At 33.0% G+C, this 72,089-nt stretch overlaps 2 protein-coding genes, 1 long non-coding RNA gene and 5 other non-coding genes across 8 annotated transcripts; 2 read left to right on the forward strand and 6 right to left on the reverse strand.

Annotated features, from left to right (window-relative positions):
• Window positions 1–11,967: 11,967 nt before the first annotated feature.
• Window positions 11,968–13,649, forward strand: LOC113740289 (thioredoxin-like 1-2, chloroplastic). Its single transcript, XM_027267859.2, has 4 exons — window positions 11,968–12,447; window positions 12,571–12,753; window positions 12,914–13,078; window positions 13,164–13,649. The coding sequence occupies exons 1-4, from the start codon at window positions 12,232–12,234 to the stop codon at window positions 13,425–13,427; spliced, it is 828 nt and encodes a 275-aa protein (XP_027123660.2). The 5' UTR covers window positions 11,968–12,231; the 3' UTR covers window positions 13,428–13,649.
• An 18,842-nt stretch (window positions 13,650–32,491) lies between these two features.
• LOC140005374 (uncharacterized) lies at window positions 32,492–39,047 on the reverse strand. Its single transcript, XR_011813216.1, has 2 exons — window positions 38,816–39,047; window positions 32,492–38,393 (listed from the first exon to the last, which is right to left on the reverse strand). It is a non-coding gene; the product is annotated as an uncharacterized lncRNA (long non-coding RNA).
• LOC113740469 (small nucleolar RNA snoR122) lies at window positions 37,318–37,394 on the reverse strand. The gene has a single exon (XR_003460469.1). It is a non-coding gene; the product is annotated as a small nucleolar RNA snoR122 (small nucleolar RNA).
• On the reverse strand, window positions 37,772–37,856 carry LOC113740523 (small nucleolar RNA R44/J54/Z268 family). The gene has a single exon (XR_003460517.1). It is a non-coding gene; the product is annotated as a small nucleolar RNA R44/J54/Z268 family (small nucleolar RNA).
• LOC113740518 (small nucleolar RNA Z267) lies at window positions 37,990–38,062 on the reverse strand. The gene has a single exon (XR_003460513.1). It is a non-coding gene; the product is annotated as a small nucleolar RNA Z267 (small nucleolar RNA).
• On the reverse strand, window positions 38,309–38,401 carry LOC113740522 (small nucleolar RNA R44/J54/Z268 family). The gene has a single exon (XR_003460516.1). It is a non-coding gene; the product is annotated as a small nucleolar RNA R44/J54/Z268 family (small nucleolar RNA).
• LOC113740520 (small nucleolar RNA Z267) lies at window positions 38,522–38,603 on the reverse strand. The gene has a single exon (XR_003460515.1). It is a non-coding gene; the product is annotated as a small nucleolar RNA Z267 (small nucleolar RNA).
• A 14,723-nt stretch (window positions 39,048–53,770) lies between the features above and the next one.
• On the forward strand, window positions 53,771–55,121 carry LOC113738363 (expansin-A10). Its single transcript, XM_027265536.2, has 4 exons — window positions 53,771–53,908; window positions 54,032–54,162; window positions 54,257–54,569; window positions 54,711–55,121. The coding sequence occupies exons 2-4, from the start codon at window positions 54,036–54,038 to the stop codon at window positions 55,015–55,017; spliced, it is 747 nt and encodes a 248-aa protein (XP_027121337.1). The 5' UTR covers window positions 53,771–53,908; window positions 54,032–54,035; the 3' UTR covers window positions 55,018–55,121.
• The last annotated feature ends 16,968 nt before the right edge of the window (window positions 55,122–72,089 follow it).

Raw genomic sequence — 72,089 nt, forward strand, 5'->3', positions numbered from 1 at the left:
AACTTCCCTTGAGATTTCTGTTAATTTCACTCGGCTCCCCTCAGATTTAAGTAATTACACTTACCTCCCTTGGCATGGTAAAATGCTTATAATGCCATCCACTTGGTACACAATTCATAATTTAAGGCAATAAATTTACAAAAATTAAAAAATTCCTATTTCTCTATCTCATATCTATTTCCACTCCTTTTTCTCCTAGATATTATGCTACTATGTCCTTTGTTTATTATCTTCAATTTTATATATACTAGCACATTGAAGTTGTCAAATCAACAGAGGGAGTATATTAACTATCAAACTAGAAGAAAATGTAGAGACTCATGATGGTAGAGAAATAAATAATGAAATTGATGATTGAAATAAGAAGAAGGACCGTAGATTATCATTTATCAAGATAAGTCTGTGTTTTGTGAAAATGAGTAAAGATAAAGCTATAAAATATTTTATACTTGCTGAGTGAGCAAGTTAATTTTAAGTATTTATCACCCACTACTAACTTCTCCCCCTAGAATTACATTATCACCTTTTGTGTTTTCTTACCGAATTTTTTTTTATTAAAAAGTCTTTTTTGGCATTTTTAATAAAATGTTTGGTTTGGGTGGGTTGAGCTTTTATCACCATTCACCACCTCGGATTAGAGCATGTCCCAACAATATATCGTGATTGCTTTATCGCCTATCATATCTAGGTTGACAATGGATCGGATTTTACCCAAATCCAACTCAAATCCAATGTACTTGGGTAGGGTTTGAATTTGAGAACCAAACCCTGTAAAAGAGTTATGAGTCTAAGTTTTGGTTTTCTATAATTCATATCAAAATCTAAACCCATACCAGACCCATGTATATATAATTAAATTATATATATACACACACATATGCACACACACACACACACATATATATATATATATTGGTAAATTTATAAAATATCCTAATATTCTACGGTTATTGGACCGAATACAGTAAAACTTCATGATGTTTTCTTTTTTCAACCTAATTCTAGTTGTCATTGTAATTAATACAAACATTTTTAGAAAAGGGAGAAAAAGTAAAGGCAAATAAATGAAAGATTTGATGTAAATATAGTTGAAATTTTAAAAATAAATAGAAGCAGTCAATAGTAGTTATTTTTTTGAGTTCATAATATTGCATTCAACTTCTTGAATATTAATTTTATTATTTAAAAATCAAAATTGGATGGTGTTTATATGTTTTTTGAAATCTATATATTTTTATTTTAGTGCATTTACAAAAATACAATGGATATCCATTAAATACTCAGATCCAAGAAGGTCTAACTAAATTTAGTTAGATCCAGATCCTTATAGGTCCTCAAATTAAAGTTTGCAACTCAAATTTAATGAGTCTGGATTTGAATCAAAGGGATTTAATCCAAACTCTACCCATTGCATGCCTAGTTATATCTTTTATTTTTTTTTGTTTATATTTCCTTAAGTTGCCTTCTAAACTTATATATTCATGCCTACTAGTGTAAAATGATAATAAAATATGAATTTTTCTAACGTGTGCTTAATGGTCACTCGTTAACACACCTAAATTTCTCAAATTTACACTCCTCAAATGGGTAGAGTTTGCACCACATCACACTCCTCAAATTAAAGTTTGCAGCTCAGGGCTTAGGGTTTAGTTACTTTTTTATAGGGGGAAAAACTTAATAATTTAATAATCTGCAAACGTACGTTTTAAAGATTCCATTGCATTGGTTTTATCAAACAAAAGATTTGTCAAGTTTCAAAACAATACTATGGGAAAAAATGCTTCAAAACCATTGGCAACGCCTCTGAAAACCTTATCCTCAATCAATCCAAAATCCAATATATTCTATCCAAACCTTAATGAACAAGTTGGAGGTTTAATGGGCATGTGCATAATAACAAAATCTTACCAAGATAATCATCTCTCTCTTTTTTGGGAAATTTTAGAGGTCAAAGATCTAATATTACTAAGTGCACCCAACTAAGAAGTAATTAATCTTTTCCAACTAAGTTTAATAATGATCTAATATTTCTGTCTTAAGGTGGTAAGCTTAATTTTTACTATACAACACAATTATCTCTGTAAATCTCAACATTTAGTTTTTCCCTTTTTTTGGCATTAAATTGCTTTTTTGATTAGCTATTTCAAGTTGATTTCATGGTATTGCACCGTAATGGATTAGTTGTGTAATTTCTAATACCCTGATTTCTATTGTAGTTATCATGCAAGTAATTACTCATTCATTTTGCGTTTGCCAAAACGAACTACCTATATGTGCTTTTGGTGTATGTATTTTTACATCTCCGTTAGGTCAGGACCCTCGAATTCAAATACCAAGTCATAGACTCATTGGCTTTATGTAATTTAAAATTTTCAATTTTCTTAGGTAAAGTTTACGCAAATCAAAGGGTGGATGATAATATTTAAAATTTATAGTAAACTAGGCCCTTATCTTTTATGTGCCAATCTTATATCTTAAGGTACAGAATAGAAAAAACTACATATAAAAACTCACGAACAAGTCCCCATATACCTTGTAAAGTACACTAGTTTGTGAACTTCTATAATTTCATATAGAAAACTACAAATGTCCATTTAATGTGATCCTGGCTAAGATGTAGTCAGCTGTGAATTTTTAATTAGAAGTGAAGCTACTAATAGAAGCTTGTTCTTTGTTGCTCACCACCAAGGCTTGGGAGTGGGAGACACAAGGGTTTATACTTGCCACTTAATTATAGCTGTCGTTCTCAAATGACTTTCTTCGACGGAATTTTCTGTCGATTTGGCTCCCCTTTTCTCTTAACTAAAATAAAGTAGATTATACAAATATTATCATTGCGACAAAAAAAAAAAAAAAAAACCATTGAATCAGATTCTTCTTGGATTAGATTCTATTCATCATCATCAAAGTGTTGCTCACTTATAGCCGTTGCTTTGGCTCCACCCTTTTTCTTTTTGGATGCAGGTGCCAATAGTCTTTGCCCTTTGAAAATAGTGCCTCCACTTTGTCATCTACTGCTAGCTTGCAAATTACTAATCCGAGCAACTAACTCTTTCTCAGGACCACAACACAAGTTTGGAATATCTCTTCTTCATCATCTTTGCTAAAATCTTAGTCACTGTCATGGAAGCTATCACCTTCAGATGAATCTGAATGTACAGCTTCATCATCAACTTCATTAATTATGGTCATTTTTCTTCATGTAATTCCGCCTCTGATTTTCCCTTCTTCTTCTTCACATGTTCTATGATTTTCTCCACTTGAACAGGGATTTCTTCAAGGTCAGCTAGTTCAACATATTCAAAGGTTATGCTGACAAATGATACGACATATGATTAAACAGACAAATTAAAATTAAGATTAGAAAAGAAACAAATTTCACCATCTCCAGGTCTGTTCATGCCCTACGAGATATTAATATTTACATAAAAATCAGTCGACCCACCAAATCCTTCCATTATTTAACCATTCAACACACTTATTAATACCATCATCAAATAGCTAAAAGATAACACAAAGCGGGTCTCAACGAAGCAAGCTTGACATTTGGGATGAGTCCACCTGATCATTGCCATTCTTGTCCTCGTCAACAGCGATTCCAATCTATCCATCAGATTAGTATGAATTTTGACCACCATTAAAATGTTCTACAAAACCCTACAGATGCTAAGACCATTTCCTCAAAATGTTTTAAGTTTAATTGTGTGTTGTGTTAGTTCCAATCTATTAATTGAAAGATTGTGCGGGGGGGGGGGGGGGGGGATGGGCTCCATCCCACATCGAAAGATTGTGGGGTAGTTACTCTGGGTTTAAGGTCCTCAGCCGCACCTCCTGTCACCAATTGGCTGGATGGTGTTGGTTTGTGAGTCCCCCTTAGGTTGGGTTTTGGCCCCAATTTGGTGATGAACTCTTGAGTGTTTCTAACCTAATTGTGTGTGTGTATTTCTTTCTGTCGATAGAAAAAAAATCTATTAACTGAAAAATATGACCCAACAAGACAAAACTACCCCTGATTGGGGGCGCAAGAGATGTAAAATTTGGTGGCGTGGCCGCAGAAGTCCTACACTGAAAAATAAAAAATAGTTCAAGGACAAAATTGATTGATTTAAAAAATTCATAAAGGACTAAATTGATTTTAGTGTCAATGTTCAGGGACCAATTTGGTGAATTTTTCTTAAATTTTTAATGGCTATTTCCCTGTAGCTAAAGAAAATGCATGCTAAAAAAGTATAAAAACCCGTGATGAGTATTAAATTTTTCTTACTTTATTTGTTTTTCTGTTTTTCTCATGACAACTTTATAGTATATCTTTTGATGGAAATATGATGAGCAACAGAGTTTTAGAAGCACCAAAAATAATAATAATCTGTTTGAATTACATTTTTCATCAAAAAATTTAATCAAAAAATTTAACTTTTTTCGTAAATAAATTTTTTAATTATCTTTTGGACTTCTAAAGAGGAAGCATGAATGAACTCAAGTTTTTCTACAATTCTTGACATTTTTTTTTGTACTTTTATATAAATGCATATCAATATTTTATCATCCCAATGAAAATTATGTTCTTTATGCACCAATTATTTCATTCCAAATATATAATGTAGTAATTATTTCTTTCCAGAATATGCATGATAGAGTTTTGATGTGAACCTTGTCCATATCTATGTAATTCCAACACAAAACACAGTCAGCTACGCGTTGAAACAACACAGGCAAACTGCCATTTGTCCAATGTTCCAATAAAGAACATAATAATCACGTCTAAATTATGGAATCTCAGACACTAAAAGTTTTGCAAGAAACGTAATTGTACAATAAGGTTGTTTAATGTCTCTGCCGACAAAGTAAGCCTAACTCGACCGTCCACCACCACCACCTCTTAATACCAAACAATATGTATTTTTCTCGTTTTTCATCTATCCCCTCTATATGTATTTTTGTTGTAGCAATTGGCAAACAGACAAAACCAACTGATATAAAAGACAAAGTGTAGAACCTAAAAAAGTCCACAAATCTACAGGAAATAAATTTTATAGAAATCATGTATACGAAGAGGCAATTTACACACGTACGAATATATGTGTAAGAGAAGAGGTATAATATCGGTAATGATATATTAATCACACACCATAATAATACGGTTATCAAATTCACTATTCTTAACTAATCACCAATAAGACTCCTTATTTATAAACTAGATGACTGAGTAAACAAGTCTGATGATTATAAGAAATTCTCAATAGAATACTAATCCTTAAATAATAAAATTACCATAACTTGATTTCAATAGAATTATTAAAACCTTAATTTGACTAAAACATTGGTAAATAGTAATATGAAAATTTCTATTTTTGATCTTTGATTTAATATAACAACACAAACCAACACTATATTTGGGACTTTTCTTTTTGACAATTTTGCATCTCATGGAACCTAACACCTTACTTTTTAGCACTTTATTTTTATTTTTCCTCCTCAAAGTTTAAAACCACACCTTGCTTGGTCCCCTAGTATTCTTCTTCAAGAGAAATTGAACATCACCAGTCACCAATATTCATTGCCAAAAAATAAATAAATAAAAAAGATGCAGGTCTAACAAGATAATGCCTGTAAATAGTTGTTTCCTTTACCTGTGTGGTACCCATTTACAAATTTAGGTTTTAAAGGGAAAAAAAAAATTGTGGGACTGATCGGTTCAACCTGTCTGAGACAGTTACATAGCTTAAAGATTAAGTTAATAAATTAGTTAATGTGGATAAATTCGAAAGGGTACATCAAGTAATTTCTTTGTATTCAATAATTATAATAGACTTAAAAATTTGAAAGAGCAAAAGGGGAGGATAATCGTTTAGAACACAAGTGACAGAGTCAGTTGTCGATAAAGATTCATATGCACCTCCCACAGTAATTATAATTAAGATCCCATGTTGTCTACGTATTTGGTCCTTTTTATGGAAATTGGGAAAGATGGTGAGTTCAGATAGCAAATTCCAAAATCAAGAATAGTTTATATATGAAGAAAATAATTTTTTGCCTTTTATTAAACCTGAATTCACATGAAAATTTCATGAAAGGGTGTAAATCTATATACCACAATGCAACTTCTTGTATCCAAAAAAGAAAATTGCAACATGATGAATGTACAAGCATCACTTTAGATTCCTCAAATTAAAGTTTTCATCTATCTCCCTTTTATTTTATTTTATTTTATTTTATTGATTATTATAATCTGCAAACGTACGTTTTAAAGATTCCATTGCATTGGTTTTATCAAATAAAAGTTCTGTCAAAAAAAATTTTTTTTGAAGGAAAATTCTCTCAAGTTTCAAAACAAAACTATGGGACAAAAGTGCTTCAAAACCATTGGCAACGTCTCTGAAAACCTTATCCTCAATCAATGCAGAATCCAATATATTCACTCCAAACCTTAGTAAACAAGTTGATGTGGGATAGTTGGTGACTGCATGGACTGACTTCTGAACAGAGGAATGAGGAAGTCTGATTCATTAAAACCTAATGTTGCTTCATTGCTTACGTGCTCTTAGCTGTCCAGATAATGGCTTCCATCACCATATATAATGTCTCTTACTCTCTTACCTCAAATAGTCCCAATCAAAGCTCTTAAAAAAGAAGGGACAAAATATTAAGGCCTCCAATTGGGAGGTTTAATGGGCATGTGCATAATAACCAAAAAAAAAAAAAAAAGAAGATAATTATCTTTTTTTTTTTGAGAAATTTAAGCGGTCAAATAAAAGATAATATCACTAAGTGCACCCATAAAATTTTAAATATCTTGTAGGAAAATAGAAATAAGTCAAAATAAAGTTTTGGGGATACTTTTGCCTAGCCAAGTTTTTCCCCTTTTTGATTCTCTAGAAATAATTAATTTTTCCCAACTAAGTTTAGTATTGATTCTGTTATAAGGTGGCCAGCTTAATTTTGACCATACAATCTCAACTTTTAATTTTTCTCTTTTCGGCATTAAATTGCTTTTCGTGAATATCTATTTCAAGTTGTTTTCATGGTATTGTGCCTTAATGGATTGGTTGTGTAATTTCTAATATCCTGATTTCTATTGTAGTTATCAATCAAGTAATTGCTCAATCATTTCTTGTTTGCCAAAACGAAATATCTATATGTGCTTTTCGTGTATGTATTTTTAACATTTCCTCTAGGTCAAGACCCTTGAATTCACAATATCAAGTCACAGACTCATTGGTCTTATGTTATTATATTAGACTGATTCCCTGCCTTTAAATTGTTTTGATGAAATCTGCAATATATAAAGAATTTTTCTATTGTGTGGCTAAGAAGTGTGTTAGGAACTTAATTATCTGCATACCTCCCCTGAGTTTTTGACGATTATAAGAGCTCCCCTTAAGTTTTAAAAATTGCACCTACCTCCCCATTTTCATTATATAAGTAACATTCTAGACCCAAAAGGCTAGACTTTTTCTCAAAAATCTTTTAATACCCTTGGGTTATAGTTTACAACTAAAATAAAAAAGGAAAAAAATCATTCACTGTCTGTATTTCATTCATCTTACGCGTTATCGTTACAGTCTACCTATTAACATCCAAATTACTACTAAGTAGACACTCACTTTTGTTCTAAAGTTTCTCTTTTATCTAAAGATTTCTAGTGCAGATCATTGAATCAATTAAAAATGCCGCATTAGATACTCAAAACCTTACTTACAATCTTATATCAACTTCAAAATTTGCTTAATATACAGCAATATTCATCAACATTCCTAAATTTGAATTCTATGGCTACCGCTTTTCTAATATAAAACGGTCTAAATTATCACTACTAATACCGACATCTAATATACTCTATCAACACAGAGTTTAAAATCAATTAAATTCTCCCTATAGGAATAACATCACTAATAGCTGAAAATCAAAAATAGAAACACGATGTCGTTATAAGTATATCAAGAACATTTTTTCATAACAACCATAATAGTACGATTTTTATTTAGTCCATCTTCCACTTCCTTTCTTAATTTTTTATTTTTTATCACGATCACTATCTTTATTTCCATCTAGTTTGATAATGAAATCATCACTTAACTTGTCGTTTAACAATTTCAATTTGCAAATAACTATCAAACATTGAAAATAAAAATGGTGAACAAAGAAGCTGTTTCATAGTAATGAAAAATGGGGAACAAATACGCTATTTTAATAGTAATGAAAAAGATATAATTGGAAATAGATACCAAGATAGGTAAGTACTAGTGATTGGTGTGGATGGTAGTTTTGTTGGTGATGACATTACACATTTAGTCGATAGGAATAAATAAATGAGTTTAGAAGGAAAGAAATTGTAGGAGGAAGAAAATAGAGAGTTAATGGGCGAAAACTCTAGTTTAAGTTATTGGTTGATAACAGACGAAATAGTTTTACTTTTTTATAGAATTTTTCAATGAGTTTGACAATTAGTGAAGGGTAATTTTGTCTTTTTATCATGCCAACAATATCGGTCATAATTATATAAACCTCAGTGGAGCCAAGTGAAATTATCAAAAAAACTAAGGGAGAGGTTTTTAATATTATCCCTTTTTCATTAGAAGTGACAGCTACTAAGAGAAGCTTGTCCTTTGTGTTCATTAATTCGTTTTTGGCCGCATGAATCACGGGATACTGCAATTTTTGTCTGCATTTTAAATTTTTAATGGTCATTTCCGTGGAACTGAAGTAAATGTATGCTAGAAAGTATGAAAGCCCGTGATGAGTATTAAATCTTTCTCACTTTATTTGTTTTCGTGTTTTTCTCATGACAACACGTTTATAGTATATCTTTGGATGGAAATATGATGAGCAAAATTTTAGAAGCACCAAAAAAAAAAGAAAATAATCTTTTGAATTATATTTTTTCACTAAAAAAATTTTTTAATCACATTTTTGTCTCATATATTTTAAATCATTATAATATACTTTTCTATAAAAATAACAATCTAAACGGATTCTAAAATTTAAAGAACTAAAGGATTTGTTTGGATAAGGTATTATTTGAAATATTATTTGGAATAATTACTGTAGCACTTTTTGTGATGTGATGTATGTGAGATAAAAAAGTGATTGGGAATATAAAAAGATGGATTGAAAAATGTGTTTACGATGCAAGCGAAATATTATTTGGGATAAGTTTTGTATCCAGAAACTCCAACTTTTGTCATTCTCATGATTCTTCCAACCAATTGGACACCATGGTTGGATATTGCCTCGATCTTCGTAGCTGGCCTAGACCAGAGTATTTTCTATGCTTATCTTTCTTTTCCCATAATTTATTATGTGGGAGTTGTAAGGATTGGCCGGTTTTAATACAATCAAAATCGGACCAACAGCCAGACCAGTTCATGTGGATGACAAAAACAACAATAAATTTGGGATCTTTTGTTGTGGACAAATTTTGGCCACTCAAGCAACCAAAAACCTGTTTAAAAAATGTACTCATTCAAAGGAAAGTTCAACACCACTCATGATCTAATTGTTAGAATTCAATTTCAATTTTTTTTTGTTTTTTTTTTTGTTTTTTGGACTTCTAAAGTAGATGCTAGAAGAAACTCTGTTTTTATCTACAATTCTTGACATTTTTTTTTTGTACTTTTATATAAATGCAGATAAATGTTTTATCATCCCAATGAAAATTATGTTCTTTATGCTGTAATTATTTCATTCCAAATATATAATTTCTTTCCAAAATATGTAGATAAGAACCTTATCCATATCTATAATTCCGACAAAGAACACAGTCAGCTACGCGGTGAAACAACGCTGGCTAACTACCAAACTGACACACGGATAATACAGAGATAATCATGTGACGGCCCCCAAATCTAAAATACCTAATGTCCGAAGGAATTGTGTTCGATGGTAAATTCGAGAGATGATTTTAAGTAAAAACTCTCGAATTCAAAATTTTTTTTTCTATTTATAAGGGAAAAAAAAGTCAATACCAAACATACTGTTCAAAGTTCCCACCACAAATCCTGTAAAAGATCCTTAATCCACTCCGTGTCCATTAAACAATGGGAGTGTTTGGATACCTCAATTATTTCAAATAATATTTTGCTTGCATCACAAATATATTTCTCAACCTATCTTTTTATATTTCCAACCGCTTTTTTATCTCATATACATCACATCACAAAAAGTGCTACAGTAATTATTCCAAATAATACCCTATTGAAGATTAGATTTTTTTTTTTTTTTACAAGTTGATAATATCACTTTCTTATTTGTTAAGGGGACTTTCTTTATACAAAAAAATCTCTATTATTCATTGGAATTATAAGCATCCCTTTTATGAAATTGTAATTTAAATGAAAATAACGGTATTTTTACGTTTCACATCGGTGTAAAAGTGAAAAGGAGTGAGTGACATTCACATTAGTAATTCCATTCAATGAATTATCATTTTTTTTTCCAAGAAAAAAATTTTTTGGTAAGAAAAAATCCAAAAAAATTTGGACAGGTTCGACTTCAATCACCATTCAATGAATTATCTTTCAATTCATCTTGAAATAGCTAATCACTATTTAGTTTTCAATTTATGCAAAATTGTATATTTTTAATAAAACAAAAGAAAAGCATTCAGTTTCTGTTTATTGTTGAGGATATTAAAGGTCGCAAATTGTGATACCACATAATAATATGTTTTCAATAAGACAAAACTACATGGAATATGAAAATTGCGGATATCTAAAGCATTCGTTAAGAAGAGTTTGAGGTGTTAGTACTTTTTTTTCAGAAAAGTGTCATTAATTTTAAATTATGTCCAATACAAAAGTAGTACGATAATTATGAAAGTGTGTATTCACATAATAAATCATATATAATTCAAGGTGTATTAACAAATATCCATCGGACACTAAAAAAAAATCCAACAATAAAAGCAAAGGGTAAACCAATTTCATTGAACCTTCCGTAGTTGTTATTCAACTACGGAAGCATGAAAATTTTGGGAAGGAATACAAACCATGTCTTGAATTCAAGCTACCGAACAAGTAAAGTTCAATTAAGTGGGCTCTGATTTCAAAGCAATATGTGAAGACTCGTAAAATTTCTTTGGGATTTTCTGAGGTAGATCCAAGAAGAAGGAACTCAAGTTTATCTAGAATTTTTTTTTGGCATTTTCGTACTAGCTTTTAAAAATGCATATCGGCCTGATGAATCTAAATGTTCTTGATGCACTTGTCATCTTCTTTTCCAAATACATACATTCAGATTTGAATCTTATCGAAAGCTCCAAAGAACACAGTCAGATGTGAGTCATATGGTCTATTGGCCGACTTTCATTTATCCAAACTGCCAAGAAAGAACACAACCACCGTATTAGCTGACCGATAATATAGGTAGCCATGCACATAGTATTCAAAAGTTCCGAAAAATCCTATCCAAACAAAAAAATTTTTAGGAAAATTTTAATAGCCCTTATCTATTTGTTAATGGTTCTCTCTTTAACTTTTGACCATACTACTAAACATATCCCTATTTTGAATTGAATTTACAAAAACCCCTTTTTTTTATGATGTTTTAATAAAAATAAAGAGAGAGATATTTTTGTCCTTTCACATGAATAAAAAAAAAGACAGGAATTTTTTGGATAGGTTTTTTTTTTTTTTTGCTCGTATCATGAATTTATTTTTAACTATGGTTTTATTATAGAACTCGCTCGTTATAGTATTATTTAAAAATATTTTTTAAATAAATTTTTTAATCTAAACACAATTAACATTTTCCTAGATTTAACGAGATTCATAAATGTGCTTTCAAAATTTTCTAAATAACATTATCCAAACCAAACATAATTAATTTTTTTTGGATAAAGTTAAAATGGTAGACTCGTTAATTCCTATCCGTATCAATGACCCCACAATCCCTCCACTTTTCCCCTTTCTATTATTTTAGTAGTTTCTTACCCCCCTTCGGCATTTGTTGCTTGTCCCATCTTCCTCCATTAAGCCTCGTCGTATCTCTTTATAGTCTCAACCATCAAAAATAAATAAATTGTCGAGCAGAGAATTTTTTTTTCCGTTGTGTTTCTTTCTGGGTATAAAGCTGCAAGTTTTGGATTGAGCAATAGAGAAGGTGTCTTTCTTGGATTTTCGCTTCCATTTGATAGAAATTTTGGTTTTTGATCCAAAAAGAGAAGTGGGTTTTTCTGGGTTTTCAATCTTTTGAGGTTATAAGCTTGGAAATTTTGGTTTGGAGGCATCAGAAATGGCTTGTTGTTTGAAGACTGGTTTCTATGTTTCTGGTTCAAGTGATACCTTTCTTGGCTGTAGAGCCAAAGGGTCTTTAGGGGTTTCTCCGTCTGTTGGGGCTCTCCAATTATCAAATTCAAGATCAAAGGATTTCATGGGGAAACAATTGGATTATTCAGTCCAAAATTCAACCTATTGGGATGTCAAAGCTCCAACTACTTTTTCTGTTAAGGTATGAATGATGTTCCTGGCCCTTTTTGTTTTTTGTTTTTTTTTTTTTTTTTACCTTGAATATTTATTTATGTGTGGCTTCAAAGTTGCAAACTTTACTCAAGTTTTTGATGAATATTTTTAGGCACGAGCATCAATTTCTGTTAGCAGAGCTTTGAGATGGTGGGAGAAGACTCTTAAGCCGAACATGATTGAGATCCATTCTGCACAAGAACTTGTGGATTCATTGTTAAATGCTGGAGATAGATTGGTTATAGTTGACTTTTATTCCCCTGGTTGTGGAGGTTGCAAGGCTTTGCATCCCAAGGTATTATTGCAAAATGTGTTCTCTATATATATTGGTGGATTATTATGAAGATTGATTCTCTATTTTGGATGGTTTTATTACCAATTGTGGATTTAATTGGCAACTACTTTTTTTGGTTTGGTGCTTTTAGTTACCCCTTTTTTATTTTCTCTGTTGTTAGATCTGTCAACTGGCTGAATCAAACCCCAGTGCAATTTTTCTCAAAGTCAATTATGAAGAACTCAAGCCCATGTGCTATAGCTTGCATATTCATGTCCTACCATTCTTCAGATTCTATAGAGGTGCAGAGGGCAGGCTATGCAGCTTCAGTTGTACTAATGCAACGGTAAGGAAATCAATCCATTAATGCTTCATTGGTCTAAGAATTGTAGTTTTTGCTTCTGAGGCTTATTTATTCTTCTGTTATGCAGATCAAGAAATTTAAGGACGCTTTAGCAAAATATGGGACTGAAGGTTGTAGTCTTGGTCCAGCAAGAGGGCTAGAAGAATCGGAGCTATTGGCTTTAGCCTCAAGTGGACAAATATCAAGAAATGTGCCACTAGGATATGCAACTGAGAAGAAGGATAAGCAAGTGCAGGATGTGGTGTTGAATGGTTTTGATCTGTCCAGTTCTGTGGTTAAAGATGAAAATAAGAGGGGAGTCAATGGAGGCTCTGCTGTTGTGATGGCCTAATCTAGAGATTAGTTAGTAGTCCTAGTTAGGAGAATTCTTATGGGAGTAAAAATATAGCTCCCTCCTTTAAGAAATTCTTCTTCTGAAGAATGTGCATAATTATTGAGAGTTATCCAGAAGCAGGGCTCTTGGTTTTTTGGATAAGCCCTGCATATTTGGTTAATCTGTTGTCAGATGGAAAAAATTTGTGTTATAAAGACAGCTATATCTTTCAAGGATTTATCCTTATCTTGTGTGATGTGGAATCTGCTGTAATGACAGTACTTTTTGAGTACATGACTTATCTTTCTCATAAATGATGAATAATTTTGCCTTAGATGTCCTGTATAATGACATGCCACCAAAGCAGGCATGACCCTTGGAGAAAAGAAATAGAATTTAACCCCCTTTTGGACCAACGACTCCCTGATAAAATCTTATCCTCTGTGAGATTCTCCAGATTTTGAATGTACTTGATGAACAACACAAATAATTACTTATGTTGCCAACCGGCCTTCCACAAACTTTTGACATCCAACTATTTGCATGGTTTTATTTTATTTTTTTTCAGTAACGATAACAGTTATATAATTTATTCTATTTTAATTTATAGGAAAGGGGAGTTTAAAGAGGCTTGTGTATTAGAAACTAGTATGTACGTTGATCTGACTAGACCAAGAGGTGCTATGGCACCTCTTTGGATTTTTGTTCCTGCAAACCTAAGTTATAAGTCTTCAAAATCTAGTGGCACATTCCCTTGTATTTTGCAACAATTTCGTTCCAACTTTCAAGACATGTCTATCTTTTGTTTTTAAAGTTTGTCCTCCTTTCTCAATGCTACATGCAATAGACAACCTTAGCAGCAATCAAACATGCTTGAAAATTTCAATTCAAAATTTGATTTCTCGTTTGCACTTTAGGCTAGCCGGCAACCTTTTTGATTTTTTCGGGCGAAGACCAATTCCTTGTACGTCCCAATCCCAAACCAACAAATGTTGCTGATGTTTATTGAACTTTTCTCGTGGAAGAGGGAAGGAAGGTTGAGTTTCTATGTGTTTATGCCAACTTTATTCAACTTGTCTATCAATCTGCCTGCAGTTGAGAAACCTTAATGCGCGTGGAGCCATAGCTTCAAAATCAAAGGACACGTACACGCATTTAAGTGTCATTTTAATGTATTTATGCCCTCTTTATTGTTATCAAATTAATTGTAATTGTGGTTTTCCTAAAACAGGACAATAAATGTCGGTGTGGAATTAACAACCGACAGACTCGCAGTCCGGGGTTCTAATTAAGGGAAATGCCTTGCTTGACGGCTCAGCAATTGAAGATGCTTTTTAGATTTGGGCAAATGACACGTTTGATCCTTCACCTTCTATAAATTTTTTTTAACAAATTCGTCCCTGATATTTAAAAATTGAAGTTATTACATCTCTGAACCCAACTTTCAATCTTAATCAAACCATCCAGTAACTTAGTAATAAATTTCGGAGATAGAATTGATAGATCATTTGGTCAACTCCATTACATTCATATGACATTTATTGAACCAAAAAAGGAAAAAAAAAATTAGAAAATTATAACATAAAAAGTCAGTTCTTTGTCTTGGAATAGTAGAATTTCTTTTTTTGGGTTAATCTTTTCATGCATTGTTAGCGTGTACATTTGTGAGTTTAGATGTATACCATACATACAAAATTTGGTTTTAAATTTAAATTGAAATGATGTTGCAGGTCAGTGTATACAATGACAATGTAGGAAAGATTGATCATTCTTTGTTATGTTATAATTTTTTATTTTTCCTTTTGGGTTCATTAAATTTTACGTGAATATTAAGTTGAATTAACCAAATGATCTACCACTTATATTCCTGAAATTTGTAATCGAATTGTTGGGTGGCTGGATTCAAATTAAAAGTTGACTTTAGAGATGTAATAGGTTCAGTTTTTAAATGTCAAGAACAAGTTTGCTTCATTTTAAAAATGACGCTGTAATAGACGAAAAGAATATTTTTATGAAACGTGAAGGATGAATCATGTCATTTTCACTTTTGAGATATCAATGTCATTTAGGGTTTTTCTAATGGATGTCCTATGGGCACTCATTAACACACCTATATTCCACTCAACCTACCATGTATATACACTCTAACAATTATTACTTTCTCATACATTTATACACTTTTCTAATTAATTTCCTTATATTCATATATTTTTCTTAATTAATCTTATATTTTTTAAAATCTAACACCTGAAATATTTTTTTAATGAGTGCTTTTAGAGCACCCTTTAGACAGACCATTATTGCATATAAATTTCAAAGGGTTAAAAATAGAAAATCCACACGAACTATTGTGTCAATTGCAGTTTACCCCGTAAAGTATTTTAAGAGATACTTTACACCCTTGATAAAAAAAAAATGATGAAAAAAATTAATTCCATCAAAGTAATTGACTAAGTGATTGATTTATCCTCTATTAAAGTTCAAGTGGCAAAAATACCCTTTTGATGAGAAAAATCTTTCATGTTAAATAAACTAATTATTCTCGCTTTATAATAAAACTTTAAGTGAAAACACATATCTGGGACAAAAAATAACTGAAGGATTAATGTTACAATTCTAAGATCTCATTATTTTGTTTAGAGTATCATAATGCCATATCTTCACATCATAGCAAAAATTATTTATAATCTCACAAGAATTTAAATGAAGTAGTACCTAAAAATTTTTACATGAATTTAGCACAATAATTGTAGGAAAGATCCACTACTATACGTAAAACTAGCATTAGCATATTAGGAATCAAAATATTGGACTTAAAATTTTCAAAAAAAATCCCAAATTATTCAATAATTTGTATGCATATAAAAAGAAATTGAAAGTATAGTTCCAAATTAGAGGAATAATTGTTATTCAAAGTGACATCATATATTACTTTTTATATGTTTTCAATTTTTTGTTATGATGTGAAAATTAGTTTGTTGACAGTGGAAGTTTTTTTCCCACCGAAGGTTATTCTTGCCACTTAAACTTTTTAATGGACGACAAGTTAGTCATTTCGCTAATTAAATAAATAAAGTTAATTTTCTGTCATTTTCTAGTTAACTAAGGGTGTAAAGTGGCGATTAGAATAATCTATGCTGCAAAGTGTTTTTTAACGCAAATTCAAACTTAGCCATTCTTTACTTTATTTTTCACATGGGCATTGAAATTCCAGATCAAAGACATAGAAGCGCAACTCCACATTTCAATTGACAAACATTTTCTTGTCAGTCAATACTTCCAACCTTAGACATAACCGACTTCTCAACCTGCCAAAAATTTTCACCAATAACATAGAAGCAGATGTGATTTGCATTAGCTTCTTGTTTTGAATGTGATTTGCAAACTTTTTATCAAGTTTGACTAGAGACAGAACCCAGTGCTAGCATTTTTTGTGTGAATGATTTCTATTTATATGCATGTGGGAAAAAAAAATAGTCACATAAACATTAATTAAGTCGAATTGCAAATATATCCATGCTGAAATTAGTTACCATTATAAGTCAATTTCTTCTAGGTAACAGATCTTGAGTATTGATTGGATTGATCAAATAATGCTCCTTCTTGTCTCTTTCTACCACCTCACATCTCTTAACTTTATTAGCATTTATCTTTTTTGTTGAAAAATTGCTTCAAATTGAAAATGAAATATTACTCTAAGGGTTTTTCTATGGGATGCTTATTGGGTACTCGTTAACGTACCTAAATCCCATCACATCCAACTTACCGTGTATATGTACAGATTGATAATTAATATCTTTTCTTATATTTATATACTTTTCCTAATCAACTTTATTTTTTTTTAAAAAAATTTACACTTAGAAACATGTTTCAACTAATTATCCAACAGATACCCGTACATCATGTCCTTTCTCTAGAGTGCTAGTTGAGGTTGGAATTCGCAATGCAAAAGAAATTCAGCTGGAAGTAATTGAACAAAATGGACCATGATATTAAGGGTGCGTTTGATAAAATTGAGTTCTGAAGTTTGAAATCTAAAATCTGAATCCATTAAGTTATTGAATTGTTGAATATTAAATCTAATACATTTGAGTGCATATTATATTCAATGATAAGTGAATAGCTTATTACTTAATTTTGGGAGCAAGTTTTGCCTAAAAAATTAAGTGTCACTTAATTAATTTAAATGTTCAATTTTTTGTTATCAAACTGTCTAAATATGTTAAAATCTGAATATATTAAATTTAAGTATTAAACTGGATTATCACACGGGACCTAAACATCAAAGCATTTTCAGTTGTCATCCCAAAGAGTGGCTGGCATTAAATGAAATTGATATCTAAAAAGCATTTTTTTTTTTTTTTGGCCAAGAAAAGCATTTTCAGTTGCCGAGCCGTTTCCCTAATTAAAAAGCCAATAGTTGACTGGGCAGTAATGTCCAGTCCCTAAATTATATACTAATTGTGCACTGATCTTATCATAACAGCGTGGTCCGACTTTAATTTAGGAACCTTGGGATCACACCAGATGGCAATTGCTATCTATTCTGTCATACAATTCAAATCACAGAAAGGCCCACAAAAAGGATTAAGCATCCACTCATCTTGTAACATCATAATTAATACTTTTTTTTTTTTTTTTTTTTTGCATTTTTCGATTCAAGTGAAACTCTAAGCAAGAAAAATTAATTATCAAAACGGCCCTAAATGTTTGGAACCTACGTCATTCTCTGTTTATTTTTTTATTTCACATGCATTATATTTCGACGAAAAAATATTACAGTATTACTCGGCTATAAATATTCCCAAAAACTTTTGAAAGATGCAATCCAAATAAGAACCAATTATAGATTTCATGATTATCTGATCAATGCCATGCCATTTGTTTACAAATGCCCCCAAAAAACTTTTTAAAAAAATGCAAGCCAAACATCATTGTTAATGTTTGCATTTTTTATGAGGTGGATCACTACTGTCTCTCTAGTTTTCTACCATATTAGTTGGAGTTGTACAAGTCCTGAAGTCCACATAGCACTCTATTATGACTAACCTCAGGATGAATAAAAGACGTCAATCCTCCAGTTTGGATGGAAGGAAATGGAGAGAAACAAAGGGAAAGAATGGCAAATGGTTTATTTTTCCTTTGTTTGGCAGTTCTAAGTGGAAGGAAAGGAATGGATCCGTTGCTTAGTTAAGAAAACTTACTCTCCAAATATATATATATATATATATATATATATATATATATATATATTTGGAGAGAAAGCAAGAAGGAAAAAAAGAGAAAAAGGGAAACAAGAATTTTAGGTGGCAATTTTGGGTTATCCAGAAGAATGTGCAGAATTATTGAGGGTTATCCAGAATGAGGGCACTTGGTTTTTTGGATAAGCCCTACTTATCTGGCTAATCTGTCATCCGATGAAAAAATTTGTGTTATAAACAAGGGAATCATTCAAGGATTTATCCTTATCTTGTCTGATGCGTCATGTGCCGTAAAGACATTACTTTGAGTACATGACCATCTTTCTCATAAATGATGATTATATTATCTTTTCCCTTAGATTTCGCGTAGAAAGATGCCACCACCAAAGTATGCATGGCCCTGGTACTTCATATTGGTGACCAAAATTCTCCAGATTTTGAATGTCCTAGATGAATAACACAGATAATTACTTATGTTGCAGACCGGCCTTCCACAAATTTTTGTTAATAGATTAGGAATTCATTCTTTGCAACTATATCCTCAGTTCAGTTCTAGTTGAGCATCCCCTTATATTTTGCAATAATCTCGTTCCAAGACATTGTTGGTGTGATTGATACACACATGTACACAAAAGTGCAGAAATTTGTATTATACAAATCTCACTTAGAAGGTGGGATTAAAGATGTTGGTTGATCTTGAGGGCGTGTTTGACACTGTTTTTAAAGTGTTATTTGCCCTACTACACATAGTATCTGTTATAGGATTATGGTAAATTACCTCTAAAATATAACAAGATTTTGGAGAAACTTGATAGCAAATGTCAAGATTTCTCTTACAAAGAAGAATCAAAGTTCTAGTTAGTTTATGCGTTAGAGGCTTGTCAGTTTTGTGGTGAAGAGATAACCCACGGGTCACAAGGTATTCGGCCACTATTTTACATGTTTATGGACATTGATAGGCAATATTAATCCCCTTCAATGGATAGAAAATGCCAAAAACATTTCAGAAACCTTTGGCTTCCAATAGATCCTTAAGTTCCTAGATTCTTTGTTCTAACAAACCTCATTTCTATTTCATTCACAAGCCATATAGTGCAGTGATCCATCCAACTGTATCTTTTGTTTATAATATTTGGCTTAGTTTCTCATTGCTATGGACAATGGACAACCATGGTAGTAAATTTTTCGTATACACTGCTACAATAAAATATTTCAAAAACACCCCGAAAAAGAGCTAATACAAACGGAACCCTTGCTTTTTGAGCCCAATAGATATCCAAGTATTTTCCAAAATTTCTCATCAATTAATGGGTACAATTGGGATTTGTCCCATTTTAAATCCAATATCAAATTTCAGTACCCATCCCGCCCAAAGTCCCTATAGGCATGGGTAACCCATTGGAACTTGGGACAAATTGCCACCTCTAGCAGTAATCAAACATGCTTGAAAATTTCAATTCATAATTTGATTTCTTGTTTGCACTTGGGCTAGCCGGCAACCTTTGATTTTCTTTGGCGAAGACCAGTTCCTTGTATGTGCCAATTCCAAGCCAACAAATGTTTCTGATGTTTGTTGGACTTTTCTCGTGGAAGAGGGAAGGAAGGTTGAGTTTCTATGTGTTTATGCCACTTCATTCAACTTATCCATCAACCTGTCTGCTGTCTAGAAACCTTAATGCGCGTGGAGCCTTTAGCCATGGCTTCAAAATCAAAAGACACTTGCACGCATGTAAGTGTCATTTTCAGCTCTTCTTGTTGTTTTCAAATTTATTGTGATTGTTTTCCTGAAACAATACAACCGGTCTTAGACTCTCCAAATTTGAAATTGAAGGTATGAAATTCAATAATGTCGCTGTGGAATTAACATCTGACCGACTCGCAATTCAAAGTTGAAAAGCCATGTTATTGAAGGTAAATTTCAAAGGGTAAAATGCAGAAAGCCCTCACAGAATTATTGTATCAATTGCATTTTATACCCTAAAGTATTTTAATAGACGCTTTATGCCCTTGGTTGATTGAAAAATGATAAAAAAAAAAAATTAACTCTATCCAAGTAATTGATTAAGTGACCGAGTTAACCTGTATTAAAAATTTCAAGTGGCAAAAATAGCCTTTTAGTAAGAAAAAATTTTCACATCAAATAGACTAATTATTCTCACTTTATAATAAAATTTAAGTGAAAACATATATGTCTGACAAAATTAAAAAAAAATGAAGGATTGATGTTACGATTTCTAAAGTCTCATAATTTTGTTTCAATGCAAAAATTTGCCATGTCTTCATGTAATAGCAAAAATCATTTATAATCCCACAAGAATTTAAATTAAGTAGTACCCCAAAATGTTTACGTGAATTTGGCTCAATAATAGCAGCAAAGGTTCACTACTATATTGAAATTAGAATTAACATATTGGTAAACAAATTATTGGGATTAAAAGTTCAAAAAATAGAAACCAAAAATTTTCAATTAGTTGTATACACATAAAAAGAAATCAAAAGTATAGTTTCAAATTAAAGGAATAATTGTTATTCAAAATGACCCCATATATATTTTTACAGAGATAATATCAGGAACCTCCCCTAAAATTTTCTCTTAATAACACTTGATACCCCTAAGATTTTAAAAATATCACTTACCTTCATTACTTTTGTTATTTACGTAACAAAATTTTTTTTAAATCCTAAACTGCCATTGTTGCTCATTTTACTGAATAAAAACACTCCTAACCACTTTGTTTATTCCAAGAAAAACTAGCACCTAAAAAATAATCTCGTGTTGGCCATAAAATTATATATTTGGAAAACAAAAAAAGATATTTGTAAAGAAATACACTAGCATTAATTTCGAGTCTATATGCTCAAAACCAATTTCTTATTAATCTTATTTTTGCCCTAGCCTCTTCTCAACCCTTGGCTCAATCCTTTAAGTTGAAGTAAATCATTATAACAATTAACTCAAAATAAACAAAGAAATCATACCCCACTTTATCACAATCATAAAATGAAAAGATAAAAAAATTTAATTTACTATAATTTGCAAAAAAAATTGCATAATCATCCAAAAAAATAAGTAAAAGAGAATATTAGAGAAAGGGAAAAGAGAAGAAAGTGATCTTCATTCCTTTTTCTTTAATTTTTTGAGTTTTATTTATTTGATATGTAAATTATGTATCAAGTCAGGGTTAACATAATCATTTTGTAATTATTAGGGAAAGTAATTTTTAGAACTTTAGAGTGCTAAGTGATACTAGGAGAAATCTCAAAGAAGGTTTCTGATGTTATCCCCTTTTTTATACGTTTTTAATTAGAATTTTGTTATGATGTAAAAGTTAGTTTGTTGATAGTGAGTTTTTTGCCAACCGAAGGATATTCTTGCCACTTAAACTTTCAATAGATGGTAAGTTTGTCATTTTATTAAGAGTCTTTCTAATGGGTACCCAATAGACACTCATTAAGATATATTTCAGGTGTTATATTTTTAAAAATGTAAAATTAATTAGGAATGGTATATAAATATAACAAAGAGTAGATAAGATTAAATAGAAAAAGTATATAAATATAAGGGATGGTAATAATTATTAGTATGTATATATACATGGCAAATTAGGTGAATTTTAGGAAAACCCTTTCACAAATTAAGTAAATGAAGTTAATTTTTCTATCATTTTTAGTTAACTTAGGATGCAAAGTGCCTATTAAAATAGTTAACTCCTATAATAATTCGTGGGAGGTTTCTACATTTTACCCAGTTTCAAAACACAATCATATATTATTATTATTATTATTATTTTGGTAGGTATGCCCAAAGCTCTACTTGGCATTCTTTTCTTTATTTTTCACAGGGACATTGGACCTCCAGATGAAAGACATGGGAGCACAATTTTAAATTTCAACTGACAAATCATTTTCTTGTCAGTCAAATTTCCACGCTTAGACATAATCGATTTCTCAACCTGCCAAAAACTTTTGACCAAGAACATAGAAGCATGCTTCTTGTTTTGAGTGTGATTTGCAAACCTATATCAAGTTTGACTAGTAACAGAATTCAATGCTAGCAATTGTTTTCTCTTTTTTTGTTTGAATAATTTCAATTTACAGGCATGTAGGGAAAAAAAAGTAGCCACATAAACATTAATTAAGTTGAACTGCACATATATCCATGCTGAACTTAGTTGCCATGATTGCCAATTCTTTTTAGAGTTAAATATCTTCATCAGTATTGATTTTATTGATTAAATAATGCTCCTTCTATTTCTTAAGTTTGAATTCTACTCTCTCAACTACCACCTCGAATTCCTCACATTTCTTTACTTTATCAGCATTATCTTTTGTTGAAAATACTGCTTCAAATTGAAAGTTAGATTATTCTCGAAAGTACCAGTTGGGATGGGAATTCGAATGCAAAGAAATTTGCCTTGAAATAATTATTTTTGAAAGAAAAACTTAAATATTATTAGATAGAAGAGGGTTACATATTACAGTAGCCTAGCTTCCTTATCTTATGTACCGTAGTGATTTGATATATATAAGTTAAAAAGATGATTAAAAAATATAATTTTTTTTAAAGAAAAAATGACAATTCAAACAAGGCAGTTTCACATGATTCCTATTAACCTTTTAAAAACTAACCTGTCTAAAGATCGAAATTGATTTATAGATATCATCAATCTAGAATAGACCCGGAAGTAGGCATGGCCATGGTTCCATTTGGAACCGAGAACCGGATCGGAATCGGATCATTTGGAATCGGACCAGAACCGGAACCAAAACCATGGAACCAGAACCGTGGTAGAACCTTGAATAAAGGTTCCGGTTCTAGTTCTCTAAAAAATAGAACCAAAACCAGAACCGCCGGTTCCAGAATTGTTAAAAATAATTAATATAAGTAGTGAGATAATTCAAAAAAATTAGTTGTGTTTAATAGAATTTAAGAAAGTTTAAATTTTATGGACTTTCTATATATTTTATTAATTATTTAATTCTTTCTATTCATCTAATATCTATCATTCTAATTTGTAAGTATTAAATTATTACTTACAATTTTTTTTTTGCTTATTTTCTATCAAATGACAAGTTTTGATGGTGTAGCTCATCTTCAAATCAAGCAAGCAAAACAATATTTTTTGCAATATTTCTTCAAATGGAATCTTCAACATTGATGATTGTCCAACTCAAGAAACTCAACATATGACAACCATTTGATAGTGAAATGTATTTTTTAATTTGACAATGTAATGTACTTTTCATAAAATTTATATTATCTATTTATTACTTCTAACTTTGTAGAATAATAATAAAATTAAAATATGATATTTATTTTGTATTTATTTTTTTTACATTTTATTTGAAATTTTAAATATATTGTTATATTCGTATTAAAATTGGTAAGGATAAGGAATTAAATAAAATTGTATACAATTATACGGAACCAGAAACCAGAACCATAAGGAACCAAAATCAGAACTATGCGGTTCTGGTTCTACCTCTTTGAAGAACCAGAACCGGCAGTTCTGGAATCAGAACCGAAACTATCTTATATGGTGCGATTCTGGTTCTACCTCTTTGAAGAACCAGAACCGGCGGTTCTGGAACCAAAACCGCTGGTTCTGAAACCAAAACCGCTGGTTCTGGAACCGTGGCCATGCCTACCCGAAAGTAATTGAAAAAAAGTAAGTTTCGCTTGGATTAGCTGTTTTTTAGGGTATTTTTAAAATATATTTATTGTACTAGTGTATATGAAAATTTTTCTTATTGTGGATGTTTTTCATGATGTTTTTGAAAATGTTTTTGGAATATATTTTGAGATATTTTTAAAGTTTGAAAATTTTTGTGATATTTTCTTTAAAAATTACCATCACTACCACCATCCCTTCCCTTCTCTTCCCTCTCTTTCTATCTCATCCTCCCTCCTTCCTCTCTTTTTTCCTTCTCCTTCCCTCCCCCATCTCTTTTCTCCTCCCTTTTTTCATCCCCTCCTCCTTTCCCCACCATGCCCTACCCCTCATCTTCCTCCCTTTTCCCGGAGGGATCTGGCCAAGGTCACGTCGTGGCCTTTGGTCATGACATCGTGACCAGATTGCAGTCCTTTTAATCACGATCTGGCTGCAACCAGATCATAGCCTCTACTTGAGACCAAATTTAGGAGGGAAGAGGAGCGGTGGGGTGTGGGGGAAAAGAGGAGGGAAAACGGAAAGGAGGAAGGGATGAGGAAGCGAGAAGGAGAGGAAAGAGGAGAATGAAGGGATGATAGCGGGTAGTGGGTAGGGATGATACTGATAAATGGAAGAAAAAAACGGTGTAATTTTTTTTATTTTTATATATATTATATAGATGTGGTATTTTTGGAGTTTTTTTTGTTTACATATTACGTAACATTGTATATGAAAAACTTATTTTTCAAAAAATGAGAAATCCAAACGGAGCCAGGAGTGTGACATTAAATATCAAAGAATCTTTAGTTGCTGATCCATTAAGCAAGACATTTCCCTAAATAAAAGCCAATGGGTGACTGGGCATTAATACCCAACCTCTATATTAGGTGCTTAAAATCGTTTCTCCTAAATTTTGTCTTTGTCCCATCTACTCCGCCCTATTTAACTCTCATGTGTATTGATTAATGATTGTTATGGACAAGTCCTGCAATCAATAACTCTTAAAATTTTATTAGGAGATAAGTTAGCAGCACAATAAAAGCAGCAGTTAAACAAAAATGGAAGAAATTATTTGAAGTGACCAGACTAACAATTAGATACTAACAATTGTGTACTGCTATTCTCTCTACAATGAGAGCTTCTCTCTCTAGCTTTTAGAGTTTCCCTCCTCTCGGTAGGAGCCTTATGCTTTTCAAGATCCAAATTTCAAAACCCAAATTTTAAAATCCAACACATTTCAAAAATCCTAGATCCAACATCAGATCACACTCAAACAGATCTCAAAACTCAAGATCCCAAATTCTACGAGAGTTCCCACACCCAGCTCTACCCATCTCATACAAACACCCACATTTAAGCCCCCTTTTCACTCAATTTTTAACAAGACCAGAAAACCAAAAATTGCTTTCTAGAACCATTTAATTCTCGACTATCCTCGCACCAAATGAGGAAATCAGACCAAGATCTTATTCACAATATAAGTGGCAGCAAACTCATGGAGCATTAATTATTCCCAATCTTGACCCATTAGACAAACATCTCACTATTTTCTACTCTTGTTAGGTCCTAAGCATCTTTAACACACTGAGATTTTTTTTTTTTGCAGGTTTAATTGAATCTGGCATTCGAATCCAAGTAATAGTAAGAGGCATGCTTCTGTCTACGAAAATGGAAGATCCTTTGGCAAATGCTTTCCAGAAATTCGACTTGTCAACAACAGAATTAGGAGGGATAGATCTAAGCAACGAAGATGTGGAACAAAGTGTAGAAAGCTACAAATGAAGCTTGGTGGAGAAGCTGATAGGGCACAAAGATAGGGCAATCAAGGGAAGGAAGTCATTCAGGAGAACACAAAGGATGACCAAATCCCCACTAAAAGATGTCTCGAACAAGATGATGGATGGGCAGTTGGGAGGAAAGAGGACGAATATATTAGAATTGCAGGAAGTAGATGCAATGGAAGAGGATGAGTTTGAAGCATCACGAAGGAAGAACATCAAGATGTAAGTGAATATACCAATAACTCAAGGGGAATTGGAGGCTAGCCCCAGAATGCCTCCATTGTGTAAATGAAGATAGTGGTGTGGAACTGTCGAGGTGTGGGTGGCCCCTTGGCAGTTCCCCAACTGAAAAAGGTTCTGCTCCTGCACTCTCCAAGCATGGTGTTTTTGTGCAAGACCAAAAATCAGGAAAAGTATATGAAGGAAATCCAGAGAAAGATCAAGTGTGATAAGAGCTACATAGTCAATCCTAAAGGTAAAGCAGGTGGTTTAGCTCTTTTTTGAAAAGTTGAGCTGAATATTGTGGACATCAATGTCACCAACTTTTGTATAGAAGCGTGTATAGAGGATCAGGAACTCAAATGCCAATGGTGGCTAATAAGGATATATGCCAGCACGGAAGACCAAACAAGAAGAGAACAATGGAAGTACATTGAACAGAGGAAGAGAATATGGGGAGATAGGTGGATAGTTACTAGGGATTTCAATGACATAAGGTCCAATGAAGAAAAATGAGGGGTATGGGAGTTTTAAAGATTTCAACAACTTCATAAAGGAAAATGTGTTAGTGGATATCGGGTATGAAGGAGTTTCATGGAATTAGAGCAACTTGTGGGAAGGGGATGGAGAGGTCAAACAAAGGTTAGATAGGTGTTTGGGAAGTGTAGGCTGGGTGCAACTGTTTGACATATCAACATGCACTCATATTGAGAAAGAAGCCTCAGACCATTGCATTCTTGTGTTAGATACTTACCCAACCAACAGAAAATACAATAGAAGATTCTTTTTTTATCAGAGATGGACTAGGAATCCAAAGTCAAAAGAAGTGATCCAAATGGCATGGGATAAAGAACAAAGAGGGTCAAGGATGTTCAAAGTGGCAAGAAAAATCAAAGAATGCATATTTGGTCTATTGGAGCGGAACAAAAAGATCAGAGGCAATTCGCGAGTAAGAATAAATGAAATCAAGAATCAGCTGGAAAATGCAAAAGCTAGAAAGGATCCAAACAAGAAAAGCCTGATGACCAATTTGAAAATGCAGTTGAGCAAGGCATACAAAGAGGAAGAGTTATATTGGAGCCAAAAATCAAGAAACAGATGGCTAAAAGAAGGAGATAAAAACACAGCTTTCTTCCACCTTAGTGTGATGGCAAAGAGAAAAAGGAACAGGATCAGCTTACTCCAGAAGTCAAATGGTGAATGGTGTATGAATGTCTAGGACATCCAAAGGGAACTTTGCAACCACTATAGAGAACTTTTCACCACAGGGGAGTCCAAAGATATGGAGCGGATCTTAGAAGCAATGCCCCATACTATTACCAAGCAGATGAATGAAAGACTAATTAAGCTAGTTGAAGAAAAAGAAATCAAAGTAGCCATTTTTTCTATGCACCCGAACAAAGAACCAGGTATAGACGGCATGTCCACTCTGTTCTTCCAGCATTATTGGCAAATTATTTAGGTTGACATTGTGAATACTGTGAATAGCTTTTTTCATAGTGGCAATATCCTCAAATCTATCAATGAAACCCTCATTACCCTAATACCTAAAGTGGAAAACCCAGTCAATCTAACCAATTATAGACCTATTAGACTTTGCACTGTTTTGTACAAAATCATAGCCAAGATTGTAGCAAATAGGCTCAAGACTATTCTTAAGCACTGCGTTAGTCCCTCTTAGTCAGCTTTCATTTCGAGAAGACAGATCCTAGACAATGTAGTGATAGCTCATGAACTTATCCATTTCTTAAAAAAACAAAAGAATAGGAAAAAATGGATTCATGACCATTAAACTTGACATGTCCAAAATCCATGACAGGGTTGAGTGGACTTTTCTGGGGAGATTGATGATGAAAATGGGTTTCTGCCCAATATTTATGAATTGGATCATGGCTTGTATTTCCACTATTCCATACTCCCTTAATCTAAATGGTGAGAAAGTATGAAAGGTTAAGCCTAGCAGGGGTATTAGACAAGGTGACCTTTGTCACCCTATCTTTTTGTTATATGTGTTGAAGGACTTTCTTGCCCAATTAAGAAGGCTGTGGATCAAAAGATACTAACCGGCATGAAAATTTGCAAAGATTCCCCTATGGCCTCGTATTTGTTTTTTGCGGATGACTCAATATTATGCTGTAAAGTCGATGAATAGGAGGCTGTGAAAAGTGATGGATATCTTAGTACGATATGGCAGAGCTTCAGGACAGATGGTAAATTTTGACAAATTTGTAGTCTACTTCAGCAGAAACACACCACAGAGGACCAAAAGGAGAGTATGCAGAGCAATGGACAATATGAAGCAAGCAACCAGTGGCAAATACCTTGGACTACCTATGACCATAGGTGGAACCAAGAATCTGGTTTTTGGCAATATAAAGTGCAAGGTTAACAGCAAGCTGCACAGGTGGAAACAAAAATTACTGAGTCAAGAGGGCAAAGAAGTACTTGTTAAAGCTGTCATCATGGCCATGCCCTCGTATGCAATGTCTTGCTTTAGACTCCCTAAAGGTCTATGCAAGGATATCAGCAGGAGAGTTGCCAACTTTTGGTGGGAAAGTAAGGATAACAGAACGAAAGCGCATTGGGCCAGCTAGAAGAAGTTATCAAAAGTTAAAGGGAACGGTGGCATAGGCATTCAAGATTTGGAATCCTTTAACTCGGCCCTGCTTGCTAGGCAAATTTGGAGAATTTTAACTGCTCCAAATTTGTTAGCAAGCAAGGTAGTAAAGGTAAAAATATATGAAAAAAGATGGTTGGATAGACAATGACCCTCCACAGTCAGCATAATGGGCTTGGAAAAGCATTCATAGTGCAAGGCAAATTCTTCTGAAATGCTTGTGGAAAAGAGTGAGGGATGGGAGTAGTATTGATATATGGAGCGACAAGTGGATAACAGGGAGGCCAAATGGAAGAGTAACCACAAGAAAACCAGAAAATTGTGAATTGGAAAAAGTAAGTGATCTCATAGATAATGGGAAATGGAACACAAAAGTGCTACAGCAATGGTTCAACACCTCAGATGTAGAACTGATAGCAAGCATCCCCATCAGCTGCTTTAAAAGGAAGGATAGATTTTTCTGGAAACACTCTGCATCAGGAAACTATACTGTTAAATCTGGTTACATGCTGGCCAGAGAGGAAATCAAACAACAAGATCCGAAAGAAGCTGAAAGAGTAGAAACAAGTTGGGAAAGAAGCAAACAAATATGTGGAAAAAGATGTGGGGTCTCAATATCAAACTCAAACACAAACATTTCATGTGGAAGTGTCCCGTCAAAGAGCTTATATACGCGCAAACAGGAGAAGGAGACAACAACATTTGTAATGGTTGTGGTGAAGATATCGAAACCCTAGAACACATGTTTTTCTATTGTCCTGAAGTGCAGAAGGTATGGAAAATTGCCTCCTATCAGATGGGATGGTTTGGAAAATCTACAGCACAACATCTGGAAATGGTGGCAAGCAGTTATGAGGACGGGAACAAAGAAACAAGGTACGGACCACATAAATCTCACTGTAACCATATAGTGGTACTGTGGAAAGCAAGAAACAAAAAGATCTTTGAAGAGGAAACAAGAGATGCTCTAAGGACTGTGCAAAAAGACGCAAAAGGAATGGATGGAATTTGACAAAGCAATGTAGAAGCAGAAGAAACAAGTAGTAGCACTCACACAATTCAGCAACACCAAAGGAAGTGGAAGCCACCTAAGGAAGGCATCATTATAATCAACACAAATGCTGCTATCTCAACTAAGATGATTAGAACTGGCAAAAATATCATAGCAAGGAACTCGACAGGGAAAATTCTTGGAGCAATGGGGCTGGTAGAACACAAAAGGGGAGAAGCAAGCACTGAAGAAGCTCTAGCTGTAAAAGTAGCATTAATGATGGCAAAAAATGTAGGTTGGACTAAAATAGACGTCCAGACAGACTGCAATGGAGTGATAGATTAGATAGAGGCAAATGAAATGCCAAAGGGAAATCTAGCAACTATCTTGGTAGACATTGTAGAGTTAAGGAAAGACTTTGAACTGTGTAGTTTTTCTTTTGTCCATCAAACCGGAAATCAATGTAGTTATATGCTAGCTCAACATGCAGTAAAGCTAGTTAATGACTTAAATTGGGAAAATCATTTCCCAGTGTGGCTAACCGACTTAGCTCGAAATTATTTGAGTGCAGTTGCCCTTTTTTGTAATTAACCCTTGTAATGTCAAATGTTAATATAAATCTTGTTATCATTTGTTAAAAAAAAAAAAAAAACAATTGTGTATTGCTCTTTTTTGTAATAACGAGGTCCAGCTTTATTATAACCATCGTGGATCCCATGAGAGAGCAATTATTATCTACTTTTTTATATCCAACCCACATAAATGCCCACAAAGTTAATAAGGATTAATCATTTTTCCTTTTGGAGTGAAATTTAGGAATCTAGAAGGAGGAAAAATTTAAATCTAGAACCTCTAAGTCTTGGAGCAGATTAAGCATCTACTTGTCACTCAGGATCACAATTAATTTTCTTTAGCAATTTAAAGGAAACTCTAAGCAAGAAGAATGTTTTTTTTGTTAGTTTAAAGGAAACTTTAAGGAATAAGAAAGAGAGAGTTTAACAGATGTTTAGTACGTAATTCTTAAAAGAACTTTTATTTTTTGTCTATTCTCTTTATATGTATTTCAACTATCTTTTAATTTCATATACATTACGTCTCAAAAAATATTACTTTTCTAGAAATGCCACCAAAAGTTCCCAAAAGATGAAATCCAAATAGGAAAATTTTACAGTTACCTAATTGACGTCATACAATTTAAACTAAGTTTGAGATGAAGTGGATTATTGTGCTTCTAGTTTTCTACGTTAGATGGGGGAGTTGAAGAAGTCCCAAAGCTCAAATAGCACTCTAGAGCAGCCGTTTAAGGATTAAAATTAATTACACTAAGAATAGTTTGTAAGTTTAATCATATGATAACTTTTAGTCTTAGAATGTCATATAGTTAAACAAAGCTCTATCTAAAAACTAAAAGGATCTTGCCACTACATAGAAATCCAATATCTCTGGGTTCAAGTTGAACCCATTTATATAGAAGTTCAGAAAACTCAAATCGAAAATGAATTTGAAATACAACCAAAAATAAAAATTAACATAGTTGAACCCATTTATATAGAAGTTCAGAAAACTCAAATCGAAAATGAATTTGAAATACAACCAAAAATAAAAATTAACATTTTCAAAATAAATAAATAAAAATATATATATATATATATATATATATATAAGTTCAAGGAGGACTTCCTTCTTCCTATGATTGAAACAGATTTTGGACAACAAAATCCAAATTCATATCCAATTCATCATCCACATTATGAGTGCATTCCAGTTGAGTTGAACTCGAATAGTATACTACTGGAACTCGACTCGAGGTAAAATAACTGCGCTTGAACTCGAGCTCGACTTCAATTTATCTCATTCAAGCTCGAGTTTAACTAAATCTAATCGAATCAAATCAAAGTCAGTCAAGCGTAATCGAATTTAATCAAACCTATTCAACTCTAATCAATCTCACGTAATAAAAATTAATAGTTCACATATAATTTTAAATAAAAGATATTATTGATATTTTACAATAATAAATATTAGTATATATATATGTGTGATATTATAGAAAAAAAAACTTAATTAGATTCATCGAACTTTCGAGTACAAAATATAGGAAGTCAATGACTTGTGAGCTCAAACGAGTAAGCTTGAACTAAATCAAAACAAGCCCGAGTCGAGCTATTTGTTCAGCATCACCCTAATCAACGCTAACTTATTCGTTCTATTGACTTACTAATTTTGCAGTTTACGTATAAAAGCTAACTCACGCTATAGGTTACCGAAAAGCTAGCATTTAGTTTAGAAGTTATACTTATGAAATTTAAAGAATTGGTGCAAAGAACAAAGCAAAATGACAAAAGTGGAAAAGAAAACAAAAATTGCCCGCAAGGGGCATTCATACGAAGATCCTAGCTGAATGACTAGTACCAGTGCCACTAACAGAGTCAGGACCTTTAACCGGTGGAGGCAATATTATACCTTAAAGATTTTGGTAATAAAATCAGGTTGATTACTTAGGCAAATCAAGGTGAAATAGAGCACACTAGTGCAAACAGGAAATAGAATGAAAATTAAATGTTGGCAATTGTTTCATGGCCGATTAAAAGAAAGTAGGCAAAATAGTACTACCAAATCATATGCTAGAACAGACCAGAGTGCATTTCTTGGTCAACCATCTTGGAAAATTCTGTACATATATTCCACTGTGCACGATTCAAAGAAAATGCTACAAATTCATCACAGGGAAACTCACAATCCGATGAGGTAGAATAAAATTATTACAAAACACAAAAACCATATGGAAATTTAAACAGTCCAAAATCAAGTTGTAATTCACTCTAATCTATTTGTCATATGGACTAATCACATTTCCAGTTTGCATATAAAAGCCAACTTCTGCTACAGGTTACTGAAATCGAGTATTCAGTTTAGAAGTTTTATGGAAAAAAAAAAATTACAGAATTGGTACAAGTAAGAAAGCAAGAAGATAAAAAAGAGCCAAGGAAAACAAGGATTGCATGCAGGGGTGTTTATCCTAAAACCAGAATTAGTAGTGTGAATAATCTCCAGCAATGAATGTTTTGTGGAGGTCACTCATAAAAGTAACAACTAATCTCATCTGTAATACATGGGACAATTTTTTCACCTCATAGACAAGATCAATAATTTGTTAGTACCCGGTTTTTGTCTTAATATGTAAAAGAATTGAGGTTTACAAAGAACAAAATGTGCAAGTTCATACCAGCCGTATCCAAATTCCAGAATGAGTGGTTAAAACAGGAGAGGGAAACAGCCAAAGAAAAGTAGAAGTAAATTGCCTCAGAAGTCAGAGGTGGTGAAAATCACATATCATCATGGTTATTTCTGATGAAATGTTGTGCAGTAATAACTGCTCATCATAGGCAAATTCAAGCAAATTACTTCAGGCAAATCAGCCAAAACATGGTGAATTAGAGCACAAAAGTGCAAACAGAAAATAAATGAAAAAAAAATTGAGGGCCTCAGTTGCTGCGATGATGTTAAACATAATCATATGGTTACGTCATAACATGTGTAACATATGCATGCATCACTGGCCCTTTTTTCTTGGGAAATCAGAACAGCCTTCCCAGAAAAGAAAATAGGCAAAATGGTTCTACCAAATATGATTATTCTCCATGTGGGGTGCCTAATTTTTTTCCCCCTTTCTGGGTAGGGGCTTGATGAGAAGAGCACCATTGAAACGATGCTTCAAAAATCTTGCAAGATTCTGTACTGATATTGGCCTCAGCTAAAATGATTCAAAGAAATTGTTACAGATTCATCACAGGAAACGATGTTGCATCTTAAGATATGATTAACAATTAGCTTTGATGAAATATGTAGAAGCTCAAGGGAAAAAGATAGGGGACACAAAAAAATGTTAGCCCTTTTCTTCTGGATTAATGAAGAAGAACAAGAAACAATACCAACTGGTTATAATTCAAGGAACAAAAGTGGCAAGGATAAAAAAAAAAAAAAAAAAAATTATCCCAGGTAAAGGAAATCCAGAATCCAATTAGATTTTGAGAGCTAGAAGTGTAATCTAGAAAGAGCTCCTTCTAGAGGATAAAAAGAAACAACGGGATCTGTTGTCAGCTTTAGATTTCAACTCTTCGCACAGTTTAAAAATGGTTGAAAGACTATAGGTTGGTTCCAGATGGCATGCCAACGTTCACCAGAAATTAGATAAAGATAAGGCACTTGACGAAGTCATTATTGTCTTTCCAGTGCACTTACAAATAAAGCATATATGAAATAAGTATCTTAGGTGTCACTTCTTCCACAGAGAGGTAAATTTATGCACTCACTTCACGTATCTTTTAAGTATCACCCTTTTGTTTCAATATATACACACATATATATATATATATATGTATCACCCTTTCACTTTTTTTTTTCTTTTTTGAAAGACGATGATAATTATATAATTTATTTTATTCTAATTACAAGAATGGGGGCCTAAAGAGGCTAAATAGCCTATCTTTTAAGTTTCACCCTTTTACAGAAAGGCAAATTTATACACTCACCCACAGGAAGTTATAACTTTTCAACAGGAAAAAAATATTAATCTTTTCTACCCTGATAGTATATACATTATAAACGTTAAATGAATAATAACTATGTAAAATTGAATTTGAAATTCAATTTTTAAACACATTTTATGAATCAAACGATGATAGTATATATACTGTGAATGTATGTAAAATTTACTCAAAAAAAATGTACAGATTCACTTCACAAGGTATTATGATTCTAGAGAGTCGTATTGAATGGAAAGATCCTCAGTTTAGTGTGATTATCCCGTGTCATTTATTAACCCTCAAAGCTTATCCAATGAATGCATCGATCGATTGTTAATTCATTTTACCTGTTTCACTTATTGATCAGAATTTTTTGTATGTCATCACAACTCCTTTTGATGTCTTAAACCAGTGGCTTTTCCTTTTTCTTTTCTATTCTATTTTTGGCATCACCGTTCTTTTGGTCATTTATAACCTGTGCACATATACTGAGCACAAAATAGGTAAACCGTACTACCTTTGAGTATCCCTTTAACTATTATAATTAAGTATTCAACGTTTTCATTCTTGCCCATGATGACAAAATAAGTAAATAAACAAAGAAACAGCAACCGCAATAGTCTAGTCCTACTTTAAGAGGGAAGGAGAAATCCCTGCTAACTTGGCACATTTGGGGGGCCAAAGGAAGAGATCCAACCTCCAGATCGACTGGGTATAGCCAGCATCATATTGAGTCACACTCATGCAACTTTCTGAAAATTTTTTTTTTTAGGAAAGAAAGCACCACGCTTCCCTTGTAAACGCTAGGCGCGATTCGAATTCCCGGCATCCGTGCAAGATGCAAGACGCAGCTCTAGGAAGCCCCTGCTGGCCATTAAATCAAAGCCCAGTGAATTCTTTCTTATACACGGCTACATATTTATGGCAACACAGTGAACACTCCATCATTCGTCCTTCCCATCAGGAAATTTTTTTTTTTTTTTTTTTTTGTCAACACAGTGGGTATCTAGGTCGGTGGACTGATTACCGTACGACCCAACTAATCCCACTGCGTGACCGAGAGAGACTGCCCAACATCACCGACCAGGTAAACCAGGGGACTCGATCCCTGGACGTGGCTCTCACCCAACTGGGCTACAACCACGGAACCGAACCCCGAAGGGCTCCCATCAAGAAATTTAGTCATTGAGTTTTGACAGCAAACTATATGGCAAGAACTGCAAACAAATCGAACCACTCACGAGCTATTCAAGTCGAGAGCTATTCAAGTCGAGTTAAGCAGCTCGAGTCAAGCCTCGACTCGAATTCAATAACTAAATCAAGCTCAAACTCAAAAATATTAAGTCTGACTCGCGGGTTCGAATATGTATGTATGTGTGTGTGTGTATATATATATTTATTTATTTTAATAATAAAATTACATATATATTTCTAATATTTTATTATTTATTAAGAAAAAATATTATTTTATTTATTTTTTTAAAAATAAAATTTTTATTTTTTATTTTTTCGAGCTCGAACTTTAAATTGACAGCTCGTCGAGTTCGAGTTCGAATTTAATAAAACTAAATCAAGACTCAGATCAATTAGACCAAAACTCGATTCGACTCGACTCGTTTACAGCTTATATAGCTATCTAAAGAATGTCAAAGATGCTAAATAGCTGCATACATAATTCAAATTTCAGAAGCAAATACAGCAAGAGCAATGGCGTACTAGTAAACAAAACAAAGTAATTTTAATAGGATATCATTAGATACCTAAAACCACGACTGAGCCGAATGCAAAGTTAATAGCCTTCATTTTCCTTTAGAAATGTTTATTACATTGGATGCCTTTGGAGCCCAGCTTTTGGCTAGACTACAACAAGTAGCACCATTCAAATCTCCGTTCTTAAGAAGTAATCATCAGGCTTTTCATTACCCTAAGGTTACGTCTAGATTAAACAAAACGCAAGCATACCACATGCAACTTGGGGTAAAACAGGCACACTAACCTAAGTTGCTTAACTGATGGTCATATAAAGGAGTGAAAGAGCTTTACCTAAAAAGGCTACAAGGAATAACAGCTGAAGGATGCTCTATATACAAATATCCTTAAGAAGTAACCATCAGGCTTTTCATTGCCCTAGACAAGTCTAGACAACGAAACAGCAAACAAGGCACACACTAAGTAATCAATTAGAAACAAGAAGTACAAAGTCTAAGTTGCTTAACCAATAGTCTTAGATGACTAAACAAGCTTTGCCAATAACAGCCTCTCTGCATTGACGTTAAAGTTGTCTCAAAAATAGATTATCTTTCCTTTTCCACATTTAGAGCAACAACAGGTCACATATCTCATCTGAGATATTGTAACTATAATTCATTCTAAGAAAAACCATCTTAGGTTCTGTATAACTTCTCATTTTTATATGTTACCAAATTGTCCATTGAGATTAAAGAGAAAAGCACCAGTAGCAGGAGGTTGAAATTAGTTAAAAAGGAACTTGTCATGTAATAATAACTTTAGCATAGGAGCCGCAGCCCCAAAATCAGCACAAGCAAAAGTTTGTCTCAAAGCTAGTGAAATCACATCTCATCCCTCTTATTCCAGTATACAACTTGGAATTCAATGCACAGCAAAGACAAACCAAGAAATAGTAGCTCTGGTGCTTGATTATATTGTATCTACCAACCAGTTACCAACATTAGACCAAACCACAAACTGATTTACAGAACAAAGTGCTGCTTCAATTTCAACTGATTTGGTGCATGCTTGAAATGAATGTGGTTTTGTACCCCAAAAAAAATAAAAAATAAAAAATAAAAAAGAGAAATGTGGTTTACAGACTACAAACTGCAAGTTCGAAACAAGTAGGAAGATCCAGATTGAAACAGGGGAAAGAAAGCAGACAGCAGATTTTACAAAGAGAAGCTAGTTTGCCTCAGAGGTAGTGACAATTTAATTATCATCACCTAGTTTCTGATAATACATGCAATATATAATCGTCATTGGCAAACCAGTATTTCTCCGACGGAAAAAACATCATTTATTTGATCTAAAGCAAAATATATAGGGCAGTGTAAAGAAGGAAAAGTAACAGAACTGAAAATAAAAAGAAATAAAAAAAGGAGCCTCAGCCTGCGATGATGTTTCCAGAATCAATATGCCAAATCATGATATTGCAAACATTCATCATTGGCAATTTCAACTTTGGAACCTCAGCATAAACAAAAAGCTGTCATGAAAGCTGAGGGCACTTTTTCAAATGAAGTTATAAATGCAACCATGAAACAAGAAGACGCTTCAAAATTCAAGCATTGGCCTATCTTTTAATTGCACAAATCCCATGCACAACGAGAAAACCAGTGAAAAATCTTTCAAAAGCTCTACTAATGCATCAGAGAGATTCCCATCGACAAATCACCATTCTCACTAGGAGTACTGATGTCCCTGTCTGTTTTATCATCACTTGCACTAACACATTCAAACAGAAGTCAAATTTACAATTTAAACCTCATCATAAGCATAATCAACTTTTAACCAAAAATTATACATTAATGAGAGCTCAGACAGCAGCTGAAAAATCTAAACAATTAAGAGAAACAGAAGATTGTGCCTCAGATTTTATTTGTTTTCATAGTAGAAACGCTCAAAGTATATTTAACACCATCCTGGGCACTAGCTAAAACCCTCAAGTCATTTAAAAGGGCAACACTATACGCCAATGCTGGAAAAGCAACTAATCAAACAAATTCACAAAATTTTATAGTAGATGCACTCCAAGTCAGAGTTCTTCTAAACTAGGCGATTTATGAAAGCTAACTAAACAATCAGACACCTAAATCATGCTCAAAACCATTATTTTTGAGACTATTATGCTCTATTAAACGTAAATACAAAAATCAGAAAGCAGAAATTCATAAAAAAAGATGCATCAGAGAGATTCCCATTGTAAGACCAAGTCATCTTTCTCCAGAAAAGGAGTTCTGATGTCCCTGTCTGTTCTATCATCCCTTGCATTCACGAAATGAACACGCATTAATCTATGCAGCAAAACCAAAAAATCAAAAAGTATGCTAAAAACAACAAAATTGCCAAAAAATCTAAAACAAAGAAGGGAAGAAAATGAAAAAAAAATTGAAAAATGCCTTGGCAGCCTCAGAATTAAATTCTTTTCAGAGTAAAGCAACTCAAAGTATATTTAACACCATCACTGGCATCGGCATAACATGAATCAAAAAAGAGAAAAAATAAAAGAAAAAACCCTTTTGTACTTTTTCTTGGCGAAAGATCAAAAGTAAAAGTACGCATCAGAGATTCTGATTTCCTTAAAATGCAATTTCACCCTTCTCCGCGAAAAAGGAGTTAGATATATCAGTCTTATCATCACTTGCAACAAAAAAAGTACCCAAAAAAACCGATAAATCTCACTTACATAGCTGAACAATTACAATTTCGGCAAATAATTGAGACAGAGCATAGAAGAATGGTTGCTAGGAAAATTAGGGTTTATCAGGGACAAAAGAATTGGGGCTATATATATATACTGGAGGTTGGACACTGGGGACTCCAGAGAGTTCGAAATTAGGGTTAAGGAGGACAACCGCAAATTTGCAAAGAGATCCTTTCATTTGATGGTATTTTGGTTTGTTCCGCTTGCATTTTTCTTTTTCATTATGAGTGTATTTTCGCAGCTCTACAATTTTACTTTAATTAATACTACTAGTTTTATAGTGCAAAATTTTGCAAATCACATTTGTAGCTGTAGATCAATTCAAGATTAGCATTTGCTTCTCAAAGCAATTAGAAGTAATCTTCCCTAGTGATCAAATCTGGTATTTTTCAAAAAAAAAATATTACTGGTAATTTTTAGTCGACTATAAGTATGATAAAAATGGTAATGAACCCTAAGCACTATCAATTAGTATATATTTTAAGCCTGCTTACCATTGCCTAGAGTTGATTGTATATTCGTGTTTCGACACATTTGGTTCTAGCTACTTTTGCAGAAAGTTTTTCTTCCAATAAAAGTACAATAATAATCTTTCTTGATACACTATGAAATTATGTGGAAGCAATATATATTGTTGAAGATTTATGGGGGGATCCAACTAGCTTTCTATTTTTGTGAAAAAAAAAAAGAATGATTCTTCTACAACCAATTTGTATCAAATTCTTAAAAAAAAAAGCAAAATTCAAAAGGAAAATACTTATCTAGCGAAAAGAAGAGGAACAAAATAAGAGTAATTTTGATGAGGAGTGGGTGGATGAAGTTGAAATCCACATCGCAAAGATACATGTGAACTGGAAAAGCCCAATTCAGCTTGAACATTGGACCTTTGTTTCCAGTATCCAGTATTGGGCTTTTGATGGCCCCTCTAAGGAGTAATTCTTCACTCAACGCCTAATAGCTGAACTTGGGTTGGCTCCAATGATGTGTGATTAACTTCCCTTTTTGAGTGGGCTCTTTTACAATTCTTTGTTCTGTCGACGGCCCAGATATTAGGTTACGAGCAAATCCATGGGATGTTAGTACGAGCTTACGAAGTCCCGAATCCATCAACCTTAAGTGTTAGACCTTGGAAGTTTTCCATTCCATCTAGAAGTACGCAGTATTAGGCTTATACGAATTAGGTGTACTTGTTTAAAGGCGTACAAACAAGTCGAGCTTAAACGACATATTCTTGAGTTTGCTTTTGAGCTCGAACTCTTGTGGATTCAGTTTGAGCTTTTCTCGATATATCTTAAATTTCTTTTATAGTGATTAGTTTAAAATATCTATCATATCTTTTGTTTAATATTAAGTAAGACATTAATTATATTATCTAAATTCAATTAAACTTGATTAAACTCGAATTCGAGTTCAAGTACAAGTTAAAATTAGAACAAACTCAAGTTTGAGCTCTTCAACCTCTCGAAACTCGACGAGTTTAAGTACAAAAATTTTAGGAGTCGAGTTCGTGCTCAACTTCAGGTGCGTTTGATAAAACTGAAATGTGAAAATTGAAATTTAAAGTCTAAAGTCTGAATCTATTAAATTATTGAATTATTAAATATTAAATCTAATATATTTGAGTGCATATTACATTCAGTGATAAGTGAATAACTTATCACTTAATTTTGGGAGCAAGTTTTGCCTCAAAAATTCAGTGCCACTTAATTAATTCAGACGTTCAATTTTTTGTTATCAAATAATCTGAATATGTTAAGATTTGAATCCATTAAATTAAAATGTAGAACTGAGTTATCAAACAGGAACTTCATTCGTTTACACGCTCATACAACATCTATATTCGACCCACACAAAACCCCTAGTTCCGACTCATATATGTATAGTGTAATGATTCGTCGTGAGGTGGAAAAATGACAGACACGAGAGGGAGCTTAAAGCAACAAGCAGTTAGACGCCCAAAAGAAAAACCCCCAATAATAAAAAAAAAAAAAAAAAGAAAGCTTTTAGAAGACGCAAAACATCTTTTTGATTCCTCTCTTCTGGTTCAAGAATACATATTAGAGCTAATAAAAAAATATAGAAATCTAAAAAGTAAAGTAGCATTGTCTAGTCTGAAAAACATATAATACTGGCATTCCACATCATAAAGTCTTTCTAAAGCTACACCATCAAGAATACAACTTTAGCCGACATTATGCACAAATATTAATGTGTTTAATCAACCCAACGACCGTAATGTTCTTTCGTTATCTAATTACTCCTTCCGTCCCACTTTGATAGTCCTGTATTCTTTTTTTATCTGTCCTAAATTATAATCCACTTTCCAATTGAAAAATGTAGTTGTATTTTAATTTTTCTAAAATATCCTTATTCAATGTAAGTAGTTGTTACTATAAATCTACCCCATTTAATGAGAGTTGATCCTTTTTTTACCATCAATTCAAATTCCCATAAAGTTGTACTCTATTTAATGTGAGGGTATTTTAGAAAAATAGCAATCTAAATTTACTTTTCCAACAAAGTTAACTACTATTTCTTAAACTGTGTGAAAAAAAGAAACAGGACTATCAAAGTGGGGCGGATGGAGTATCTTCTAGGCTGTGCGTAAGGGAGTCGGCCAACTTTTTCGTACTACAGAAAATTTGGTTTGCTCTTCTTGGTTCAAAAAAAGAAGACTAGCACGTGAAGCTTTTATCTAATGGCACCTGGTCTAAGGAGTTGTGTCCTGTCCGCTATTATTACGTTTTGATTAGCAGACAAACTTCCACAAATTAAGGTTGAGTTGGTAAAGAAAACCAAAATTTGTGGCACCTTTGAAGTTGTAAAATAATGTCCATCATAAAAAAGAGAAGAAAAAACAAGAACGGAAATAAAAGGAAAACATTAACAATGGTTAGTACAAAAAATTACGCAGCGGAAGTAACATTAAAATTTTATAAATAATAAACAAATATTAAAATTTTACAAATAATAAACAATCAAAAAAGGCACGGGAGGAAAAAAAATATTCTGTTTCAATTCATTAATTTCTCTCAACTACAAACCTAGGATTCCAAGTGTTTAGATAGAGAAACATAACTACAAATTCTATTTTAATTATAATATCAAAATATGACTCAACTCTATTTTCTAAACAAACAATGATACCAAATAGCAAATCAATTTTTAAAACTATTGAAATTCTAAATATGCTTGGTTTAAAATACGTCAACAACAATTTTGTCCGTGCTTTTTTTTTTTTTTCCCCATTTGGAATCTCCAAACTTTACAAAGTGAAAGAGAAGATTTGAGAGTAGAATCCAAAGTCATGCTGCTATCTTGTATGTTTCTTTCTTCCAACACAGTTGGACATGAGGGAGATAGTATTGGTTCATCATTGCATATTTCATAGACTTTCTTTGATGTAAAACCAAATATTCATACATAGTTCTATCTTGCGAACATATTAAACATCGGGTGTTACTATTTACTTCAAGTTAGCATAAAAAATATTAGGAAACTAAAATGAGAAAAGATCTACTATTTAGATATTGAGCGGAACAATAAGTAGAAGTTCCTTGCCAAGTGCCAATTATTTTTTTTTTTCGCAGACGACAATAGTTGTATAACCTAATTTATACTACACTAAGGGGGAGGGGGCGGACCTAAGGAGGCCCAAGGATAACCCGGAGGGGACTGAACCACCACCGGATCAAACGGGTGCAGAACACACCCGCCTGAATTTTTTTTGAAGCAAACTACTTAAATGTAACATTTTGGTGGGAGACAAGGTTTGAACCCTTGTCTCCCACCCCACCAAGCTAGGTGGTGACCTAAGGAGGCCAAGTGCCAATTATCAACCCGAGTAAAATAGAGAACAATAAAAAAGGCACAAGAATTTCTTGTTAACTAATGCTCATGAGAAACATACATACCGAAATCTTCATTAATCAGAAACTTAAATTATACTTCACCACTCTAAAAACTTGTTCTGATTGGTGGTTTTGCAAATCATTGTATCAACTTGTCATTGCGCCATGTTGTCTAGTACATTTTTACCACATTTAATTTTTTTTCCAAATTTGGCTAAGGTTTCACCAAAGGCAACCTACAATAAGGACCATGCACTAAGTTTGCATTGAATTTCACAGAATAGTCCCCTTTCATAATCTTCAATGGCATATGCCATCCAGCTACCAAAGTACATTGTTGGGGTAACCGCCTTCCTGATAAATGCAGACAAGTAATGCAAAATAATTTGTTTTGCAAAGCAAGTTGCTTTCCAAATTGTACATTGTGCCACAACTAATTATGTACCTTTGTTACATGACAATATTCACTGAACCTGGTATTGCCACTGACTACTGTCACAAATTAACACGGCCTTATTGGCTATATCCATGCAATTGAGAAGAGGCCATTTACTTCCTCTTGGAATCAAACATGTACTTTCCCAATGCCCAGCATCCCCTGATTCATTTATGAAGTTACAATAAACTCAATTCTCGTACTAGTTGTCTAGAAACGAACTCCCTCTAGAGGAGTTGGCCACCACGTTAATTATGGGGTGGGTCAAGGGTTTAAATCTTGACTCCTATCAATGTGTTTCAATATGACGTTTGTCTTAAATTCATACGGGTGTGTGGTGTACCTGTTTGATCTGATGGTGGTTTAGTTCCCGTCAAGTTCTCCCGACTCAGTTGGAACTTCCCATAGAGTAGATTCCCCCCTCCCCCGCCCCCTTAAGAGTAGGAGTAGGCTAGACATATGCTGTTACGACAAAAAAAGTACTAGTTGTGTAAGATGTCAGTGTACTTACATGTGATTCGGAGGATTATATGTGACTTGTTTAGTCTAATAATGTAGTCTTTAACTATTTAACCCATGATTTGTGAGTGAGTTTGTAATATTACTGAGTTGTGGTTTGTCTGTGTTGATCCCATAATTGTGAGTTAGACGCAATCCTATATAAAAAAAAAAAGTATTCAATCCATGAGAAATTTAGAGGCAGTCAAGATAGTTTTTATATTTTTTCTTTTGGCAAATAATATTGCCGCAACTTAAATATTTTATGCATAGCAATTTTGATTAAAATGACAAAACTACCCCTTTCAAGTTCAACATGCATTTTAGCAGTTGCCTCTTGTTTTTTTTTTTTTCTTAAAAATTTATCAAAAGAAATATTTACTACAGGTTTTAAAGATTGAACTCAGGAGTAAAAGCAGAAACCTAATAGATTTATGCACGCGCATCGCTCGCATTAAGCTGGAAGATGCGCTGTCAAGTGATTCGAACAAAGCGTGCGCATGTCTTGACAGTTCAAACGAAAAGCGAGCAAAAGCCCACGATTCAAAAAACAAAAGGATATATCTTACCAAGCTAGCTTTTCTTCACAACTTAACATTTTAAAATCCTCCAACCAACTCATAATTACGTTGAAATCTCATAGAAAGGCAAAACCTCAAATGAATATAAAAATATGGAAAATATCATAGTTTTTTTTTCCTGGTACTGTATTCAAAATTCTAATCCAATTATATTTTGTCGTATCATCGGACGAACAAAACTCTTAAAAATTATCTAAAAGTTGATAACTCTTACTTAACATCTAATGATGAATTAAATCTCATCAGTACAGTGCCCAAAATGGATTATAAAACTCTCCAACAGGATCAATACACCTAACATGAAAGGCCTTCAATAATAGAACTAAAAAAAATTTTTTTTTGTGGCTGGTTGAGATTTGTTATCTAGGAAAATTTTTTTATTTATTTATTTTTAAATATATTTTCCATTCACGTTCCTATTGTGGTTGCTTAATTTCTGCCCCTTCGAAAAATTAAAAAGCAATTGAGAAATCACATTTTTCTACAAGATAAAAGTTTGATCTCAAGAGTGATAAATTTGGCCTAATTAGTGTTGGGATACTTTCAACTTTGGAGGCACATCAATCATCAAATCATGGGGACAAAGTCAGGTGTGTCTTTCCTGGTTGTTATCTATTGATTGGTTTTGATTAAAAGTAATTATGCAAAATAGCCAGAATCATTGACAGCCATTTCAAAGTAATTTTGATGCTGACAGGCAAGAAAGCTAAAGGAAGAAGAAGAAGAAGTGTAACAAGTTTCTTTCTCCCTGTCATTTTTTCTGCTGGGAGAGGAAACAACTTTTCTATATTAACTCATGAAAATTTTCATCTTGTACCAAGTGTCAAGGTGTCCACCGTGACGGAAGGAACCATGTTTTCTTGATTGTCCCCAAATACGAAAAGAAAAAGAGGGTTCGTTCACTAGCAAAAGTCAAGCTAAGTACCACTAGCTTTCACATTCTATAATCTTTTGTTGGATTTTCTTCGTGGATTTGACGGTGACCAAAGCCTCAAAGTTCAAGGGTCGTCATCCATAAGATGTAGGCACTGGCCATTTGATCCAGTGATCATCATCCTCTTTGGTGATGTTGAAGATCAGGAGTTCTACCCCTATTTTCCTCAAATTTGTCTCAATATGTAGCTGGTTTTAGTTGACTATCTCTCCTTACCCCTTTCCCCTAGATTATGCTAGATTAGATTATAGGACATCTACCGTTGCCGACAAAAAAAAAAAAAAATCCATAAGATGTACAATAATTCTAGTTTTTTTTTTTAAAAAAAACAAGTATAAATTCTAGCTTTAGTTTGAGAAAAGCCATTTGAATGTAACAAATTTCCTTCACTTTAAAACAATTTGAGTAGTCAAAGAGTGAAATTCTAGTAAGGGTTGATATTAAAGATTTGAATATATTACTGAAACTGAGTCTAGTAAATGTTGAGATCGTGACCTAAAGAAAAAAAAAAGCTTGATAACATGGCATGGAAATTAGGGTAATATGTTTATTCTATTGCTCCAATAAAATTCGGTCAAAAGAAAGTGTAAGCTCTGTTTTAAAACTCGGACCGGACCGGCCGGTCGAACCGGGAACCGGCCAGGTAGCCGGTCTGAGTCATATTAAAAAACCGGAAATTTAAAACCCGGTCAAAAACCGGGTTTGACCGGGAAAAAACCGGCTTTTCGGGTTCAACAGTAATTTTTTTTTTAAAATTCAAACTTTTTAATATTATGTTTTGACCCCCTAAATTGTTAAAACTTATTGATATACCTCAAATATTTGATACTTTATAAATATTTTCCTAAAATTTGATGTTATTTTTCAATTAAATTCATAATTTTAATTCTAAACTTGTTAATATTTATTAAATAATATAAATTGCTACTTGATTGTTCTAATTTCTTTGTACTTTCTTGTTAAATATATTTGAAACATCAGATATATATGAATATACCTTTATTAATATCAATATATTATTAGATATTATATATATAATATTTTAATTTTTAAATAATTTTTATTTATGACGTCATCCGGTTCGACCCCTATCGATCCCCGGTCGAACCCATTGACCCCTGACCTTGGCCGAATCATTATCCGGTCCGGTTCTGAAAACATAGAGTGCAAGACTCTTTCTTTTTCTGAGCAAATTCTTGAAAGCACACTTATTATTGGTTGAAAATTGAAATGTAAAGCGGGAACTGCTTTTACAGTAGTCATAGTGCGAGGGAATTGGTGAAACAGAATTCATACAATTTTCCAATGTCTTGGTTCCGCCGTTCTATGGCCGTAATATAATAAGATTCTTTTCGAAATAAAATTGCTCTTTACCAAGAAACAAAAAGTAATATGGACTAAAATAAAAGGAGTAAGTGTTTGTAAAGAAAACAAAAAAAAAAAAAATTGATCATTGAGAGGTTACATTATTGGTGCACCATGCCCTAATGGCCATTTACACATTTAATTCTATGCTAGTAAACCAAAACTAGTATAAAATAAAATGAAAGGAGTAAGTGTCTGTGAAGAAAACCAAAATAATATAGATTAATGTTTATTTTATAGGTTATATAATAGGTACTGCACCAAGGTCTAAGGACCATTTATTCAATTTTGGTTTTCTGAAGATGCCATTTAGGTCTTCTTCTAGAGCTTTTTAAAAGTTTCCTTGTGTTGTTGGATCAATCACCTTCAATCTTGTATACGACTTCCACTCTTTACACATAATATTGCATAGGTCGAACCATGCAATTAAGCTATTTCATGTATTTGAAAAATTAGACGGTTCAATTTCTTGCATTACTTTTCCTTCTGGAAAAGTTTATTTGTGGTTGAGTTTATCATTCTTAATTCTCAAAAACAAGTATGGAGTACTTACATGGTTATATCTCCATTCTTTGCGTGTCAGTAATAAATAAAAGGGTAATTTACTTATTACTCCCTATAGTTTTGCAGAATGTCAGATGGCTCCTAAGGTTTTAAAATAGCTACATAACCATCATATGGTTTTACGTAAAGTGGAAAATGAAAGGAATGTACAATTTATTACAGCGTTTATACCAAACGCGCTTTAAAAGCACGTGTGATAAAATCTTGCTATCAATGCAATCCCCTTATAATTTATATAAATATCTACTTTACTCCCTTGTAGTTTTTGCATTTATCTATATAATCTCCCTACACTTTAATATAAGGTGGTTAATCCATCAATTAATTTAGCGTTTAAGTAAGGGCACTATTGGTATTTCAACTACTGACGTTATACAGCTATTTTTCGTTAAATTTTCACTTTATGTAAAACCATAGGGGATGAAGTGGATATTTTGAAATGTTATGAGGGTCATGTGGCAATAAATAAAATCACAGGGAAGTTACATGTAATTTACCCTAAATAAAACTATGAGAATCTTTTTATTTTTTGGAGATAAACATTGCAAAAAAAAAAAAAAGAAGAACAAAAAATGTGTAGGAAATATTATCAACCAAGAGTAAAATGAAGTGGGATTTCCTCCAAATGATAATTAGCTATCAAACTCTTTAATGAAACACATCAAAATTTAGTTTGTTTTAGTATACCGAGGAAAATAAACAACCAAATTATACTATCCTGTAGTAATATTATAAACCTAAAAAGCAAATTAGAGTATAAACAATAATTTACCAGTCGTGAATTTCAAAACTCTTTCCTGTAAGTCAATTGTTGAAAAATATACTTGCATCACAAACACAATTCACAACGACTATAAGGATTGGTAGTTATTTACTAGGTTAGTATATAAAGCTGTTCCTATGACTTTGAAAATTGAAAGTATTTTGCGCTTTCTATTTTTCCTTGATTATTTCTCATTATGTGGAAAACTTTTCTTATTTTTTGGTCCATTTTCTTATCAAATAAGTTTTAGTGGTGACCAACAGACCAAATGGCGGTTGGCATTTGGCAGAGATGATGGTAATCACAATAATTAGATTGACACAATCTTGCAAAAGTTATGTACAACAGATTTTGGCCTAAGACCCCACTTGAAACTTGAAAACAGCCCAAGAAATTTAGATTTTTCAGTATTTTAATTGTCATATCTTCAGAATTTGTCGTGTGCATTAACGTGTGATTCTTTTCAATCGGTCGTTTTCGGATTTTTGCAAAATAAATAAAGGCCGAATAAATTTGGAAACAAAATGACAAAGTTGATAACATAGGCAACGGCCTACGTGCGATCCTATAGAAAACCATTTACGTTTTCAAGTTGGCTTTCTCGAAGCAAATCGACGTTGATGCTAGGTTTTTCCCATATAAGATTTTCACTTTCATTTTTTTAAAATGATGTGGAAGTATACTTTGAACTTGAGCTAATATTACTTTTCAAATGTTGGGGACAAGATCCAGCTTGTTTTGTGGTTGTTAGCTATTGAGTGGTTTTCACGCATGCATACGAACTTTTATGCTTGCCAGATTGGGCATGGAAATTGAATTTTGTGACTTGAGGATTGCATTTTATTCAATTAAAACTTACAAGCTCCTGTGAGGTAGATTCATGCACACAAAATAGTAAAAGTGTTTGAAAAGAAGCTTATTTGAAATAATTATTGTTACACTTTTTGTAGTGTAACGTATATAACATAAAATGTAATTGAAAAACATGTTTATAATTAGAAGTACTATCGATTCGAGTCGAGTTCAAATAATGCTCTATTCGAACTCGTCAAGTTCTTCAAAGTTGAGTTCGAACTCATACTCCATCAAATCAAGTTCAATTGAGCTTAATTGAATTCAATCAAGCTTTCAAACTCTATTTTTTTAGTAAATTTAATAAATTTAAAATAAATAATTTAAAATTATATTATAAACATAAAACTTGAAAAAATTCGACGAGCACTCAAGTTTTAATTTTTTTCTATTTAAACTCAACTCGATTATCTTATCAAATCACTTGAACTCAATCACCACCAAGTTCAGTTAAGTCTTTGATTTAGCTACTTGCGAACCCGAGTCGAGTAGCTTGGTCAATTCACATCCATATTTATGATGCAAACAAAATACTACTTATGAAAAATTTTGGTAGTTAGTTAGTGTCTCTATGTGCACGAATTATTTGAATTACATCAAGAAAAGATTTCAATTAAACGTTCACGTTTGTATTTTCATTTTACCACGAAGAATGTTGGCTCTTCCACAATGAAAAACAATTGATACGATGAATCGAACATATTGTTATTCTGCATAATGTACAAGCAATTCTTTCTTTCTTCGTCATATTGTTTACTGTTATTCCCTTTATTTTTTATTTTGTCGTTAGGACAAGCATGCACAATGGCACTTTGTACAATATTTATCATCATTGTTGAATTTTTAGCAAAGAAAAGCTCTAAATAGAGAGCAAATTAATGGGGAGAATGAATTGTCTACACTTTTAGTTAATGAATATTTACTTCATAGGAGTGCATGAACAGAAAAAAGTTTATAATTAACCCACCAAATCTCAAATGTAACTGACTGTAAACTAGTCACAAAATTAACATAGGTCCTTGCTCTAATTGTAACCACTGGATTAATTTGGAGTCATACTTACCTTTTTTTTTTTTTTTGGTCAAATTGGAGTCATACTTACCCGAAACTATAAAAAATTACAATGAAAGTACGTTGCACATCCCAAAGATCTTTCATCAAAAACAATATTATAAAGGGAAAACAAAAACAACACAGAAATGAAATACAGTAAATAAAGAAAAGAAACAAAAGAATACAGCAATAAAAGAAAGTAATAAACCAAGAATATGGTAAAACCAAAAAGGTCCAAAAGATAGAAAAGAGAGAGGGAGGGAACAGCCCTGCCGACGATGGCAAAAGAGATAGTGGCAGTAAGGCAGCCAAAAAGAGGCAGAGGCGGCAGCTCAAGTTGAGGCATGGGCGGCTAGCCGCTCATGCGGGAGGATGTATGACCGCTCATCATCACGAGCTTACTCTTTTCTTCTTCTTTTTTAAACTTAGTTCTTTCTTTTGGCTTTTGGGGGTTTGATATTCAAAATCATCACATGCCATGCACCATAGCTAAGGTTGCAGCCTTTTGGAAATGAAAAATACCAAAGCTGATATTCACATTCTAGACTCTACATAGTTCAGGCATCAGCAGTCAGTAACAAGTTAGCCACAATTTAAAACCCGAGAGCAGCTACTATTCTTTCTTTCAAACCCGCAAGTGGTCTATGCATGAAGGCCAGATATATTGGAGTTCTACTATAGTTTCAAAATTGACAATGTTAAAAGTGCTAATCAGCATTTGTCACAAGAGCAACACATTATTAAAGAATACTGATTATGTTTTTGAAATACTAATTTTATACTTATAAATACTTATTATTAACTTTTCAGTATTGCTTGACAATTCGACCGACACATCCTTTTCTTAAGAGTTTTCATAAGGCTTGAAACTTGTCACTGAATATTTTCGGTTGAAATGGTGACGATTTTTGTCAAGTTTGCTGAGTAGGAATGAAAGGGAACGCAATTGTTACACTGTTAATCAATCTACTCGACTTTAATTTTGTAAGACGTGTATCGAGAAGATGACTTTGCCAATTTCACAATCACAACATTTTCTTGATTAAAATAAAAGAAACAAAAAAAAAAAAAAGGGGATGCTACATATCTTGGGTTTTCCTTCCAACTTATGACAACTAACAATGACAGCTCTCTTATCATTGATTAGTCATCCCATACATCACCCATGTGCTTGTTATCTTGCCTTGCCCTACCCTTTCTTGGTATATCTTCTACTTGTGACTTGTGCAGTGTGCTTTGGTTTTTGTTGGACTGGGATTGGAGGTGTAATGTACTTAACAGAGAGGAAATTAAATGGCAAGATCACTCCTGCAGATTTTTCTAGCAGAAATAAATGAGTCAAATTTGCTGCTACAACTAGTCTACTAGTATTAATGTCATTCCCTGTTTCACACTTGCTGAGGTCTCAATAGTCGGCTCAACAACCAAACATCGGAGTAAATGTGCTATACTTACTAGTACTACGACCGCTGGAGTAAAAGGGTTTTGGTCGGTCAGACTTGGGGAAATTCTATCTCTTGCTTTCATTCTATCTTGTTGAATGAGGAGACTAGAGGGGGCACTCTTAGTCAGATTAAACTTGAATGCGTAGTTATAAAATCCGGCCTGGTTCAGCGGTCAAACCGATCAATCCAGTAAACGGATCATAGAATCGAGTTGGGCTGCTAATTAAATTAGTGAAGCAACAAATCTGCTGGCCAGTTAATGACTCGACGGTTCAACTGGTAAATCAGCAAAAAGTCGCCGATTGAACTGCCAACTTTAAAATTTTACTATTTTTGTAATTTAAAATATATTATTATATTATATAATATAACTATTGTGCAATCCACAGTTGAACTGCTCAACTTGCTGCTGAACCGGTGACCCGATCATCTCTTCGGGTTGAGTTCTGAGTTGGGTTTTATAACTATATTTAAATGATAATTTTCAATATTTTTTTACATAAACCGCAAAGATAGCAACCCTAAAAAAAATAATGCAGTTGAGCAATATAAATTTCACTTGTGAAGTGGAATACTTGGGATTCTATAAGATTGATACAATTGTAATTTGATACCCATTATGTAGAGGAGTCAAAATGGGTGACTTGGGTTAGATTGGACAGGTTATAATTTGGTAATGATTATAATTGGGTCAACCCATTTAATAAATTGGTCAAAATGAGCCGGTCCATTTGCACCCATTTGATAAATGGGTATAGGCATACCCTATTACTCACTTTATGTTTCCTTGAATTTTACATTTTTTATTTTTTTGACATGTTGTTTGACAAGAAATAGTGATATTTTATTGTTATCAGATTGGTAAGAAATTTAATTTATCTGATTAACACTAATTGAGTTTAAATATATAATTATTTTTAGATGGATTTAAATGGATGAGCCGATTCAACTCACTATCCACCAATTAAATGGGTGTAATTGAGTGCCTATTTAATTAGACCCATTTAAAGTTTATTGTATACCTAAATTCACTTATTAGTGAGCGAGTTTGGGCGAGTCAATATAATTGAGTTATAATTGACAATCTACTGTTATGAAAAGTGTGTATTTAATTATGAAAATAAAGATTTTGGGTTCAAGTCTCAATATATTTAAGTTTTTTCAAATGTAATTTTAATATTTGTCCCTCTATTTATAGGTTAATTGGTAATAGTGTAGGCTAGTAATCTATTTGTGTTGCTTGGATCACGATTGTGGATTCGCTGTAGTGCATCGCACAAAAATTGAACAAAAATTGTAAAATTATTTGTCAATTATGTGGTCCATATTATGGTTTATCATTACAAGTGCTACGACCGCTAGAGTACTAAATGTGCTACACTTTTGGCATGACGACAACCAGGGTGCTAAGGTTTGGTCGGTGAGACTGGGAGGAATGGAATCTCATGATTTCTTTCTCTCTTGTGGAATGAGGGTTTATTCTTTCTCAGTAATCTTGAGGGGTAATTAATTTCCAATAATCTAATATAATCCATTAAGAAAGGAACCCTGAAAAAAGAAATAATAAGCAATTCAATATACAAACTTTCATTTGTAGAATGTAACCCTGGGTATTCTACAAGATTGATACATGATTTGATATGCAGAATGGAAAGTATGCATTTAATTGTTAAAGGTTATGCATTCAAATCTCACTATATGTGAGTTTTTTCTAACATAATGTAAGGCTTTGTTTGGATTGCATTTTTCTGAATTTTTTGTAGAAAAATTATTGTAGCGATTTGATATATGTGAGGTAAAAAGATAATTGAAAAATGTGTTCACGGAAAACGAAACAATTTTTCAAACAAGGCCTTAATTGCTGTCCAAACAAGGCCTTAATATTTGTCCCCAGTGCAAGTTAGTTTGTAATTATAAGCTGCTAATCTGGTTGTGTTCTTCAATCATTGTGGGTTACTAATAATTTTATCCAAAAAAATTGTAAAATTATTTCTCAATTATTTGGTCCGTGTTATGGCTCTCTCTTCTAATGCAGCTGTTCACAGTTAGTTGCAATACAGGGTGAGAATTAGATTCATCTTGTGACCACTAAGCCTAGCATCATCATGCAATCCAATTGTTTTTTTTTTTTTTTTTGGCTTTAAACATCGAGTATCCCAACCTTCAGTTTGATTAATCCGAATGCGATCTGAAGAGCGCCCGCAAAGTTCGACTCTTACTCAGGAGCGAAGGTCTGACCCAGAGATTTTCAAAACGTCACAAACAGGAGTCAAACCTGTGATCTCTCATTGGTATTAGTAACTCACTTATCAATTGCCCCGAACTCGTGTTAATCCAATCGAATTTTACCATACAAAAGGAACAGTAAACAGTAATTGACAATAATGAGTCAGCAATGACGAGGTTCCAAACCGCTTGGTTGTACGTCAAAAAAGATGCCTACAACACAAACAGAAATAACCGCTTGCACCCAGTTTTGAGTCCCCGCAGAACACAGTGTGAAGACTGAGGATTTTGGTCCTATTCAGCCAAGAAAAAGAAGGTAAACAAAAGCAAAAAGCTGAAAAAAGATAGACTATGATGTTAGCCATGCAATGCCCTGCCCCTGTTGCCCCCCTCTCCCCTCCAATGCTCTATATATATCCATTTCTCCCCAGCTTAATTTTCCTCACACACTCTTCCACTCTCCTCTCTTCTTTCAGAAAAAAGATAAGCAACTTAGCAAGCATCAAGGTTAATATTCTCTAATGAAAAAAAAAAGAAAAAAAAAACGTTTTTCTCTTTCTTGATTTTTGTGTTTGAGGGATCATAAATGCTCCTAACAACTCTCATTTGAATTATTTTTTTTCTCTACAGGAAAATGGAACTTCTTGGTTTTCTCATCATTGGCTGTCTTTCCATTTCCTCGTTTGTTCATGGATATGACGAGGGGTGGACTGATGCTCATGCTACTTTCTATGGAGGTGGTGATGCTTCCGGCACAATGGGTAAGAATTCATCACATATTCCTCTTCAATCCTTCTCATCGTCCAATTATTAATAAACTTGTGGAGAATAATTAAATTCTTTCTTTATCTGCAGGAGGGGCTTGTGGCTATGGAAATCTATATAGCCAAGGTTATGGGACAAACACAGCTGCTCTGAGCACCGCATTGTTCAACAATGGACTGAGCTGTGGAGCTTGCTTTGAAATCAAATGTATGAATGACCCAAAAGCTTGCCTTCCTGGTTCCATTATTGTCACGGCTACCAACTTTTGCCCTCCTAACAATGCACTCCCAAACAATGATGGAGGCTGGTGCAATCCACCTCTGCAACATTTTGACCTCTCTCAGCCTGTTTTCCAGCGTATTGCTCAATACAGAGCTGGAATTGTCCCAGTCTCTTATAGAAGGTAGATTCTTGCACCTTTTCATTCCCTTTTTCTTCAGTTTCATGTAGGTAAATAAAGCTCCATCGCCAGCACAACACTCAAGGCTAATTTTCCTGTCAAAGATTGGATTCTGACAACATAAATGCGAAAATGTAACAACAGGGTGCCATGTGAAAGGAGGGGAGGCATCAGATTTACCATCAATGGCCATTCTTACTTCAACCTGGTCCTAATCACAAATGTTGGAGGTGCTGGTGATGTCCATGCCGTTTCAGTCAAAGGGTCGAGCAGTGATTGGCAACCAATGTCAAGAAATTGGGGACAGAACTGGCAAAGCAACTCTTTTCTTGATGGACAAAGCATCTCATTCAAGGTCACCACTAGTGATGGTCGAACCGTGGTCTGCAACAATGCTATACCTGCTGGCTGGTCCTATGGCCAAACCTTCACTGGCGGACAATTCACTTAATTGAATCACTAATATTCAGTTATCAACTGCCAATTAAAATCAATTCTAGGCTTTATCAATCAATTAATATATATTCTATAAGTGTTATGTATTAGTTTGGTAAATGAATTTTATAGGTGATGAGTCACTAGAGATTGCAATTTTCGTGTCAAAAAAGAAAAAAAAAAGAAAGAAAGAAAAATGGGGGTAGGGCTTGTTTTAAAGGGTCTCTAACCATTTTTCCTTAGTTGTGTCACATGAAGTTTGTTTCTGTCTAGGTCTTTTTAGGAAGGCAGAAATAGGGCAGTGGTAGGTTACGGTTCTAACCACCCGCCAATTAATACTTCATGGTACTATCTTTGGTTTGATTGGTTTAATGTCTTTGAGTTGATTAAGGCAATAGTATTAATTTTGAGTTCCAAACAGTAGAAAAAAGTGTTCGTTTGGGTGAAGTTAATGTTATTGTACTCAGCTAAAGCTGATTTTTTTTTTTTTGTGGTGGTGTTGCCTTCTGGTAAAGGCGTGGTTTTTGATAGTATCCGATTCTATCAGACTGTAAACCGTTAATGTTGTCTGCTTGCTTTTCTGACAATCGCCATCAATAAAAGGACTGGAGACCTTGGGTGTTGAACCTTAAATTGAACTTGTGTCCCTATCTATCTCAATGTCTACATGTGAAATTTGTTTGGTTGTATTTGCTATTTAATTTTAATTTCAGCATTTTTTTTTAAATTTCTAAAACTCATGTAGTATAGTATTTCTTTTAGGGTAAAAAACAAAAAAAAATTCCCTGTAGTAAATCTAATACACAGAAAAACCCCCCATGGTTTCAAAATATACAACACAACCACTTATGTTTTGAACTAAATTGTAAAGGTAACGGAATCCGTTAAATTTAACGGAAATAGACGAAATGACCAAAATGTCCTGATATAATTAAGTAAAAGACAGCTCAAAAAATTATTTGTTTTATTCTCTAAATAGAGAGAATTGAGGGTTAAGGGGTAGAATAGATATATTTGATAAAAATTAGGTATAAATTTTTTTTTTTAGATTCCAAAAAGTCATTTCCGTTAAGTTTATCGAATTCCGTTACCTTTACAATTTAGTTCAAAGCATGAGGTGTCGTATTGTATATTTTGAAATTATAGGGGATTTTTTTGTGTATTAGGTTTACCACAGGGAGTTTGTATACTATTTGTTTTTTCAGCTGAGCTTTTATGTCACAATAAGAAGAAGACCTATCCACAAGCATTAGTTCATATCCTTTTGGATAAGTATTCCCAACCCATACCTCTCATTGCATTTTTTGACACTGGTGCTGCTTATGACAATTTTAGTCTTGGCAGCAAAAGCTCCATCACACATATACAAAATTATATTCTGTTTTGGCAGAACAGAAATTAGTTTCTAGCTAGTAGAGTAATCTTTTGGACATTTTGAAAAGTGCTTCCACCCAAAAACAAAAATTAAAATATATATACTAATAAGAGGTCCTTGGTGAGCAGTAATTTGTATGCCCCATTTGACTGGGAATTTGGGGCATGACACTTCAGGATTAATATACTAGGGGAAAAAAAAATATTAAAGGCTGATCTCCAAAAATCAAAGAGTGATAAACTAGGAGAAACCAAACATGAAGGAATTCTCTTTGTTTCTTCTCCAACAGCAGCACGTCTACACAAAGATTGAGAGAACAGATGCTCACGCAACACAATGGGGCTACTCACTTTGAATCTTTGATACAATTGCCCATCTTCACATCAGGTGGCTCCGCCCCTCGTTAGTAGTATAGTTTAAAAGCATTTGTTTCACGGAAAGGGCGCAGTTGTTGAATGACGACAATGCCAGAGGCTGGCGGCCGTGATCACAAGAACTCAAAATTTACATTTCCCATAACAGTACTGCCAATTTGGACACAATTAATATAATATATATAGATAATTTAATTCTGACACAATTAGTATAATATATATAGATAATTTTGAATAGTACTTTAAATTATATTTATATGATAAAAGTTGTACAAGTTATCTACATTGAATCACAAGTTGCTCAAAACGTTTCAAAATGTTGTAAATCTTGTCCAGAACTAACCATTCGTGCTTCTTTCCCATGTTGCGCACCGCAAATAGCAACCGTGCCACTATTAGAAATAACACGAATGATTTTTTTTTTTTTTGAGGGAAACATGAAACAGCTAGACACCTGTAATGTGACGATTCGAGTCCGAAGAGTTAGCCTAAATAATTTTTGGGTCGAAATTCACCGGGTCAAAATAGTTAATCGAAGTTACTATGTAGCCATTGGACATAAGCTTTTAAATCCATTCCATTCCCTTCCAACGTTTGATGTGGGATGTCTCATTCCTCGCAAAAGCTTGTTAGAATTCAGACTTGTCTATTTGGTTGTATTCGGATTCTAGAGGTGACTCGTACAAACTCTAAAGGTGACTCCTGCTCGACATGACACTTATCTCCTTATACTTCCTTGCATAGTTGAAACTAGAACCCACTGACCTAGTCTTACCCTGCATAGAGACCACGCGAGATTCAGACTGCCCACTTGATCATGTTTGAACACTAAAGTTAGCCCCCACCCTGCATGTCACTCAATTCCTAGAGGTGGCTTCCGCCTGATGTGGCACTTAACTTCTTACACTTTCTTGCATAGCTGAAACATAGTTGAAAGTTGAAACTATAACCCGCTAGCCTAGCTTTATCCAGCGTAGAGACCACGCAAGATTCCACCCTACATGGCTCTTAATTCCTCTTGTACTTCCTTGAATAGTTGAAACTATAACTCTGATATCAACTATCACGACTCAAGTCTAAGAGTTGGCCTAAGTAACTTTTGGGCCGAAATCCACTGGATCAAAATGGTTAACCGAAATTATTATGTAGCCATTGGATCCAAGTTTTTAAATCCATTCCATTCCCTTCCAACCTTGGATGTGGGATGTCTCATGTAACACTACTTATCATGCCAACAAGTAAAAATCATGCTTGGTTTATTTGTATCCTTCAAATGGTATACATAACTATAAGCAACTTATATAGGAGTGGGCTTAATGAACAGTAAATTGATGCAACTTCGCATGGTTTCTCCATAGAAAACAATCACACAAGCAAAGTGTAGAACTCGAAGGAGGACAGCTTTGCAAGGTACAAATTCAATTGCAGCAGAACTACTAGGTTTAAGCAGTTCTTGATTCAAGACCTTCCATGCAGATTCAATTTGTTGGTAAAGTTCATCGCATGCTTGCTCCTCCATTATGCCATATTGCTTCAAGTAGCATTCCACTGCTGAAGGAATATGTTCCCCTTCCGTTCAAACTGCAAATATCACAAATTTCATTTTCACATTTGACATGGTAGAATGAAAAGATTCAGTTGTTTTCTTGCAATTGAATATTGCCTCAACACCTAGTAACAAATAATTTTGGGTAAGTTACTATTTTTTCCCTTATGATTTTGCACATTACCAGATGACTCATTTAATGTTAAAAAATATTCACATAACTCACTTATTATAATATAAAGTAAAAAATTGATGAAAGCAACTTTGATCATGACGATTGTAAAGTGGTTAGCTTACAATATTATAATATAAATCCCTATGCAAAATTTATAATATAAAGGGTAAAAAACAAAAAAAAAAAAACCCCTGTGGTAAACCTAATACACAGAAAAACCTTCCATGGTTTCAAAATATATAATACGAACCCTCATGTTTTGAACTAAATTGTAAAGGTGATGGAATCCGTTAAACTTAACGGAAATTGACAAAATTACCAAAATGCCCTGATATAATTAAGCAAAAGACAACTCAAAAAAATCATTTGTTTTATTCTCTAAATAGAGAGAATTGAGGGTTAAGGGGTAGAATAGGTATATTTGATAAAAATTAGGTATACAAATTTTTTTAGGTTCCAATAAGTAATTTCTGTTAAATTTAACGGATTTCGTCACATTTACAATTTAATTCAAAGCATGAGGTATCGTATTGTATATTTTGAACACATAAGGGGCTTTTTTGTGTATTAAACTTACCACAGGGAATTTTTTTGTTTTTTACCATGAATCTTGTAAAGTGGTTAGCCTTTCTTATATTAAGTACTTAAATATGGACAATATAAGCATTTCAACAACGCTATCGCAGGTATGCTTCTTAAGAGCGCAATGTGATTGCATATCAAACGTGGGTTTGGCATGAGTCTCGTTTTGGTAGAAATATGGGGCAAATTGGCCCAAAATTTGAATGGGGTCAAGATGCTATCAATGGAAGATATTTGTGGCTTCCTTGAGATTACACTTGGGCTGTCTCTCCATTGCCTGTCACATGTTTTATAAGTTCTTCCTTACCAATAGAAGCCCCCGTCTTAACCCAATGGAAAAGACAGACGGAGTCCATCTTAGCCCTTTTATTTATAGGTTGGCCCATGTATTTGTAGGTGCTCCAAATTGTGTTTGGTTTCAATTCAAACTTTGCAAAATACAAATGGTACCATTTTTATGGCTAATTACTCGTAATATCGTTGTAAAAAAGAAAAGTCGGACGTTTATGGCTCTGACAAGGGGTGCTGCAAATCTATGGCTATGCAACCAAAAAGGCAAATTTTTTTTTTTTAAACTCTGACATCGCTGGCAGCGGAAATTTTTTTTTTTTTTTTTTTTTTTATAAAGTCCCTGGCTGCTAGACTGACAAGGCCCGGCAGCCAGGGACTTTATAAAAAAAAATCTGCACAAAACCTGCTAGATCGATTCTTAAGGGAAAAGGGGTTGAAAATATTCAAGGGAAAATCGTCCAAAACGTCCCTCACATTTTGTAAAATGACTTTTTTCGTCCCTCACTTTTAAAAGTGTAATTTTATATCCCTTACATATTCACATCGGTCAAATTTAGTCCCTAACTAGGTTTCCGATCATTTTTGGTCGGAATCCATCACGTGCAAGGCACATGATCATTTTTGAAGGGTAAATTTGTTAAATTATATTTTACATAATCTAATCTATAGTCCTTCACATTTTATAAAACAAATTTTTTCGTCCCTCACATTTTATAAAATGATTTTTTCATCCTTCACATTTCACAAAATAAATTTTTCCATCCCTCACATTTCAAAAAATGAATATTTCCATCCCTCACTAATTATGTGTGTGAGGGAAACCCTAAATATATATATATATGTGTGTGTGTGTGAATACATTTTGTTTAAACACATATATATGTCTATTTGATTTTGTTTAATAATACGAATAGCATAAATATATGTATGTGTCTATTTGATTTCACTTAACAATACGAATACCATATATTATACGTGATCATTTGATTTCATTTGGTATTAGCTAGTAAAAAATCTTGCATTCATTGCGAAGTTGGCCAATAAAGTTATTTTCGGTCAAAATACAATAAGAATATGCAAATTAAGGTTCTATTGGTAAATATTAGTCATAATCATACAAAAAGAGAAGATAGCCCACACGTTGGACCCAATTACATACATGTGTTTATGCTATTATTATTAAGCAAAATCAAATAGACATATACATGTATTTAAAAAAAATGTATTTACACATAATTAGTGAGAAATGAAAAATTCATTTTTTGAAATGTGAGGGATGAAGAAATTCATTTTGTGAAATGTGAGGGATGAAAAAAATCATTTTATAAAATGTGAGGAACGAAAAAATTTATTTTATAAAATGTGGAGGATTATAGATCAGATTATGTAGAATATAATTTGACAAATTTACCCTTCAAAAATGATCACGTGCCTTGCACATGATGGATTCCGGCCAAAAAATGATCGGAAACCTAGTTAGGGACTACATTTCACCGATGTGAATATGTAAGAGACATAAAATTACACTTTTAAAAGTGAGGGATGAAAAAAGTTATTTTACAAAATATGAGGGACGTTTTGGACGATTTTTCCTAAAAATTATAACGATGGTGATGATAAAAGAGCCGCGCTTAAAACATGCAAGAACATTAATTTCTCAGAAGCTTTGTATATTTGATAAATCTCCAACTTTGCTTTCCTTGACTAGGGTTTTTGTATATTTGAATTGCTAGGTTGCTTGGCGTGATGCTGTTGCAAATTGCATATTTATAGGTAGACCCGATTATCAAATCAGGAATATCTATCGTCCTTTTTTTCCTATTTGAGGAGGTTGTTTGAGGAGTAGAAATGAATAACTCATTACTCTTGTGGGTCTATGCTAAAGAAAGGCAGCCATGCACAGCCACAAAACAAATTGAAGTAGGAACCTTGCGCTTTCGCAAATTGATGGCTTCATGAGATGATTATGTTATAGATTAACATTAGTAAGTGGACTGATTCTATTGGTAAATGGGAGCTGATCTGACAAATTGGATGCTATCATAGACGATTTGATCTAATGAATTGATATGACAAATTCATGGAGCACAAATTTTTGTGTATATTTAATTGCCTGTATGACTCAAAAATGATGTGGTCAATTCTGTGATATTGAGGTTTAGTTAGTGGAGGATCAATTTAATTCGGAGGGAGGCGAATAATTTGGGGTGTTATCGGGAGCTTTGCCCATTTTGATGTCAGTGGGTGCGCTAAAAGATGTATATTCAGGCATCCTAAAATTAATCTCGATCACGACTTCGTTTCTTTCTCCTTTCTCCTTTAAAAAAAAAAAAAAAAAAAACAATGCAAGGTCGAAATTTCTAGCAAGCGTCGTCGCGTGATTCCATCCCGATGAGAATAGAAAAATATCAATTAATTGTTCTAAATATGCTTCAAATTGGAAACATTAAGAGCCAGATTTATTTTAGCCCAAACTTTGGTAATTGAATTTGCATTCCATAACATAATCAACTAAAATGTTAAAAGTACCCTTATATAAAATTTAAAATTATTTATTAATTACAAAGGAGTTATGTATATATTTTAAAAATCATAAGGGATTATATAATAGAACACTAAATCACAAGGGGAATATATGGTAAAGCACAAAATCATAATGGGTTAGGTGTCATGCATAATATATTTATAGATTTTGGGCACTTCATTCATTCTACTTTCTAAACAAGGGCAATCTCAATGTTTCTATAGATTTCGTTACAAATGATCATTTTCGTCTTATTGACACTTTAATCCAAATTAAAAGGAGATTATGTATAGCTTTTGAAATGACAAGAAAGTTACGTGAAAACATGCAAAACTACAAGGAGGTAAAATGTAATTTACCCTTCAAAAATTACAAGACTTTGAACTAACTTCTCTAACTCTTAGGGACTCAATATTGATGGTTCAATACTAGATCAAAATCTCATTAGCTAGTTTTAATGAGGATTCAATGCTTTATTTGCTTAAAAGCTTTTTTTTTTTTCGGTTAAATTCATTGGGGAAAAGTTCCAAGGAGTACTGTATTATATTGACGGATTTTTTTTGCCCACTACAGTAGATTTTTGGTTCTTTGTTGCCTAAGCAAATTGTATAATGAAAGCAAAGCGAATGCCTGCTAAACGGTTGCATGGGTTGTACGATTCGACTCTTAAAATCTATATCTATATGTATTGCAGGGGAGGTTTTAATGAAGGCCTCCTGGATGGCTTCCAAATCTTCCATACTTTTTTTTAATTTAAAAAATTTTTCATTTATTTTAATACATAAATTCAATTAAAAAGTTTGAAATAGTGTGATTTACAACTAATCCTATGACAATTCAAATTTAAAATTTAAAACTTTCTTTCCCACTTAAAATGATTGCTTAATAAATTATTTATAGTTTGTTTTCAAACTTTAACCCCTTTTTCCTTCCATAAGCAAAGAAAATAATTTTGGATAATTTGATTAGTTCATGTTAAAATCATTCACCCCATTACAACTTTATCACTTTAGCCCATTTTATTCCATGATTAATAAGATTGATTTGTCAAATCTGAGAAATAATGTGATTAGTCTCATTTTTTAATCATTTATATAGTAACATTTTTAACACTGTCCTTTCAGATATATACATAGATTTGTCAAACATTCACATAACATATCCAATTATAGCCATTCTTTAACCATTTTATCTTCTGCAACTAAATTAATTTCTTTTAGCTTTAAACTTATCCTATTAGATGATGATTCCAACCAATGAAATAAACATTCTAACATACAATGTCACTCAGATAATTTTTTATATGCGCAAAACTTCATCTGGATAATTTCACATATAATGCGTATATCAAAAAGTGCACCTAAAACAAAATTTTGATATGAATTATAAATTAATAAAAGGGGCATTTAGATGGTTGTTTTTTGGAGTGTTTATCAAAAATTTTAAAACAAATATTTGTTTAAACGATTATCTTGGGTGATCATCACAAAAATTAGTAGTATTTCACCAAAGTTATGCCCAATTATTTTTCCTTCATGACTATAATTCTAACTCTTTATTTGAAAAAAAAAACTTGAAAAGTGAGGTAATGAATCTTAAATGATAAAAGGAATAGAAAGATTGGAGTATGGGACCAAAAAGGGTAAAAATAAGGTAATGAATCCTAAATAATAAAAAGAGTATAAAGATATGAGTATAGGATTGGGAAGGGTAAAGTCAAGTAAGCTATAGTTGTGGGTTGGGAAGAAACTATCAAAATAGATGATTTATGTGGGTTAAATGGATATAATTTTATATGATTTTAATTATCTTACCCATTTACAATCCACTGCAAACTTTTATTTATTTTTTCCCATATTCTTTGAGCAACAAAATAATATATCATTGTAATCAACAAAAATAAGAACACATTGCATTAATAAATAAATTTTTACCTAAAAAATTACACAGAAGAACCCATAGTGGTGATCATAAGGAGTTTTAATTTTGTTACTCTACAAGAATCTCAAAATAATTAAGGGATGAGTGAAGAAATCAATTTATACTTAATGAGTTAATTAAAACTTTGAAAGAAGGGAGCGAGGAAGTAGGATAAAATTTAACAAAAATTAAAGAACAGGAAAAGAATGTTAAATATGGCTTTGCAAAAAGTAGAATATAATTATTGAATTTGTTACTAATGAATTTTAATCTAAGTCTAATTTAATTAGGTCTAAATAGGCAGTCCCAATCTATCCATTTAATAGCCATTAATTAATGAGTTTAACTGGGTTACTCATTTAAAGTTAATAAAATTGCATACCTATACTTATTTGTTAAAGAGCAAGTTGAAAAATTGGCCATTATTTACAACTATATATAGAGAGTAACAGGATATAAGATAAATAAGGTGCAAAATTGGATAAAAGATTACATAATTTGATAGAAGCAAGGTAGAGTAAAGGAAAGGTAGAGTTTGTAGAAGAGAGAAGTGTTGGAGGGATATGGAAAGTTGGATTAAAAAGATGAGGAAGAGAGTAATGAAAAGTAAGGAAAAGTTAACGAGAAGTAGCACGGAAAAAGAGAACATGGTAGGGAGGGGTAACATTTTATACTTGGTGTGTTTTTAGTATTTCTTTAGATATTTTTGTGACCTTTGTTCATATTTTTTAATATACGGTAAGGTTTTAGATAAGGTACATAAATACAATATAAATTAGATACTAAAATAGTACTTTTTAAAAATTTTTTTAACCTTTTTTCATGTAACTAATATAAATAATTCATTTATTATTATTATTATATTAAACATTAATCCGTGCATTGCACGGGTCGCAGTACTAGTTCTCTTCTATTTCAGATTTCGTCTGTATACCGTACATCTCCAATACAAGCGTTCTCGAATTATTTCATCCCATGGAATAGTAATTAAATTGGCTCTTAAAACATTCCAATGGCTTTTGGCACAAAGTTGATTAGTAAATTCATTGTCACAGGAGTCACTTACTAAAAATATTTAGGCATTCTGAATTCAAATAAAATTGATTATCAGGCAAGTAGTGTTTTAACTTGTAATTGGTTTCTATCTTGGATTACAACAAAACCATATTGTAGAAAATTATTCCAAAGAATCTAAAACTTTTAAACAAGCGCGCTATAAACCTCTATCATTAATTAGATTTGGCTAAGTCTCAATACCATCCAGATTTAAGTGGAAGACTTGTCCAAAATGTTGGTTGAGAACTCTTTTTCTGTTTGGTATACGCCCTTTTAGCATTAGGCAGGAAAACTCATTTTTCCACACGCCAAACTCTTTACTGAAAACTCATTTTTCCCCATTTCCAATTCTAAATGTTTCCAATTCGAAATGATTAAGTATTCTTGCTTATACACGATTGATTATTTTAGGTGACTATAGATTTTGATTATTAATAATCAGTTTTTTGAGATGTTCTCGTTTGCTTTTGTATGCAGATTATAGGTTTTTTAATAATAAAAAAGGTAAAATCTATAATCACCCAAATTTTTGTTGATTCTGGTTATTCTCTATAATCGGATTTTACCAAATTTAAAGCAAACGAGAAGGCCTACGTGTGGAGATATCTTAACTACCCATCGAAATTTAAGATCTTTAACATTAGATGACACCAGTCACGAACCTGTCGGGCGTCGAATAATTCCAAGGGAGGCATTTGTTAATTTATGCACACAACAAAAATTACATAGAAGATCACCAAACTATTCAAATGACGATTATAGTGTAAAACAATTTGAATGAGCCCATGAATAAATAATTTTGCAAACGGAAAGATTGATATTACCCTTCTTGTGGCCTAAATTGTATTCACCATGCAAAATGATTATGAATTGTAAATTCTCTAAGACAATGTAAAGAATAATTTTCGTACCACAATCAATAGTTTAAAAGGGAAGGAAATTAGTGAGGCATTGGGTTTAAGCCTCAAGAATTTTTTAAAAAATTTTTAATAAAAATAAAAACAAATATATCTTCTTTTAAGGGGAAACTCCAAATCTTACCCAAAAAAAAAAGGGTGAACGGCACACTTCAAATCATCTGTCTAATACCTTATCCAAATTCTCTGTTTAATTCAAAACTACATCATTGTTTTTATAAAATTGAAAAGTGATCACTTTGTTTTTCATCTTTCTGAGCATCTCCCAGTCCTCTTTCAAGTTGTACTCTTTTAACGAGTTGAACTCTTTTTAGGATTATTAACTTTTTTTTTAATGCTCTTCTATCCTAATCTACACCTTCTTCACCCTCAATTGTTAGATACAGGATTCGAACATTACCTTAAGATAACAAAAAAAAAAAACGAGGAAGAAATCATCTATTTGTCTACTGCATTGGTGATGAAAAAATTCCTAATGCTTGCTTCTTCGTTAAGCCTTATTGCTACATATAGCAGTCCATCGCCGAAGCAATGTATGCCATTTCTTGTTGAAACTGCACGTATTCAAATATTCGTAGACTTGACATTGTACTAAAAAGGACTCAGTGGATTTCTAGGTAATTAGAACTTTTCTCTTTCTTTTTTAGTTTAAGAGAGATATTAGAACTTACAATAAAAAAAAAGGGAAAGGGACATTTTTACGAGTGAAAAAACCCCTAAAGTAATAGTAATGGCATTTGGTAGTGTTTTATGCTGTATAAAATCTCTCATATCTATCTTGTATATAAGAAGAAAGGGAGGTTTAGTTCTTTGCCTTCCTTGTTGCCACTTGGCTTCCTAATAATTTGACAAGTTGCATAACTCTATTATTTTTCTTGCACATGGTTTTTCTTGCCTCTTGCATATCGCTTTTTTTTTTTTCTGCTCTTTCTTCTTGTCAAACTGAGCAAGTCTGGCTCCTTTATTATCCTTTTAAACCCAATGAATTTTTTTAACCTTAATTATTTGATTAAGTTAGTGTACTGTCTAATTCATCACCATTAGATTAGTTTTAATATACTAATACTACATTACAACCCTTGGATCAATTTTCATTCTATTCTAATTGTCTACATATTATATAAGAAGACATGAGAATTTAATGTAGCACTCCCATTTCTTGACACATGACATAACTCTCCTTCTAAAAATCTATGATATTTCTCCTATTTTTTTATCTCCCTACTTCTATCTTGATGGATCAAGACAAAAGATGTACCATACAAGATAAGACAAAAGATTTCAATTGCAAGTCATTTTGCATAACTACAAGAACTTGTATTGTTTTTATATATTGTCTAATTTATGACTATAGAATCAAGCTTTATAGATTAATGAAAAACTTTTAATCGTTGGATGTTGATTAATTATGTTTGATTAGTAGCTAACCAACTTACCAACTATTACATTTAAACAGCTTCTTTATGTAATCAATTAAAGTCTCTTTTTCTATTTCTTTATAAATTGTTTCTAAAAGTTGCACAGAAAAATCAGGTTTCTTCCTTCCCAATTGTATTCAACTGTGCACCTGTTTCATTGCTTGCCTTCATTAACTTCAAGATCAGTTATGGATTTAATAGATGCTATGTTTATTGTCTCCTTGATTTAGAAGAGCTAACTTCATAGATGGAATTTCTTCTGATGCTCAATTTTTCTCATATTTTTGTTTATTATGTACCAAAAAGTTTTGCTGTTATATGTTCAATTAAGTTATGAAGGGCGCCAAGGCTGTGCCTCGCACAGCCGAGATACCTCTAGTATATATTTTAAGAAGAGGGGGGGGGGGTGAGATACTGTAGCACCCTCTCCTTGAGACACGTGGGCTTCCTTCTGCTAAAGGCGTGGTTTTTGATGGTACCTGATTCTATCAAACTGTAAACCGTTAATGTTGTCCGCTTCCTTTTCTAACAATCACCATCAATAAAAGGACTTGGAGACCTTGGGTGTTGAACTTAATTTGAACTTGTCTACCTGTATATCTCATTGTCTACATGTGAATTAGTAGGATGAGTAGGGTAGAATCTGATATCCGCTGGTACTCAATTCGATGGTTAACCCAATTAGATGACCGATGAGTAATCGTTAGAGTTTGACATTGACGAGGGATAATCGATGAATAATCTGATAGGATTTGGTAAAAGAATGAACAGTTGAGATTTACTTGACCCAATATCATAGACGGCTATGATTGAGGAATTCATGTACCGCATTGTACTACATCACAAATAGTTTGTCGGAGCGGGAGCGAACTGTTTGTTGTCTATGGTTCATGAAGCGAACTTTCCGACCCCCTATAGTTCGCAAAACGAGCGGCGTGGGCCGGATCCTTTTTAATGTTCATGCATTAATTGGGCCAATTAAATTGGTCCAATAGAGTGCATAAATTACTGTTTCACATTGGAGAGAGAAGGCAATCTACTGGAGATGATAGGACAGAAATTGTTGCTAATTGACGTAAAAGTTATGCCATGAAACATCCTGATATAAATTGGAGTATGTTTTGACGGAGTTGCTTCTTGTTGTGTTGGAAAATGGCTAGTCATAGCGTGAAAAGATATTATGCTCCCGGGACTCCCATGAGGCCCACAATTTGAAGACGGTGGCTGTTTAGCAGCATGAGTTTCATTTAGGAGTGTGAATCGAAATCGAAATCGGTAATTCGAAACTTTGAAATCAAAATTTTTTGAAATTTTGGTATCAAAATTTTCGACCGATTTCGATTTTGAATCCACCAATTTCGATTTCGAATTCGGTAAATTCCGATTTCACCGAATTCATGAATAAAAAAATTATTATTATTATTATATAAATATTATATTACATATATATATAAAATATTATATATATGTGTGAAAATGAAATTGAAATCGAAATAGGAATTCCGATTTCATCGAATTCATGAATATAAAAATTATTATTATAATATAAATGTTATATTATATATATATATATATGAAAAACATATTTGAGATCGAAATAGGAATTCCGATTTCCGATTTCGATTTCGATTTCGAATTCACACAATTCGAAATCGGAATTTCTGATTTGAAAAATCTCGTTATCGAATTCGACCCGAATTCGATCAATTTCAAATCGAAATTTCGATTTTCATTCCAAATTACCGATTTCGAATTTCCGAATTCATTCAAATTCGGTTGATGAATCAGAATTTTTCGATTTTGCACACCCCTAATTCCGTTGGCAGTGCATGGCCAATGTTGGGAAGACGTGTGAGGTTGTTTGTTCGCTGTAGGAAGCACCGTTCACACGGACGAGCATTGTGGATGAGACCTTCGATCTTAAATATGGCGTGGCTAGTAATACCATTTGGTATGATTACATGAACCTGCCGCAATTGGGACAAGGACTTAGTAATAGGTATGGCAAAAAGCGCAAAGTGGCCTCCATAAACATCGATGAAAGCGTGTTAATAGGTAGGAATCCTACTTTAATGGATGACGGAACTGCAGCCAAACATGATGTCCTCATTGATTGGGCCTCTTCATTGTTCTAGATCGGAAGCTTAGCGACCAACATAAGCCATATGTGTTCAGTGAGGTCAAGGGAACTCACGGATCTAAAGCGGATCTTACACGTTTGTTCCGATATGCTCAGTAGATTTCGCATGTTGAAACAGGAGAAGATTGTTGTGAGGAGTTCTAATCATGGGAGTCGGATATCCATAGACAGAGACGTTGCATTACGATTGGATATTGACTCAACCTATTCACTTGTACAACTTAACTAGTGGGAATTTCCGTGCTACGCACGGTGCTGATATTATTGAAAAAAATAAAAATAAAATGATGAACAAATACATTTGTCCTATATTTCAGGGCACTTTCACTATAAATAAAATGTAATAAGCCCTATATTTGTACTTATTCGTTTGAGAGTACATGACATTAGGCTTTAGGCTTTCCGTTTAATTAGGAAAAGATAATATAGTAAATTGATTAGAACAGGCATTATGCATGCCAAAAACAAATGTACCGTAAGATGCTTTAGATCCCATTTTGGGCCTACGGTGTTTTTACTAAAGAAGGACAAAGCCAATCTAATGTGTTTGGTGAACAACATTTATTGAATTTATTAGGAGTAGAGTTTTTAGCCAATGAAACATTTATAGAATAAACTCAAGATTAGTGTTTTTAGAGCAATTTTTGTGTTGCAATAAATAAAAAAATTTATAAATTATCAAATAAAAAAATACTCATATAAGTGTACACCCAAACAATATGATATATTAATAAATACTGTGATGAAATTTGTATTAATTAAATACTTTTTAATAAAGTACAACAACTTTAAACGGTCCTTAGCATGCAAGTAGTTGTTAGGTGTTTGGCCTACCTACCGGGCTTCCGCATGCACACTCTTCCAGCACATGATTCCATTTCAGTTTCCACTATTTGGTCCCTATTCTTTTTTTCGTTATTTATATGTGCAGCCTTTTTGAGAAGCAGCACAAGGTCCTTTGAACTTCCGCTTCAGGTTTAAATCTAATCCACTTAGCTTGAGATGACGGTGCTGAATATATTGTGCTCATTCATTTTTCAAATGGTACTAATTGGTTATGCTAATTTGTTGAAGATCCTTGTTGGCTGAAATCATTCAGCTGCAAAACTTGATAGACTTTTGTGAATTATTGATCGTAACATCAAAAGCTGTTAATGGCCTTTCAGGTCAGTTTCACACATAAATGTTCTTCTATGAGTGGCATGGAAAACTCCAGCTTTACTTCCCTCTCAGGTTGCTTGGTTTTATAAAATGCATTTTCATGATGTCAATCATTCAGTAGGTTTTGAAAGGAATTAAGGTTTTGCGTGGGAATTATTACGGGTCTTGCTGTTGCTTTTCCAAAAAATTTTACTTTGTATCACTTGTTTGGCAAAAAAAAGTTATGCATTCATTTAGTTAAAAAGCTGTCTTTCTCTGACAGTATTTAAGTTAATGAACCTATCGGTGTTCATCTGCTTGTCTAATCATACTCTGATTCCGAACTTCAACATGATCAAGAGTAGTCACGATTAATATTGTGAAAACTTTGGAATTACCTCCTGTTATACTCGAAAGCAATTTTAGACTCACTAACATTGGAGCATTTTTTGTCCTATCTGCACTCATCGTATCTACACAAAGGAAATCCTCTCAATTTGGAAAACCTGAGTCACGAACAGATAGCGAACAATTCTGCTGCGCAAATGGTGAACAATTTTTTTCTAAACCACAATTATTGGCAAAGCCTTAAAATCAAAATTCTACCTTTGTTACAGAATTAAAGGAGAAAATCTTGTTTGCATTAAGGACACCTTTCCAAAGAGCCAAAAAGGCATGAAATATTGAGCACAAAAAAGAAAGAATGAAACAAAAACCAAAACATAGCCTAACAAACAGTAAAGCGCCGAAATATGAGTCAGGATTATTTCCTTTATGCAGTTAGTTTCCTGATCTCTAGTATTCAATATAATTATGACCCTTGGATTTTATTTTCATGTATTTATTGTTAGGTTTTTGGCATCACTGCTGAACATAATCCAAGTTTAGAAGGACACGTTTTTTCTAATCCAGTGGATGCAAGTGACTACATGGTGATGTTGTGGTATAAGAATGGGTCTTTGACACGTGAAGGTACTAAGATAATATTGAACTCAGTGGTGCACATTTCAGATATTTAATATCATGATGATAACTTTTGCAGATATTCGAAATCGTTGTGCTGAGAAATCTTGGGAAGTTTTCAATAAACTTCTGCAGCAAACACCACCCAGAAAATAAAGAAAGTAAAACATGACAAAAAGAAAGTAAAATGTGAAGGTTGACAAAAACATGAAGGAGAAAAAATAAAGAAAGTAAAAGACCAAATCACCTTAAAAGAAAAGCAAAACATGACAAAAAGGAGGGGCAGAGGGGGGACCGACTCGGAAAATTAAACTGGCAAGAATATACTTCCAGTTCTCTGCAAGAAGATTGATTTCTGTTGAAGTCTCTGCACGTAATTTCTTCCATAACTGCTAAAAAAAAAAAAGCAAAATCAATAGAGAACCAAAAGCAAAGAAGAAAGTAAGAAAGAGTGTGAGGGAATTCACTTGATCAGTAAAAAGGTTAAAAAAATTATAGACATATTATAGTATTGGAAATAATAAAAAATAATAAAAAATATTACAATATTGGGAATAATATTTGAAATGCCAAAATTACAATGAAAATGCCAATATTTAAAGAATACATAGTACCGAAATTTTTAATTTGATGTGAACGACGTTTTAATCAGTGTAGCCTGAATTTT

Source organism: Coffea arabica, chromosome 4c (genome assembly GCF_036785885.1).
Source record: "Coffea arabica cultivar ET-39 chromosome 4c, Coffea Arabica ET-39 HiFi, whole genome shotgun sequence".
Taxonomy (NCBI): Eukaryota; Viridiplantae; Streptophyta; class Magnoliopsida; order Gentianales; family Rubiaceae; genus Coffea; species Coffea arabica.

What these genes read in the sequence shown, in the direction of transcription:
- LOC113740289 (XM_027267859.2), top strand. Translation starts at nt 12,232, where the DNA reads ATGGCTTGTTGTTTGAAGACTGGTTTCTATGTTTCTGGTTCAAGTGAT. An exon ending in CAACTACTTTTTCTGTTAAG is followed by an intron (nt 12,448 to 12,570) that starts GTATGAATGATG and finishes GAATATTTTTAG; the next exon opens with GCACGAGCATCAATTTCTGT. An exon ending in GCAAGGCTTTGCATCCCAAG is followed by an intron (nt 12,754 to 12,913) that starts GTATTATTGCAA and finishes CTCTGTTGTTAG; the next exon opens with ATCTGTCAACTGGCTGAATC.
- LOC113738363 (XM_027265536.2), top strand. Translation starts at nt 54,036, where the DNA reads ATGGAACTTCTTGGTTTTCTCATCATTGGCTGTCTTTCCATTTCCTCG. An exon ending in TGATGCTTCCGGCACAATGG is followed by an intron (nt 54,163 to 54,256) that starts GTAAGAATTCAT and finishes CTTTATCTGCAG; the next exon opens with GAGGGGCTTGTGGCTATGGA. An exon ending in GTCCCAGTCTCTTATAGAAG is followed by an intron (nt 54,570 to 54,710) that starts GTAGATTCTTGC and finishes ATGTAACAACAG; the next exon opens with GGTGCCATGTGAAAGGAGGG.